Source organism: Pleurodeles waltl, chromosome 3_1, assembly GCF_031143425.1.
Source record: "Pleurodeles waltl isolate 20211129_DDA chromosome 3_1, aPleWal1.hap1.20221129, whole genome shotgun sequence".
Lineage (NCBI taxonomy): Eukaryota > Metazoa > Chordata > Amphibia > Caudata > Salamandridae > Pleurodeles > Pleurodeles waltl.
The window spans coordinates 923,190,297-923,262,385 of NC_090440.1; the positions used below are offsets into that span (position 1 = coordinate 923,190,297).

Below are 72,089 nucleotides of genomic sequence, written 5' to 3' on the forward strand. Positions count from 1 at the left end.
CCTAGGCCAGGGCGAGTTCCGTCGGCTAGGCCCCTCCGTTAGGCATGGCCCTGTGGCCCCCCACCCCACCTCTGTAGAGTGCCAAGTACAGCTATTCATTCCCCTGTGTCATCTATGTGTGTAGATGTCGTCCATAGCCTTGTAGGCCATTTCCCCGGAATTGCACTGTGGAGCCCAAGAGCGCAGCGTAGTGCAGGGGCCCTCTGTGTCTGTCTTGTCTGCCAACGGTAGCGGTAATCCATGCACTCAACATGTCTCTCTTCTGTCTTCCCCCCCCTTTTGTGGTCTCCCTGTTCTTGTGTGCATTAGCATAATCAGGCGGAGGAGCAGTGGCACCGGAGCACGAGGGAGCTGCATCCCACATGGCCCTGGAGGGCGAGACTACGGAGTCTGAATTCACCAGTGGGACAGAGGGTGAGGGGAGCTCCACGGCGGGGACAGGAGCTGACACCAGCGACACAGACTCGTCCTCTGATGGGAGGTCCCTTGCGGTGGCGGCAACATCTGTGCCCCCCCGCATCTACAGGTACAGCCGCCACCCCCCTACCAGCACCACCCTACCAGCAGCCCCTCAGCCTTTGCCCCGTGCCCGCTCACCCAGGAGGGTGGGCATCACCTTTGCCCCAGGCACCTCAGGCCCTGCCCCAGTCACCCCTGCTTCCCTCAGTGAGGAGGCCATTGACCTCCTCAGGTCCTTCACTGTTGGGCAGTATACCATTTTGAATGCCATCCAGGGTGTAGAAAGGCAGTTGCAACAAACTAATGCATTCCTGGAGGGCATTCATTCTGGTCAGGTGGCCCTTCACCGAGCTTTTCAAACTCTGGCCTCAACACTGATGGCAGCCATTGTCCCCGTCTCTAGCCTCCCCCCTCCAACTTCCTCCACCCAGACCCAATCCCCTGTACCTCTGCCTATCCCAAGCACACCATCAGACCAGCCTGCACACACCTCACCACACAAGGGAACCTCAGGCAAACATAAGCACCACACATCCCACAGGCACTCATGCAAGCAACACACACATGCAGACACACCAACACCCACTGCCTCCACTGTGTCCCCCTCCTCGTCGTCTCCCTCCTCCCTCCCAGTCTCGTCTACACTCACACCTGCATGCACTACCTCTACAGCCACTACGTCCCTCACCAGTACACCCTCCAGCACACCCCGCTCACGTGCAGTCACCACCCCCACTACCATTCACATGTCCCGTGTCCTCTCCCAGTGTGTCCGTGACGCCCCCTCCCAAGATACACAAATGCAGGCACACACCCACCCAACAGCCATCCACCTCACGACAGCCTCCAGCGCATGCACCTGCACCCAAAGTCACCAAACGTACACCTTCTACAACCACCACCTCTTCCTCCACTCCCAAACTCCCTCCAGCTACTCGTCCCAGTGTGTCCCAAAAACTTTTCCTGTCCAGCCTTGACCTTTTTCCCACACCTCCCCCACCCCGTCCATCTCATAGGTCCCGAAGTAGCACCTCAGCCACAACATCTACGGGACCAGTGGTGCCTGTTGTCACAAGTATGTGGAGTGCACCGGCCACCAGGACAGCCAGTGTTGCACGGAGCCACAGCACAGCCAGTCCCCCCCCCTGTGAAGCATCAGAAGTTGGCCAGTGCTCGGCGGGAGAGGGGGAAGACTCCAGCCACCAAAGCCGCTCCCAGGGGTCCCGGTGGGAGTGTGGACTCAGCTGTTACACCTCCCAAGGTGGGGAAGGGCCACAAGAAACCCGTCAAGTCTGGGAAGAGCTGCACGGCGGAGAAGACCGCCATCATCCCGCTGCCCAGGCGGGCCCCGCCAGCCCCAGCCCAGCTGCCCAGGAGGGCCCCGCCAGCCGCAGCCCAGCTGCCCAGGAGGGCCCCGCCAGCCCCAGCCCAGCTGCCCAGGAGGGCCCCGCCAGCCCCAGCCCAGCTTCCCAGGATGGCCCCGCCAGCCCCTTCCCAGCTGCCCAGGAGGGCCCCGCCAGCCCCATCCCAGCTGCCCAGGAGGGACCCGCCAGCCCTAGCCCAGCTGCCCAGGAGGCCACCACCAGCACAAGCCCCGCTGGGCCATGAAGGACCGCCAGCACAAGCCCCGCTGGGCCATGAAGGACCACCAGCACAAGGACCGCCAGCACAAGCCCCGCTGGGCCATGAAGGACCGCCAGCACAAGCCCCGCTGGGCCATGAAGGACTGCCAGCACAAGCCCCGCTGGGCCATGAAGGACCACCAGCACAAGCACCGCTGGGCCGGGCACCGCCAACTCAAGCATTGCTGGGCCGGGCACCGCCAACTCAAGCACCGCTGAACAGGGCACCGCCAACTCAAGCACCGCTGAACAGGGCACCGCCAAATCAAGCACCGCTAGCCCATGAGCGGCAGGGGCACTGGGTCCGTCACAGGGTGAGTGATGCCCTCTGGGCACCAGTCCCCCTCCAGAACCAGTGGAGACATGCATCCACTACCTCTGTCCTTCACAGGATGAAGCACTCTGGGCACCAGTCCCCCTCCAGAACCAGTGGAGACATGCATCCACTACCTCTGTCATTCACAGGATGAAGCACTCTGGGCACCAGTCCCCCTCCAGAACCAGTGGTGATTGTTATCCACTTGAGAGACTGTCGCTTTGCACTCCCCAGGATGCAGCAGTGGGTAACCCACCCACTGTAGAGACTTGAGAGACTGTGGCTTTGCACTCCCCAGGATGGACCATTGGGCAACCCACCCAGTGGAGAAGTGTGGCTCAATGGTTAGAGTGGCAGACCCTGAAGCAGAGATCTGGCTCAAGACCAGGGTTCAAGTCCCGCTTCGGCAGGTCTTGGGCTCAATTCCCCTTGACCAGATAATTCTCGCCTCGGTGCCTAATCTAATTCATGGGTCTCACTCTGCAACTCTGGGCAATAGCTTGCTTAATCTCCACAACGGCCCCAACAGCGCTTGGATGCCTGGCTTCACCCTGGGGGTGCTCAGGAGTGGGCGCCTCACAGGGAAAAGCCAGGAGGGGTTCCATAGCGGTATGAGTACAGTGCCTTGAGACCCTAACGGGTGAGTAGTGTGCTATACAAGTGCTAATTTACATTTACATTTTACCTACTGTAGAGACTTGAGAGACTGTGGCTTTGCACTCCCCAGGATGGACCAGTGGGCAACCCACCCACTGTAGAGACTTGTGAGACTGTGGCTTTGCACTCCCCAGGATTGAACAGTGGGCATTGAGCCCCCTCGTGGATCTGGCGTCGTGCACTCATCCAGCTGAGGTGCCCCCCCTTCCCTTCCCCCTGAGGTGCCTGTTGTATTTCTATCTGATGCCCCTGCAGTGTTCTCTCTGTTTTGATCGGGTATCTTGTGTGGGCCTCGCCCATGCATTTTGGGCCCAGTGGTCCACAGACTATAAATGGTGCAATAACTGGACTTGTATTATTGGTGTATATATTTGTTTATAGTGTATATATATGTTTGAGTACTGGATTTATATATTACAATGGTTACACTCATTTCCTTTTGTCTTTGCATTCTTCCAGGGGGTTTGGGGGGTGTAACTGTAATGTATCAACATGTATTAGTGTGTGTGTTGTAGTGGGTGGGGATGTTGCGTGTGTGTGTCTCTGTTTTTTGTCTCCCCCCTCCCCTGTGTCGTAGGTGCAGTACTCACCGTGGTCTTCACCGCCGGCGTTCGTGCTCCTGGTAGAGGAGCAGGAAGACTATCGCAGGTAGAATTTGGAGTTCCGGGTCCATAGTGTCCTGGTTCCTCGTGGGGTGTGTAGAGGTGAGCGTTTTCCCTTCGAAATTCCTGTTTCCGCCGTGTTTTTATCCGTGGTGAATCCGCCCCGGAAAAGGTGGCGGATTGGCCTGTCATAATAGTGTGGGCGGTACATTGTCTCCCGCCTGTCTGTTGGCGGTGACCGCTGCGCTGTTTATTTGTACCGCCGTGGCGGTCGTAGTGTTATAGTGGCTGTCTTTGTTGGCAGTTTCCGCCACAGTCGTAATTGCAATATTTTTACCGGCGGTCTTACCGCCACTTTAACACCGTCCGCCAGGGTTGTAATGACCGCCATAATTTGGAAGCAGGTTTTTGATTTAGTTCAACACTTTTATGTAAGAGATGCATATGTACTGTATAATGACAGATGCAGCTGTATGACGGTTACAAAGTGTAGGAGTCACACACCACCCATACTGCTAGACATTACATGTTAGGAGTACTATGTCTGGAAAAACTAGAAAGTCAGAGATTAAAACTTAACACAGAGTTTGGGGCTGTTTTACTAATAAGACTTTACTACTACCTAAAGAGACCCTTCTTAGTAACTTTGGAATAACAAAAGATTGAGGAAAAAATTGGGGGCAGATTTAAGAAAAGTGGCTCCGTTCCTAGTGCAGTGCCGCTTTCCTTGCGCTCCTACCTCCACCATATCTGAGCTGCATTTAAAATACAACACACCATGGCGCATTGGGGGCCATGGTTAGGGGGCAATAGCGTCATGGTTTTTTTACGCTATTGATGTACTGTGCAGGAGTAGCGCCAACATTTTGGTGCAACTCATACAGAGTACATAGGGGCCCATTATAAATAATGTAAGCCCCCTTTTAACACCTGCTCTAAGCAGGCATTAAAAGTGCCAAAAAAAATAGCAAAAGGAAATCTCTTAGATATCCTTCTGCCATTCCCCCTTCCTCCCCCCTAACGGGGAAATGCCCCCCTTGCATACATTATGACTGGCGCAGGCATAATGTGGCGCAACGGTTTACAAAGTGGCGCAATGCATGCATTGCACCACTTTGTAAATATAGCGCGGGGAAAATGCCACTTTAGCGCCACCTTAGTGTAAAAAAAATTACACTATGGTGGCGCTAGAGGCTCTTAAATATGTCCCTAGGTTTCTATGTTTGCATGCTGCTTCTTGGAGTAGGTTTATGGCTCATTGTGCAATATTAGAAGTATTGAAGTTTTTAATCTGCAAGTAACAAAAGTATTTCTGTGACAAAAGCAGTAACCCACTGAACAGAACTAGCCACATAAAATACAAATTTGTCTTCTGCATGTTTCATGTTTGCAGTTCCTTGCTACTTTATGAAGAATCAAAACTGGAACTAGACAAAACCCAGATCTCCCCAGCAAGCGCATTAACCCTAGGAGTTGTGTTGCTAGTGTTAAGATGCCTTGATTAATACTGGACACAAACATTTCTGAAGCAGGTGCCTTAACTCTGTCAAGTGGTTTAAAGTGCAACCTGCTTGTGACCAATTAAGTAAGCCACAACAGACTTACTGTCAATGTTTGTCTTTGGTGGCAGTTATAGATGAGAATTTCACAAACTCTGCCCTTTCAGAAATAGTTTATTGCCACAGAAAGAACTAATGGTGACATCACACATTATTAGCTCACTGTCTGATGTGGTTGTACTGTAGGACATGTAGGGGGTCATTCTGACCCTGGCGGTCGGTGATAAAGCGGCGGCCAACCCGCCAACAGGCCGGCGGTCCAAAAAATGCAATTCTGACCCTGGCGGAAACCGCCAACACAGCCCGCCGCATTAACACTCCGACCGCCACGGCGGAACAAACAAACAGCGCGGCGGTCACCGCCAACAGCCAGGCGGCAGACAATGTACCGCCCACCCTATCACGACCCACCAATCCGCCACCTTTTCCGGGGCGGGAGCACCGCCGATAAAAACACGGCGGAAACAGACATTTCCAATGGAAAACGCTCACCTCGAGACACTCCACGCGGAATCCGGACAGCATGGAACCCGAATTGAACATCATACCTGCTCTCGTCTACCTGCTCATCTACCACGAGTACGAACTCCGGCGCAGACGTCAACGGTGAGTACTGCACCTACGACACACGGGAGGGGGGAGGAAGAAAGGTTACGGGCATACACATATGCGACCCCCCCAGCCCCCCAATATGTACACACCAATGCAGAGCAGGAAGTCACAGTGACACCACACAAACACCCTTTAAAAATACAATGACACAACCAAATTTGGAATAAATTTTCATGTTCAAAAAAAGCACCTGGAAATAATTGAGCAACCGTGAAAAATATTTACAAAAACCAAAAATATATACACATCAGTGTATCACTGAAGTAACAAGTCCTGCACATCCTACGAATCTAACATGTCCGTGGGCCAAGGTTCTGCGAAACAAGGGCAAAGCCCACACACGAGACCTGAGTCCTTTGGAGAGAACACTGCAGGGGCATCCGATGTCAAAACTACAGGCACCTCAGGGGGAAGGGAAGGGGGGGCCACCACAGCCACATGAGTCCACGACGCCAGATCCACGAGGAGCCACCATGCCCACTGTACCATCCTGGGGAGTGCAAAGCCACAGTCTCTCAAGTCTCTGCAGTGGGTGGGTTGCCCACTGTACCATCCTGGGGAGTGCAAAGCCACAGTCTCTCAAGTCTCTACAGTGGGTGGGTTGCCCACTGGACCATCCTGGGGAGTGCAAAGCCACAGTCTCTCAATGTCTCTACAGTGGGTGGGTTGCCCACTGTACCATCCTGGGGAGTGCAAAGCCACAGTCTCTCAGGTGGATTACAGAGTCCACTGGTCAAGGAGGAGGCATGGTGGGCACAGTGAACCATAAACAGTGCCTGAGACGGCGGGACCCAGCGCAGCGGTGCATGACATGGCGATGTCCAGCGGAGCGGTGCTTGACAGGAAGGGTCCAGCGGAGCGGTGCTTGACAGGAAGGGCCCAGCGGAGCGGTGCTTGAGACGGCGGGGCCCAGCGGAGCGGTGCTTGAGACGGCGGGGCCCAGCGGAGCGGTGCTTGACAGGTAGGGCCCAGCGGAGCGGTGCTTGAGACGGCGGGGCCCAGCGGAGCGGTGCTTGACAGGAAGGGCCCAGCGGAGCGGTGCTTGAGACGGCGGGGCCCAGCGGAGCGGTGCTTGAGACGGCGGGGCCCAGCGGAGCGGTGCTTGAGACGGCGGGGCCCAGCGGAGCGGTGCTTGACAGGAAGGGCCCAGCGGAGCGGTGCTTGACAGGAAGGGCCCAGCGGAGCGGTGCTTGGCAGGAAGGGCCCAGCGGAGCGGTGCTTGAGACGGCGGGGCCCAGCGGAGCGGTGCTTGACAGGAAGGGCCCAGCGGAGCGGTGCTTGACAGGAAGGGCCCAGCGGAGCGGTGCTTGAGACGGCGGGGCCCAGCGGAGCGGTGCTTGACAGGAAGGGCCCAGCGGAGCGGTGCTTGAGACGCCGGGGCCCAGCGGAGCGGTGCTTGACAGGAAGGGCCCAGCGGAGCGGTGCTTGACAGGAAGGGCCCAGCGGAGCGGTGCTTGAGACGGCGGGGCCCTGTTCAGCGGTACCTGTCTTCACGGCGGGGCCCTCTTCAGCGGTACCTGTCTCCACGGCGGGGCCCTGTTCAGCGGTACCTGTCTCCACGGCGGGGCCCTCTTCAGCGGTACCTGTCTCCACGGCGGGGCCCTGTTCAGCGGTACCTGTCTCCACGGCGGGGCCCTCTTCAGCGGTACCTGTCTTCACGGCGGGGCCCTCTTCAGCGGTACCTGTCTTCACGGCGGGGCCCTGTTCAGCGGTACCTGTCTTCACGGCGGGGCCCTCTTCAGCGGTACCTGTCTTCACGGCGGGGCCCTCTTCAGCGGTACCTGTCTCCACGGCGGGGCCCTCTTCAGCGGTACCTGTCTTCACGGCGGGGCCCTGTTCAGCGGTACCTGTCTTCACGGCGGGGCCCTGTTCAGCGGTACCTGTCTTCACGGCGGGGCCCTCTTCAGCAGTACCTGTCTTCACGGCGGGGCCCTCTTCAGCGGTACCTGTCTTCACGGCGGGGCCCTGTTCAGCGGTACCTGTCTTCACGGCGGGGCCCTCTTCAGCGGTACCTGTCTTCACGGCGGGGCCCTCTTCAGCGGTACCTGTCTTCACGGCGGGGCCCTCTTCAGCGGTACCTGTCTTCACGGCGGGGCCCTCTTCAGCGGTACCTGTCTTCACGGCGGGGCCCTCTTCAGCGGTGCTCTTGCAGTATGTCAAGGGAGTCATACCTGGCCTGGACACCCTGCTCACTCGCCCTCCGACCGTGCTGTGTCAGGCCCCTTCGGGGAGTGAGTCCTGGGCCCTTTGGTGTCGTCCCTTGCAGCCGGGATGGGGCTTGTGGGGCCCTCCTGCTCCGCGCTCCTGGTGGTTGTCCTCTCCGCCCTGCTGTCCTTCCGCTCCTTAGATGGGGCTCTCGGGCCCTTGCCTCCCCTGGCTGCTGTGGCCGGTGAAGTGGCCGGAGTCACTTCCTTGGGGGCAGCCGTCTCTGTCGCTCACGGCGGCCCTTCAATTTCCGGGTCCTCTTTCCTGGGGGGGGGCTGGCTGTCCCCTTGCTGCTCACCGAAGTGTTACTGCCGCCAAAGGGTGGACTCCACATGCCATGCACCACTTGCACTGTAGTAGTTGGGCTGGTGGTGGCTGAGGTGCCCATGGGACTTTTCCCAGTTGGAGGGGGTGGGTCGGGGGAGGGAAAGAGGTCAAAACTGGAGAGGTAACTTTTCTTGGGACCAAGGTAAGGGGTAGGAGTAGTGGTGAGAGAAGTGGAGGAAGAGGATGTGGTTGTATGAGAGCCAGGTGTGCTGTCCTTGGGTGCAGGTGACTGGGACGTAGGCTGTGGTGAGGTGGTTGGCTGTTGTTTGGGTGTCTGCCTGCGTTTATGTGTCTTGGAAGAGGGGGTGACAGACACAGTGGGAGAGGACACAGGGGACGTGTAAATGCCAGTGGGGGTGGTGACTGCAGGTGTGCGGACTGTAGTGGAGGGTTTGCTGGTGGTGGAAGAACTGGCTGATGTTGGGGTGCATGCAGGTGTGAGTGTAGACGTCACAGGGAGGGAGGAGGGAGACGAGGAGGACGGGGACACAGAGGTGGTAGTGACTGTTGATATGTCTGCATCTGTGTGTTGCTTGGGTGAATGCTTGTGTTTTCTGTGGTGCTTATGTTTGGATGAGCTGGCCTTGGGTGTTGAGGTGTGTGCAGGCTGGTCTGATGGTGTGGATGGGATAGGTTGAGGTACAGGAGACAGAGAAAGGGTGGAGGCAGATAGAAGAGGGAGACTGGAGACAGGGACAATGGCTGCCGTCAGTGCTGAGGCCAGAGCAGTGAACGATCGTTGATGGGCAGCCTGACCCGAATGAATGCCCTCCAGGTAGGCATTGCTCCGATGCACCTCCCTTTCCACCCCCTGGATGGCATTCAGAAGGGTAGTCTGCCCAACAATGAGCGTCCTCACCAGGTCAATGAGCTCCGCACTGAGGGCAGCAGGGGTAACAGAGGCAGGGGCTGAGGTGCCTGGGGCGAAGGAGACGCGCGCCTTCCTGGCCGAGCGGCCACGGAGCGAAGACTGAGGGGCTGCTGGGAGGGCGGTGCTGGTGCGCTGGGTGGCGGCTGTACCTGTTGTTGCGGGGGGCACAGATGGTGCCGCCCCCGCTAGGGAGCTCCCAAACGAGGACGTGTCCGTGTCGCTGGTGTCTCCACCGGCCCCCGTTGTGGTGCTCCCCTCGCCCTCCGGATCACTGGTGCCCTCGGTGTCTGTGTCAGTGCCTACCGGGGCCTGGTGACCTGCAGCTCCCTCCTGCTCCGACGCCAAATCTCCTCTGCCGGATGATGCTAAAACACAAGAAGACAAAGATTTAGGGTGGGGGGAGAAATTAAACAAAGTTGAGTGCATGCCTTAGCAATACCCTTTGCGGAGAGGACAGACACAGGTGCCTTGTGCACTAAGTCGCGAACTTGGGGTACACTACTCAGTACTTCTGACTAGGCAAACAGGTCTAGGGACAACACACGCGCACATGGGTGATGCTGGAGCATGGGTAGCTGCACTTGGCACCCTACAGAGGTGGGGGGCGGGGGCACAGGGCCATGCCTAAGGGAGCGGACTACACTACAGAGAGCGCCCGGGCCTAATGTCACCCCCAGCCCTCCTCCCCCCCCAGACGCCTCCAATGCGCATACAGATGGGAGAATGTGCGGATACTCACCCCCTTGTGTCTGCTGTGCTGTCCTCAAGCGCCCATCCAAATTAGGGTAGGCCACCGCCAGGATCAGGGATATCAGGGGGGTCATGGTGCGACTGGCACCCCTCCTAGGTCGGGAGGCCATCCCCAGCAGTGTTTCTGCGGTCTTCCTCGTTCCGCGGCGGATGTCCTCCCACCTCTTGCGGCAGTGGGTGCCCCGTCTGTTGTGGACCCCCAAGTTCCGGACTTCCTCGGCGATGGCACGCCAAATATCGATTTTCTGGTGGGCGCTCACCTGTTTGACATGTACAGGGTGGGAAAGAGAAACCGTCACATATCTGCATGTTTGGAGTACATGCCCCCCCCCTCCCCAACCTTGTCATGGTTCCCATTCTCTCATCTGTCGTGCGTTGCACTCCCCATTCCCTCCACACCCCACCAACTTACATCCCCCCCCCTCCACACAGGCATAACCCATTCAATGTGCACTGAGTGTACTCACCTGTTGGTCTGGAGGACCGTAGAGTTGCGCATACTGGGGGAGGACCCCGTCCACGAGCTTCTCCAACTCTTCTGAACTGAAGGCGGGGGCCCTTTCACCAGTAGCAGCAGCCATTGTCACTTCCAGACCGAGTTCACAGCAGCACTTGCAGTATAGGTCCTCTCCTGTGGATGATCAGGTCTCGAATGATTGAGCTGATAGAAAATGGCGATCACGCCTGCGGCGGTGCGTCCCGCGACCGCCGGCGCACATCGTCATTGGCTCCTGAAACCCATAGGCTTCAATGTTAACCAATGCGTCTTCGCACAGCGGTCTTCGACCGCCTACCGCCACGGTGTGCCCCGCCAGCGCAGTGACCTCACATCCCATTGTCCCACTTCACAGGTCAGGCATCGGCCATTTCAAGGGCCCACATGGCTTAATTTCTAATGCGTCACACAGGCCTAGGCCTTGCAATGGCACACATACAAACATATCAAACCATACATTTACCTGTACTGTGCAAGCTGTGTTGTACGTACCTGTGAGTGGATTGACTCTGTACTCCATATTCTCCTTCCTAGGCACCGTCCGCTGGGACTAGCGATGAGAAGGAGGAATCCTCGCGTGTACCTGCCGCTGGTGGACCTGTCGACAATGGAAGAACGCCATATAATACTACGATACCGACTTGACCGTGCCTCCATCCATGAACTGTGTGCCCAGCTGGAGCCAGCCCTGATGTCCCCCATCCGCCAACCCACAGGAATTCCCCCTCTAGTGCAGGTTCTGTCTGTCCTCCATTTCTTTGCAACTGGCTCATTCCAGACAACAGTGGCCATGTCATCTGGGATGTCTCAGCCTATGTTTTCCAAGATCTTATCCAGAGTGTTGTCTGCCCTGATGAAACTCATGCGGAGCTACATCATTTTCCCAGAGGAGGGTGATTTGCCTACAGTGAAAGCTGATTTCTATGCCCTTGGACACATCCCCAACATCATTGGTGCAATTGATGGAACCCATGTGGCTTTAGTCCCCCCAAATGACGATGAACAGGTGTACAGGAACAGGAAGAATTACCATTCAATGAATATCCAGGTGGTCTGTTTGGGTGACCAGTACATCTCCCATGTGAATGCCAAGTTCCCTGGGTCAGTGCATGACGCGTATGTGATGCGAAATAGCAGCATTTCCTATGTGATGGAACAGCTACAGAGACACCGTGTGTGGCTAATAGGTGACTCTGGTTACCCCAACCTGCCGTGGCTATTGACCCCAGTGAGGAATCCCAGGACCAGGGCAGAGGAACGGTACAATGAGGCCCATGGGCGTACTAGGAGGGTGATTGAGCGAACCTTTGGGCTCCCGAAGGCCAGATTTAGGTGCCTGCATATGACAGGTGGATCCCTAATGTACTCACCAAAGAAGGTGTGCCATATCATCATGGCGTGCTGTATGCTCCACAACCTGGCTTTGCGACGCCAGGTGCCTTTCCTGCAGGAGGATGGTCCAGATGGTGGTGTTGTAGAAGCCGTGGAGCCTGTGGAGAGTGAAGGGGAGGAAGACTCTGAGGACAACACAGACAATAGGGACAGAGTGATACAACAGTATTTCCAGTAACACCCAGGTAAGAATCACCCACGCCATTTCCCAATTGCTTATAGCCTCCTGCATCTGTACTTTCTGTAGTTCCCCACAGATGTTTTTCATTAATTTTTGCCTTTCCCTTCCCTTCTCAGTGCTGTCTGACTCAGTACCTGACTTCTGCTTGGTTCGCACATGAAATACAGCGTATTGACATTGGTATGTTGTCATGACTAATTGACAGAACAGAAATTGAACAGTAATATGTAATACATTTGTTAATAATACAGCATGACTCAAAACAGATTTGTGTGCAAAATGTGATGTATTTACAGTGCTAGATATCGGTACATGTGACTTTAAGGGTGATGGGTGGGTGTGGAGGAATATCCATGGCAGAGTCCAGTTCTCAGTCTCACAGGTGCATTGTTCTTTTGCCTGTGGAAGGATGGAGCATAGGCAGTTCATGGTTGGACAGGGTGGCAATGTGGGACAGTGGGAAGACTTGAGGGGGTATGTCCTGCTGGCGGGGGTCTTGACATCCTACTCTGTCTTTTTTTTTTGGTCTCAGGCTCCTCTTACGGGGTGGTTGTTCTTCAGCAGGAGGTGGGGTTCTGGGGGGCTGTCGAGGTGTTGGGACCTCCTGTCCACTAGCGCCGGCGGAGGTGGTAGGCTGTTCCTGGTCCGGCCTAGTGACAGGGGCCCTGTGTGGTGCACCATGGTCCCGCAACGCGTCCTCTATCCTGTGGAGGGCCAGGACGATGGTCCCCATTGCGGTCCCGATGATTCTCAGCTCCTCCCTGAACCCCATGTAGCGTTCTTCCTGCTGTGCCTGGATCTCAGTGAACCTGGCCAGTACCGTCGCCATCGTTTCTTGGGAGTGGTGGTATGCCCCCATGATGGTGGTGAGGGCCTCTTGGAGAGTGGGTTCCCTGGGCCTCTCCTCCCCCCCCTGTCGCACAGCAGCCCTCCGAGCTGCCCGGTTTCCCCCGGCCTCTGTCCCCTGGCCGGTGTGCCCGCTCCCACTGCCCCCAGGTCCCTGTTGTTGTTGGGGTGTTGGGTTAGCCTGGGTGCCCTGTAGTGGCGGACACACCGCTGATTGAGCTGTCCTAGAGACAGAGGCATGGGCCCGCTGGGTGGGAGCTGTGCTGGTGTTGGCAGAGGGGGTCGGGTCTGGTGTGGCCTGTGGCTGCCTGAGGGGAACCGACTGCCCAGAGGTCCCCGATGGTCCGGGCTGGTCATCAGGTTCACTGTCGACAGAGCTGCTATCCTCAGTGTGGGCCTGTTCCGGGGGTGGGATGGACACTTCTGGACCCTCCTGGCTGGTGTGTTGTCGTTCGGGTCCTGCATGGGGTAAGAGAGTTTGGTTATTGTTTCTGTGTGTGCAATAGCGTGCGTGTTATGGGTGCCCTTGTCCCCCAGTGCAGGCATTCCCTTGAGGGAGGTGTTGTGAGGGTAGTTGGGGGGGGGGGTTAGTGCAGTGGTCATGCTTAGGTGATGGGTGCCCATGATTTGTGTTGGCATGCAGGAGTTGGTGTTGGGATGGGTGGGTTGTGCTGGTGAGACATTGTCAGGGAGGATGTGTGCTGGGGGGTTGGGGGTGAGGGTGGGGGTGTGGGTTGGCATGCTGGTGGGGTGGGGGGGATATAGTAGTTGAGATTGGACTTACCAGAGTCCATTCCTCCGGCTACTCCTGCGAGGCCCTGAGGATGCAGGATGTTCAAGACGTCTTGCTCCCACGATGTGAATTCGGGAGGGGTGGGTGGGGGTCCGCCGCCAGTCTTCTGGACCGCGATGTTGTGCCTGGAGACCATCGATCGGACCTTCCCCCGTAGGTCGTTCCATCTTTTGCGTATGTCCTCCCTATTCCTGGGATGCTGTCCCACCGCGTTGACCCTGTCCACGATCCGCTGCCATAGCTCCGCCTTCCTAGCTATACTGGTGTGCTGCACCTGCGAGCCGAAGAGCTGGGGTTCCACTCTTAGGATTTCCTCCACCATGACCCGGAGTTCTTGGTCCGAAAAGCGTGGGTGCCTTTGGGGTGCCATGGGGTGGTGTGGGGTGGTGTATGTGATGATAAGTATGTTGGTGAGTGGTGCTTTGTGCTACTTTGTGGTGTGTGTGATGGTGTAGTGTGCCTCAGTGTGTCTTGCTTTGGATTGTCTGCTGTGTCTCTCTCTCCTTCTCTCAGTAATTCTGGTCGCAGGGGTTTGTGGGTGATGTGGGTGTGTGTTTTATAGTTGGTTGATTGTGTGGGAGTGGTGTGTGTATGTGTATCAGGTGTGTGTATTTCAAATTGTCCAATGTGGCTGTGTTTTGGTGATGTGTGTGTATTCTGACCGCGGCGGCGTGTACCGCCAATGGAATACCGCGTTTGAATGACCGCCGTGTGGATTCGTGGGTCGTAATGGCATGGGCGTATTTCTGTTGGCGTGACGGTGGAGGTTTGGTCATCTCCAGTTTATCGCTGCCCGCTGATGTGGCGGCCTGCAGTGGAGGACGGAATTTTGGAGGTTTGGCCGTTGTGGGTCAGAATGACCGTGGCGGTTGACCGCGGCCGCGGCGGTGTTATGGCGGTCTTCTGACCGGCGGTAAGGGCCTTTTACCGCCGAGGTCAGAATGACCCCCGTAGTCTTGGTTTTCAAGTGGCAAGTATTAAATCATAGGTACCAGCCAGCAAATTATAAAAGAAGGACAGGCTAATGTTTCATCTGTTTTTCGGTAAAGCAGAGTAGGCAAGAAATGCACAACGATTCGTAATCGGAATTATTTGCATTGTGCAAGCACAAAACAAAAAAAGATAATGGTCACATCATTTTTTTCACACTTAATATAGAATTAAAATAGTGGCACTCTCTATTGCTAGAGGAAAGCCCTCTAAACTAACGCTTCATTTAGATGTATTATATCATTTTTAACCCAAGCTCTTCCCAGCCTCCAATGCTGTGATAAAGTCCAGTAGAAAGTAGGCGATGCTGGCCCCTGGCTTAGCCGCTCAGAGCTCTTTAATGCCCACTGTGCTGCATGAATAGATCGAAGCGGTGCATCTGGGAACGCCCTAAAACAATTAACTTCTATTCAAGCTTTGTTGTAAAAAGAGAGGGTATTGTAACCTGGCAGAGGCCCGGAGTCAGTTCAACATCCTGTGGTTGCGGGCAAATCACTGTCTCCTGCTCTTTATCTACAAAAATAAAATCCAACCTTGTGTAAAGTAATTCTGGGGCTCATGTAAACCACTCCAATCATGCTCTCTGACAAAGTTTGCGCACGTAACACTAGAAGAAACGAAATGCTTTGTAGGTCATCACACGCACTTCCGGTGTTGCCGGAAGCTACGTCACTTAACTGTGCAGTTTGGAGAAAAAAACAATTGTGAGAAAGTTGTCGAGGTCTATGCAAAAGGGGGCCACAGCATTTTCCCGGATGGTTGCATTTACCATCTTGAAGTAGTTTCTGGCCACGGAGACAGATTTATTCAGAAGCTAGTGATTGGAATGAAGGTAGCAGGTATGGAGTGGGGCATTTCTTTCTCGCAGTTTGGAGGTTCGTATCGCACCAGCCAAATGTGCCCATTAAGAAAAAAATGTCCGTTTGTGTGTTTCTCAGCTTGTCGCGTAGTCTCTCATTATTCTAATGAGACTACTGGATTTTGAGCAGCAAGATCGTCCACGGTGTTGGAGACTGAGTCTGACCCACAGTGGGTGACACCTGTCGCTCCAAATCCGGGTTTTGCTCTGGCTAACTAGCAGTGCCTCGTCTCTCCCAAAAGGTAGAGATGATTGGGCAGCCGAGCGCATGACATATCATACTTCTCAGGGAAGTCGTGGTCACTCAGGTCGCATCCGGTTCTCTCATTCGCAATTAAGTCTCATATATAAATGACAATAAAAGCAGTATGAGTTTTAAAGACTGGTTTAATAAAACAACTGCATTTAAGATAGCATAGCGTGAGCTGCAATAACCAGAACGACACAGCATGACAATATTAAAATGGTGACGATGAGAGTGAAGCATAAGAATAACGCTATCATATTGCCACTAGAATTGATGGACTATTTTCTATCTGAGTCATAATTTGAGCACAGCATGTTAAGCTCTAATTCTGCCTTTTAGTTTCCCCCGGGAGGACATCGACCCTCATACCTGAGCAAAGGCCTTTAGTCTGCGTTAGAATCTGCAGCGAAGCATTCAGCAATCGGCATACAGTCGTGGTTCCCTGGCTGGAATCTCCCTCTTAACGTGTAATAGCACTAGGAAGTGTTTTTATAATAACACAGCTAATGTTCTAAGAAAACATCCCTACGTAAGGATATGTATTTTCTACTAATGTTGGAGACTAAACTTCTACCACGTTCACCGGCAATGTACCAAACTGTACCATTGACTGAAGCACAAAGTGATCAAGAATGTCTTGTTTGAGAACACAGTGCTGGGCTAAGCAAAACAGTTGGATAGATGAAATTAAAACAAGAACGTAAAACTGGTTATTGTAAAAATAACAATGCGAAGCTGAATAAAATATATCTAGGTCAAAGTTCACAGCGGCCTAGTGTATTAAACTAACGTGCATGGAGCTATAGCTAAAATGGCTACACAACACCCTCCCCTTGTCGGTTAAAGTGGTTGAAAGCCAAAACTAAAATTACTTTGCTAAAAAGAAAACTCAACCTAAGTTATGTATAAAAACCAGAACAATTTTGACAAGTTAAAAGGACACACAAGCATACTACTAGGCAATTTAAAACATGAGCATGTGGCTTATAACCGAATTCAATGGTAATGTCATTTTAGAAAAGTTCCAAATTAAGTACGAGCCATGGAGAACAGGAGATCTTCCACTTCGGCAGGTGACACAACCAGAAAGTCTGCGCCAAAAATGATCAAGGAGCAAGTGTGTTCCATAGCCCCAGTGTCAACCAAGGCGGCATCCCGTGGAGTGCCCATTGCTGAGTTGTTGGCAACTTCCTCCAGGAAGGGTAACTCATAATTAGCTTCACGTAGCAAAGGCAGCCTTAGTGCGCATGTCTGGTAATGAACCCTCAGCGAGAACATCAACAGATCAGCATCTATTGCTGAGGGGTGCTGCTGTGAAAGACAAACTTCCAGTGCATGTTCGAAAGAGCACCAGAGGCACCGGAACACAGGCTGCACACAATACAGAACCGGTCTGAATGATAAAGACCAGTCACACTCCAAATGCTCCAGGAGTGTTGCTCCAAAATGCTGCATCATACGTTCACGACACAGCTGCGCTTGTGGGAGCGCCGTCATTTGTCCTCGTTGCGGCGGGACAGCCATTGCGCATAAACAACAGCAGGATGCCAGCTAATAAAGCCAAAGTTATCGGAAATCCCCCAAAAATACTACCGAAAATTGAGTGGATAGCTGAAGGTATCAAACCGAATATGGAGGAAAAGGTGTGAAAAAAACAGAACCAACAGCTTTGAAAAAATGTGCTATTCCAGTCGTGCTGGACGCATTAAATATTCATCCCACGAGTTCACCAAACTGTCTCAGAAAGTTCGTATTTAACAGGGACTGTATTTCTGCTGATGACCTTGCCACTTTAAGTGCATTGGTCTTGCGTGCAGATGTAAGGGCCACATGCTTTTGAAACAATAAAGCCTTGACTCTACTTAACTTGTCAAAATTCACGTTTGAAGTAGCAATGTAAGGCCAGATATCAGCTACCTCCTTAAATTTAGTGGGGGTATACAGTACGTTCCCGCAGCATTTAACAACCTAAGAGACCGAAACAACGTAAACTATTCCGGCCCGCATGCCACAACAGTCTTCACTATTGAGAAGGACGTAGCTGCCGTTTGGAAGCACCTGGAACGTAGGTCTAATCAAGGGGACTGGAACTCCCTTAAGATAACAAGCCAAGTTTGCAGCCGAGGCGTTACACGCCCCATGCAAGGACAGCTGTTTACAAATCATTGAATGGCTGACTGAAGTCTTGCATTCACTGCCGCTAAGAAAAACCTCTTTCGTGCCACTGAAGCATTTGTACGAGAAGGGAAGCTCCCACACCTCATGAATGTAACTATCTCCCAGCTTTTCATATCTGCCTACTGGAATGTGTTTTAAACAGGAGGTGAATTGTAGTGTTGAAATAGGCAGATTAATAACCCCATGTATTAACAACTCAGCCAATGGTATTTCGGCCACGGTAAAAGGCAACTTTTCTAATTTCTCAATGTTAAGCATGACATAAGTCGCTTCTTTCTTAGCCATTGGTTGTTGTTGTCGTGTTAGATTAAAGGAAGAAAATATCTCCCTTGCACTGACGTGCTGCCATGGAACGCGACCCACCTTCAATGTTTGAAGCGTCCAACCCAACTGCATAAGGGACCTGATCTGACTCTGTTCATGGTATAAAGAAGACATATCAGATTGTATAATGTCTATAGCAAAAGAGAAAATGTTGTTAGTTGTATATATCCGGTCAGACAAGGTGTTAATCCCATTATCCACAACACCTAATGCCTTTTTTAGATTTTCCTGATCTATGTGCCTTAACCGGGCAGCAGCATCTTGTTGGGAAAGTTTCCATATTTCATTGTATACTGCATATAAGAAACGCTTCCTATGTGGTGTTCTGGGGCCTGACAAGAAATCTTGTAAATCAGTGGAGTTAGACAGGAGATTGAGGTGTTCTATAACCACGTTCAGTGAGGATGATTTTAGCCACTGTTGGCATAATTTTCCTACACTATGGCGGTCATTCTGACCGCGGCGGTCGGCGGTCGCCGCCCGCCAAGCGGTTCCCGCCGAAAGACCGCACCGCGGTCAAAAGACCGCCACGGTCATTCCGGCTTTCCCGCTGGCCCGGCGGGCGACCGCCAGCCGGGCCAGCGGGCCAGCCCCTTCAACAATGAAGCCGGCTCGGAATTGAGCCGGCGGAGTTGAAGGGGTGCGACGGGTGCAGTGGCACCCGTCGCGATTTTCACTGTCTGCTAAGCAGACAGTGAAAATCTTTGTGGGGCCCTGTTAGGGGGCCCCTGCACTGCCCATGCCAGTGGCATGGTCAGTGCAGGGGCCCCCAGGGGCCCCACGGCACCCGTTCCCGCCATCCTGGTTCCGGCGGTGGACACCACCAGAAACAGGCTGGCGGTAAGGGGGTCAGAATCCCCATGGCGGCGCTGCTTGCAGCACCGCCGTGGAGGATTCCCAGGGGCAGCGGGAAACCGGCGGGACACCGCCGGTTTCCCGTTTCTGACCGCGGCTGTACCGCCACGGTCAGAATGCCCATGGGAGCACCGCCAGCCTGTTGGCGGTGCTTCCGCCGCACTCCGCCATGGCGGTCATGGACCGCCAAGGTCGGAATGACCCCCTATATGTTGTAATGTTATCTGCATGCTATGGAGATATATAGCGAGGGTCTGGCCTACTCATCCTAAAACCCCCCTGTGGAGTTAATAAAACGTTGATGACACCCATTGGTATTTATTGGCCACAATAACCACCCGCCTGGACGTGTCAGTGAAGCATTAAACGTACCATTCTGGACCCACTCAACAAGCTCATCTTTAGTTGCATTTGTGTATTTTTGCCATTTGTAAAATTTTGCAGGGGCAGGTATACTGGGCATGTTAAATTCCCTGATTGTTGCCAAGCCTAAACAACTCGTTTTTTGCACTGTTTCATTTAAGAAGATCATTTGAACAGGAATAAGACATGCTCTAAACATTGTTTCTTTTCCCTTAATTTGCCAATTTTTTGTTCCCCAGACACTTTTCAGATCAATTGATTTGGACCAATATTCTAAGCCTTCTATCGATAGCTGGGAAACAAAGGAATCTGAATATATAAATTTCGTATTGGTCAATAACATGTGTATATCCTTAGTAGGTGGTACCTTAAAATAATATGACTCAGCATTCTTTTGGTTGTGCCCAGAAAAATATGCAAACTTTTCAGAATATGTTTTAGAACTCCCTTGCGGTGGAGTTAGACAATGTTCCCGTTGCGTGTAATTAAGTACTGTTTTGGGACTGCTCGCTCTATGTATGAAGTGGTGCCCATAATAATCATAGCAAAATATATCACCATAATTTTCTTTGAATTGATAAACATCCTTTGTTTTCAAAGACAGTATAATATTGCAATCCTGTCATCATAGAATCAACCGTTTTCACATCCCAATCATCAGATACAATGCCTGGTATCACTATATCATTCATTGATAATTTGAACACATACGGTATGTGAATAATTTCCGTGGGACCATATACATCAAACATTACTTTGTCCCAAACAATCCCATCAGGAATTGGCACTGCGGAAATGTTCGCAAAGAATAAATCTCTTCGGACTTCGTGTGACGAAAAATGTAGTTTCAAAACCTCCTCCACCTGTTCGACTGTTGATCTTTCAGGAAGAAAATGACCATGTATTAATAAGAAAAAGGTAATAACAAACCCAATCCAAAGTACAAAGGCTAGGACAGTCAAAGAAATCCATAGATAGTTCCATGGAAAAATGAAATACGTTTCTTTAAGCCAGTTTGTTAGCTTACGTGCACTTGACAAATCAGCTGTCGAAGAGGCGAATGAGTCTGAGAAATCATCGTTGAAGGCGGCAAAATATCCAGAGGCAGTTTGTGCAAATGGCGGAGCCTTTGTCAGCGGTGGAGCTGGTGTTTCCTGCGGTGGCACACTATAGACAGCACCATCCGTTGGGCTTGAAGTCGAATTGACTTGGTCAAATGTTTCTAAGTTAGTTGACGTTAGTGGAACTAATGCAAGATCATCTTCCACTCTCTCCAAGCTCGGAGAGGTGTCGGTGTAAACAACTTGTAGTGGAACATCTTCGCCAGTAGTGAGAGGGATTCGGGAACTACTGGATGTTCCTCTTGGTGGATTGTGCAGGATCAGCCACATGGTGTAATTTGACATTGTCAATAGAGACAAAATGATTTTCTTTGGCACCTGCCAACAGTGGTAGAATAACAGTTCTGGTACCATGTATCCCTAGTACAGGGACTGGTGCTCGATAAGAAGGGCCAAATTCCTTTTTCACTGCGACTTTTTCACATACAAGATCCCCAACTCTGGGAATCCAGCTGATAGATGTTACTGGCACATCCTTAATTCCTGTGGAGGCGGCACTTTTGGAAGAATTATCATCACGTAACTGTTGCAATTCCTGTAAGGCAGTGACACGTTCATTTATGTCAAAGGGTGTTTCTGCTGCCTCTACGCCAGGACCATAAAGATCCAGAACATACATTTGAGTTCCGAACAGGCACTCATTTGAAGTACGACCCCCCAGGGACCTTCTAGGCAGGTTAATTAGTGCTGGACTCCATACAGGTGATTAAGCCAACTACGACCCGTACCTAAGACTCTGGCTATTAAGGATTGCTTTAAATCGCGGTTTAATCGCTCCACTACACTATTTCACTCGGGATGAAATGGAAACGAGTACTGGAGTTGGACCCCCAACGAAGCCATGGTGTCCTTGAATGCCCTTGAGGCAAAAGCAGGGCCCTGGTCCGAATGGAAGGCTGCAACTGCATATGTACCGATAAAGACTGGCAAATCTTTAATAACAGTCCGAGCGTCAGCCGAGCATTGTGGCCACACCCATACAAATCTGGAGCATGAATCAACAGTGACTAATATATATTTGTATGCACTATCAGGTGTTAGGGGACCACAGTGGTCCAAGTACACACATTGTAATGGTTTGTTTGAAATTAAGAGGGGTATCTGCGGCGGGCGTTTGGCAATGGAAACTTTGATTTGTTGACAGATGTCACAACAAAGGACATAGGCCCTCATTCTGACCTTGGCGGGTGGCGGAGGCCGCCCGCCAAAGTCCCGCCGTCAGGTTACCGTTCCGCGGTCGAAAGACCGCGGCGGTAATTCTGACTTTCCCGCTGGGCTGGCGGGCGGTCGCCTTCAGACCGCCAGCCAGCCCAGCGGGAAAGAGGCTTCCACGATGAAGCCGGCTCGGAATCGAGCCGGCGGAGTGGAAGCTGTGCGACGGGTGCAGTTGCACCCGTCGCGTATTTCACTGTCTGCGCAGCAGACAGTGAAATACATGTAGGGGCCCTCTTACGGGGGCCCCTGCAATGCCCATGCCAGTGGCATGGGCACTGCAGGGGCCCCCAGGGGCCCCGCGACCCCCCCTACCGCCATCCGGATCTCGGCGGTCCGACCGCCGGGATCTGGATGGCGGTAGGGGGGGTCGGAATCCCCGCGGCGGTGCAGCAAGCTGCGCCGCCGCGGAGGATTCAATGGGGCCGCGGTACACTGGCGGGACCCCGCCAGTGGTGCCGGTCCGACCGCGGCTTTACCGCCGCGGTCGGAATCCCCATTGGAGCACCGCCGTCCTGTCGGCGGTGCTCCCGCGGTCCTCCGCCCTGGCGGTCAAAGACCGCCAGGGTCAGAATGACCACCATAATGCTTAGTCTCTTTGTAGAGACCTGGCCATCAATAACGGGCCTGTAAGATCGAAATTGTAGCCGCCACACCAGCATGTGCAGATGCTACCCCCTCATGCGCTGCTTTAATCAATTGTGGTCTTATATCTTTGTTAGGGATGTCTCGTACACCTAGGCCTGGTATCTTAACTTCAGCGTTCAGCATACTTCCCATATGATAATGATATTTGTTAGGAAATCCTTTAGGATGGGGCGTACCATCAGCCGTAGCTTTCACGGCAGCCCAAATGTCTGCGGCTGGTTTTGAACTCGAGCGAGTCACTGCAGCTACAGTGGCTACTGCCACTGCTGACTTTGCGGCTTCATCAGCCAATGTGTTTCCAGCAACATGTATTCCAACGCGCTGGTGTCCAAGTGTATGTACAACATGGACATTCGGTAGTGTCTCTTTCAGGTCAGCTACTTTCCCCCACAGTAGTCTGTGTTTAATGGTGTTGCCTTTGGAGTCTCTGAACCCATTCTGGCGCCAATAATGTAGGTATTCATTAAAGGACTGGACACAGTAATATCAATCACAAACAATCAGCCTATGCTGTGCCGGATCCGTGTGTTCCAGTTCCATCAGCAGAGCTTTTAGCTCAGCCAATTGTGCTGTACAATCCCCTAGGGTCTGTGTAAAGGTATGTAGAGGACAAAATCTATCCCCTTCCATATAGCCACTTACGACTGCGCAAGCAGCAGAATATTGATGTTTAGTTCCAAGTGCAGAGCCATCGGTGTACTTGACTCTATGATACTGATCAATAGGCAAAGTATTTGCTGGAACTGGATATTCTACTTCATATTGTAGGAATTCCTGAGTTTGTAGCTTTGGGTCAAAAATGTAGTCTACATCAGTGGCTGTCAGAGACGTAGCCCATTGTATCTAACATGGATGTAGTGCTTTTGCGTTTGGAAAGCTAGCTTTTGTAACAGCCTCTAGGGCTGGGATTGGAGAAACGACAAAAATGCGTTTTCCTTGGGCAAGAGGTCTTTCTTTAATGACAGCCATCTGTACAGCAGTGAGAATTTTCTCTGTGGGAGCAAAGCGTTGTTCAGCTGCTGAATACAAATGTGATTTGTATGCAATTGGGACTGTCTCACCTTCATTAAATGTCACATAGGTGAAACCGATGGCCCCAGCTATTACTCGGATGACCAAATGTGTTTTGTTGTCCCTTGTGTGTAAATGTTGTGCTGCAAGCATGTCTGTCTGCAATTCTCTAAGAATACGTGTATGTTCAATTGTCCAGAATTTACTTGAAAAATCGGGATGTATTAGGTCACTTAAAGGTTTTATGCGCGTAGCATAATCTGGAATGTAGGTTCTGCCAAAATTTAAGAAACCCAATAATGATTGAAGTTTTCTAATCGTATTCGGTGGTTGTAACTGTGCGCACTTTTCTAAGAATTGTGGCGCTAGGCTCTTCCCTTCACTTGACAGCTCATATCCTAGAAACAGGACGCTGAGGAAGGCTATTTTTGTTTTTTAGAGGTTAAATTTGTAGCCAAATTCGCCAAACCCTACAACAATGCGGGCTACCAGTCTTAAATGTTGTAGTAGTTCATCATCCGTGAGATATATATCATTTACATAGGACAATGCTTCAGGGTTGATTTTGTGCAAAATAGCAGTGACAAGAGCCGCGAACAGTCCTGGGCTGTTCTTGTACCCCTGAGGTAAACAACAGAATTTTTCTGAGAGCCTAGTGCGCTAAAGCTTGTTAAGTCTCTACTTTCAGGCGCTATATTCTGGAAGAAAAACCCATTGGAAATGTCTAATTTTTTTGGTATTTTTTACGCACTATGTTGCTCATTAGTGCAGTGCTATGTGAGTTTTGTATAGCATAGGTACGTGTATGACTATTTAGATGTCTGTAGTCTAAGACTATTCTGTATGAATGGTCTGGTTTAGCTACGGGGAATAAAGGGTTATTCATAGGCGAGACACAGGGTTCAATCACACCCTGGTACTCTAATTGCGCGAGTATTTCTCTCACTGATGCTTTTGCTTCATGTTTTATGGTATACTGTGGTTGTGGCTGAGTTTCACTTTTAATTGGAATTACATGGTAGGGGGATTCCTTATCCCATCCTACGTGATTTCTGTATAATGCAGGTGCTTGTGCTACAGCCCATTTAATGGAATAGGATTCAGCTAGTTTCTCTGGAACAAGGGGCGAGAAGAAGGCCTAATGACATCTTCTCCATATGGGCAGGTACGGACAAAGTCAGGCGGCCAATCTTGTTCGGCCAACAAGACATCATACACTTTTACTATGCGATCCCAAAAGATTGCTTCTATTGTGCGTTCAATGTCTCCTTCTAACTGTAGCGTTACTTTGTACACCCTATCAGGCTTGGAGACACACATGTCCACTGTTTCTACTTATATAAAGTCATCAGTTGCTTTCACCTCCAGATGCTCTAGAAGATTCCAGCGAACTATTATGACCTTTGTCGCTCTTTCTAGCAAGGCTAGAGCCCAATTCTTGTTCTTCAAGAGGACCCTCTTCCTGTGTGACATGTCGGACTGCGACTGCTGCCACTTTTGTCTTTTTAAATTGTTGTTTTTGTTGGGCAGGTTTCTCTTCCTTTTTAACAGAAACCTCCGAAGAGCGTTGTGATTCCTGTCTCGGTTTCTCGTACTCTGTTCTTCGCTCTGATCGTCCACCTCTCTCATTTCTCTTTTCCGATGAGTCCTGAAAGGAACAAGATTGGCGTGTATCAGTATATTGATATCTATCAGGCGTTTTGATATTATCTCTATTTCCGAGATTATACCTATTCTGTGGGGTCTCTGTACGTGGAGATTCTTCCCTTTCTTTTTTAGGCATTTGTTGCTTTTTATCACAGCATTTCTTATTACCCTCAGGTGTTTGTTTGGGGGTATCTCTATTTGATATACCCTGAAATTTAGGTTTTTGTGGTCTGGCCCCTAAGCTTTCTCGACTGCTACTTAAGTAGGTCTCTGCTATTATTTTAGGCAGCGCTCGTTCTTGATCTTGTTGCGGAACGTCACGAAGCCACATGCGCACTGCAAGTGCGACTGCTTCCCCTTTAAGGTTACTTAAAATGATTGAGGACACTGTGGCAAAATTGCCCATCAATTGCATCCCCAAATCTAGGGTCAGGGCAGCCCCATATTCATCTTGAATTTGTTTCAGCACTTCCGGTAAATTGGCAAGTGTCGGTGTACCGTGTGCCGTTGTGTAGAGCGCGGCAAATACCGTGCCCCAGGTATTACAGTTTTCTACTGTAGGGACCATCCCGAAAGGCAAGAACATTGTTAATATTCTATGTTCATCCTGAGGTCCCATATGGGGAAATACTGCCTATAGGGTATTAATTTTCTGTGCTAACCATAACGGAGTTTCCTCTCGTTTGGCGGGTACTTTACCCATACTCGAATGTACAGTTGCAGGATTTATACCTGGCGTTACTGCATGTGCTGGAGCAGCACGTGCTGGGTTCATATTTATTGTTTGCATCACGAATTGTACTAATCGTCTATATATTGCTGTTAATTCAATGTATAAGCGACGAACCTCAGCTACTGCTAAATTTCCAACCGCAGGATGTGGTGTATAGGTGGACAATAAAGGCCAGGTAGGACCGTCGTTACTTAGTGGACCTAACCTTACTGGTCATATTGTATGGGGTAGGGCGCCATTAAGCCAATTATTATGTTCTTGATAAGATAGAGGTATCTCCAAATATGCGTACACTCTGTATTGTCCAGGTGCGTTCGCAGGTGTATACTGATGAAATGTATTAGTGTTCCCATCAACTGCTGGAAATGTGACCCAAGAGTAAAAAAGTTCTGTTCTATAAGCTGCATGGGTGTCCACCACAAATGTGAGTGGACCTCCCTGGGCCATTAGGCCATTTGCTAGTAAGTGTGCTGTGAGAGGTTGTCTCATGTTAACAGGTATTTGTACTTGTTGGGGATTCCCCATGATAGTAACACTATTAGTTCAGAGAAGGAACACCAAGATGGGGTTTCCTTTTAAAGTTCAAACTTGAATAGCCACCAGTTGTAGTAGGATTCCGCCGTGGCGGAAATCCTCAGTACCATGGACGTCTCCGCATACGGCATTTAGGTGTCATTATATATAATGAGACAGAGATACTCCGGAGGACCCGAAAATTAGAGCCTGACCAAACTTTGGCGGCGCCATGTCGCGCAGGCTCTCATTATTCTAATGAGACTACTGGATTTTGAGCAGCAAGATTGTCCACAGTGTAGGAGGCTGAGTCTGACCCACAGTGGGTGACACCTGTCGCTCCAAATCCGGGTTTTGCTCCGGCTAACTAGCAGTGCCTCGTCTCTCCCAAAAGGTAGAGATGATTGGGCAGCCGAGCGCATGACATATCATACTTCTCAGGGAAGTCGTGGTCACTCAGGTCGCATCCGGTTCTCTCATTCGCAATTCAGTCTCATATATAAATGACAATAAAAGCAGTATGAGTTTTAAAGACTGGTTTAATAAAACAACTGCATTTTAGATAGCAAAGTGTGAGCTGCAATAACCAGAACGACACAACATGACAATATTAAAATGGTGACGATGAGAGTGTAGCATAAGAATAACGCTATCATATTGTCACTAGAATTGATGGACTATTTTCTATCTGAGTCATAATTTGAGCACAGCATGTTAAGCTCTAATTATGCCTTTCAGGTTCCCCCGGGAGGACATCGACCCTCATACCTGAGCAAAGGCCTGTAGTCTGCGTTAGCATCTGCAGCGAAGCATTCAGCAATCGGCATACAGTCGTGGTTCCCTGGCTGGAATCTCCCTCTTAACGTGTAATGGTACTAGGAAGTGTTTTTATAATAACACAGTTAATGGTCTAAGAAAATGTCCCTACGTAAGGATGTGTATTTTCTTCGAATGTTGGAGACTAAACTTCTACCACGTTCACCGGCAATGTACCAAACTGTAGCCTTGACTGAAGCACAACGTGATCAATAATGTCTTGTTTGAGAACACAGTGCTGGGCTAAGCAAAATAGTTAGATAGATGAAATTAAAACAAGAACGTAAAACTGGTTATTGTAAAAATAACAATGTGAAGCCAAATAAAATATATCAAGGTCAAAGTGCACAGCGGCCTAGTGTATTAAACTAATGTGCATGGAGCTATAGCTAAAATGGCTACACAACAAGCTATCTCGGAAATGTCCTGTTAAAGATTTATGTTTGTCATGATTTTGTGATTCTTGTTGCTCAGTTTATTTGCAGCGCCTTTGTGTGCTTGGATACTAAATAGCTGACTTAGTAAAATGCACTGGGGAAATAAAAAAAATGCATAAATTATTGTTTTTTCTCGTTTTAGTTTGCTTTTTAAAACACATTTCTCTACTTAATTTTTTGGTGTGCTTCAAGGAAGGTATTTTAATGGTTATTGGGGAGAGAATTATGTGGAGTTCTGGTCAGAGCTGTCTGCTTTGAAACTGGCGAACCAGGTTCCAGTCCTGCTGTCTGCTCAACATCCTGTGATTATGGGCAAATCACATAATCTGCCCATGCCTAAAACAGAAATTAATGTGACCTTCTGTATTTTAACTAATGCTTGTGTAAACCACTCCAATTCTTTCGGGTCGAGTTTGCTCTATGTGAAACTGCTTAAAAATATTTTTAGCTATAGGGAAAGTTACCATGTTTTATCTGCTATTATAATTCTTGGCAGCTTTTTTTCCCAAAATATACTGTAAGCCCTTTGAATCATCATTATGCAAGGATTTTTAAATATAAAGGTTCCAAATTCCATCTAGAATGGGTAGGTGAAAGTCTGAATTGGCAGAGTACAAACCCCAGTTTGAATGTCACACAAGGCTATTTATAGCAGGCACATTATCATACTGACAGAGTGTCTAATACTATTTGACATTAAACCTGTACATTGTAAGATAGTTTAGTGACTTAAGGCCCATAGCTCTGGGTACAGTTTGAAACCTGGTGAGGTGAACTCTGCCTTTTATCTTTCCAGTGTACTGAACTGCAAAACAGTTTTACTGGATGAAAATTTACATGTATGTCAGATAAATAGAAATGTATTAGGATAAGTGCAATGAGCACCCATCCAGTCTTTGCACCACACGACCCTCCCCAACCTATATTCCCTTCTCTAGTGAGCCTCTATTCAAGGTCCCACCCACAGTAAAGAAAAGCTCAATTTAACAATTGCTTGTAAGCATCTGCAAAAAAGACCCCATAGCAATGCACTGTGGTGCTTGAAAAGTACAGTGAAGCATGTGTCAGTGATAGCATACATTGTACCCTCGCCGCTATACTGGAATGGAGAGCATTTTGGTCTAGATGCTCTGGCAAGTAACATTAAACAAAATCCACAGTTTCCCCATTAAGGTAATCCAAGGAAAACCCTGGAAGTGGTGGAGAATTAAAAGGGAAAGTGCCCCAACTGAGAATGGCTATAGTGTATATTTATATTGGGTTCTCTGCAGCAAGACCAACTCACAATCCTTACATTCCCATTCCATTAGGTGATACAAAGCTAGAGTCCCCTGCACCATCTTTACCCTCAAACCAGATGATACTGACCTAGCTTCCCTATTAGAACCTCTCCCAGTGCCACAGCAAATGTATGCCTAGGCCTTACCAAAATTGTCATAACACTTGGGGAATTTCAATTTATGCAAAATAATGTGAATTTCACAGGGCCAAAGTGTGGGCAATTCTGTTCTGTATGAGACTGGTACAAGCAGAAAATAACTTGCAGGAGATATTTTCTCCACAAACTGGACCCCTTGTCTACCTGTATCTCACAAGACTTTGGTTCGTGGGGTATGTCCTATTGTTCAACTTTTGCATAAGTGGCAGTAAAATTTTGCTTCACATACTTTTGTTCTCTAGACCCAGTACATGTCGGTACAAGGGGGTACAACCATCAAGAGCTACTCAACAGGGGATCCAGCTGCTCAGCCCCTACCTGAAAAGGCTTCCTCAAATTTCTCTCAAAAACAGGTCCAAATACATATTGGAAGACGGGCGTGGCTGACAAGCCTTAGGCCCATCCACAAAACCCTGGCTAGGTTCCCCTCCCTCCTACCCTGCATCCCAAAAGAAACATCCATCTGACCCACTTTTTTCACTGTTCTTCTCTTTCCCTTTTCCTATCCCTCTTCCAACTATATTGTCTGCCACCAGCTCTGTCTTTGGTCTTACCCTACGCTTAGATAGTATATAGAGGTACAATTAAATAAATATTCAAGGCCAAAGAAACCTGACAGAACCATCTAGACTCCCTGGCTGCCTCTATCTCTCAAACACTACTTAGTCTTTAACCCTGTCTTTTTTTCTGCTAACTTTTGAAGGTGGTGGGGTTGGAAGGGTGTGGTGGCTTCTACATAGAAAGTTATGATACCAAATATTGGGTTTAAATGGATGATTTAATAAAATATTTGTGGATGCTGATTCATACTGTCCTTCAGCTGCTAGCATTCTTATTTACTTCATTCTTTTTGATGCTCCTATCAGAATATGATGGCAAACTTTTACACAGGAGTGTAACACACCTACATTTTTCACATAACAAAGTCTCTCACCTCTGCAACATCCAGCTGCCCATGCTCACTGATGGCCACCCGCTAATGCTCTCTCATGCTTGCTGCTTCCCACACTCTTCTGTTTGAAACCCTCCCCTAAGCTGTGTCATTCACTCCCAGTTGCTGCCTCCTGCAGTCTGCCCAAAGGACTCGCGTCCACTTCTCCCAGGAGTACTGACCGGGGAGCTGCAGCTGCCTATGTGAGGGAGAAGCAAAACCGCCTGGAGCACCATTTGGCGTCAGGACAACAGTAGAGGGTAAGTTAGAAAAACATTTGATGTTCTGTGAGTGCGTGAGTGGGAAGTGTTGCGCCTATTGCCCACACTGGTGACATGCTGATCCTCACATAACAGCAGTATTCCTTGGCCACTAGGCATCCCTTGCATGATACCCAATCTTTGCATATGCAGGCAGCACTGTGCTTTGACAAACATTCTAGATTCCCTGCAAAAATAAATCTGTATTGGAGTACATTTTTGACATGGCTTCTGTGTATTTCTGGCACTAATTCACCAGTTTTTTTCACTATTACACAGGATGCTTATGAATGTCAAATAGCCATTCAGAAATGATACCTTTTTTTTTCTTTTTCAAAGCATGTATATATGATGGAATGTATAATAATGCTTTCTATTGTTATCTTCAGGTTGAGATGCAGTAGCTGGTGAAGGTTTGATTGGGCCCAATTCATTTTCAAATGATTGTGTGCTGAGACTAGTATTGGGCAATGATCAATTGAAAATTGATTCTTCATTTGGTAAGATATTTCACTTAACTTTATTACCCTTCTGATAATGAACATTCAGGTCAAAGATGCAAATTGTAAGTGTAAAAACACAGTAATGAACATTAAAATTTGTTTTGAGCGATAAAACCTTTAGGCTTATGTGGTCCCCTAGCACCTCACATTATTACAGGAGTGTTCTTTTAATGATTTTTTGTATTGTCTTTCCACTCCTTCAGTTACTTCTACCCAGATAAGCAAGCTCGTACAGTGCAGAAAGGGACACTTTCTTTCTTCACCTTCGATCTAAACAATGTCCTAGTTTCACATATGCACCTTTGAAACAAGCACCATAAGCAAAGCAGGGTTAAAAACATCTCTTAAGGCACCCTTTATGCTGAAGGGGGATCCAGTGATTTATGAAAGCAGCCAGTCTAAAAGAAAACCTAAAGTAACATGGTTGAAGAAAGGATACTAACATATGCTTTTGTTATCTTTTTAGAATGTTATGACATCTCCTTGCAAGCTGGCTACCTCTCAACAAATGACCTATGAGAAGGAATCTTGCCATAATGATCTGCAATTGAAAAAGAGGACAAAATATTCTGAATCTGGAAACACAGAAAACAGTTGCTTGTTTTGTTGACTTTTTAAAATTCTTGTTGCTTACTTGTAATTTTGTCTTGTACAGTGTCCTATTTCATTTTGAAGCCAAGTACGTGCTTTGGCTAAATAAAAGCTAACAATGGCAAGTCATTTCAATTCATTTTATTTCAGCAAATATATTGTTCGGTATATTGCTGCAGGCCACCATATCAAAACTTAGAGTAATGTTGTTTAGCTCAAATGAAGACAATGCACAGTGAGTATGGGGTAATGTCATCAAGGCTGCTACTAAATGCATTTTGGCATACTTGCTGACACCTGCTTTCCTCACAAATTCATTTGATATCACTCACCAATTTGTTTAAAGAAGAAACATGTTTTAAACACAAACAGATTTCTTTTTTACAGCGACGTCGTGCTTCTCCCAAGTATTTAATTTCATATTTATGTTTTTAAATTAGACTTCGTGAATTCTGGATTGGATAAATTTTCATTCGGAGAATGTACTTGCGTCACAGACTCTAAAAGAAATTATCCAACCCTAAGTCGCTATTTAAACATTAAGGAGTGATCCACAAGCATTCAAAACATTTTATGGAATCATTTGGAAGTAATCCCCATTCATAACAACCTAGAGTACCCACTCTCCTGGTGTATATTAACTGTAATCTTTGGTCATCCTGCAGTAGTCATGAACTCCTCTAAAAGTAATTCACACTCATCATGAAGCTATTATAAAAACAATTCTGGTGTAATCCACACTCATTCTGAAAATGTTAAGAAATCATCCTGGAGTAATCCACACTCGTTCTGAAGTTCTTCAGATAATTGCTGGAATAGCCCAGCTGAAGTCATCCGATGACTCTAGAACGATCTTCCTTTTTGACAAGGGATATGATTTTAAGGCCCAAGCTGCTGACTTTTGATCTGAGGAACCAAGGATAAGTCTTGGTATTGACTCAATGTTTTGTGATTCTTGGCAAATCACTTAACGTCCCCCGCTCCCTTACTGGGGGCATGTCTGTGAAGAACTATAACCCCAGATGTGCTTCCTGCGTCGCTTTCGATGGGTCCAGGGAAATGGTTTTGTACAAGCTCAACAGCGTAACATCACAGAAGGCGTTCAGGCAGAAAGCAAAATACTGTAATACTAAAAACAGCAAAATAACATAAACTCTTATTTGTAAACCTTTTTTTCCGTGGTGGCAATCAAATATTTAACAACCCAATGAATGAGATGTCAGAGATAACCTTTCAAATGTAAATGCGATGATCTCATTGTTAACAGGGCATTGTTAACACTGAACAATCCTTAGACAGACACACTACTTGATAAAAGCTACATCTACCACAACTAGCGGAGTGAAGATGTGGCGCTGCAGCCTGAACTCCTGAGTTTGGAACTGAGGAACCAGCTTCCAATCTCGGCATGGCCCAACATCCTGTCATTGTGGGGAAATCGCTTATTGTCCCTGAGCCTGTAACTCGTCTGATTTTAACTGGTGCGCGTGAAAAGCGCTCCATCGCGCCTTATAAAATACTGCGAAAAAACAAGACCGAAAGCAGTACCGACTAGGGAGCGGACAAAGGCACGCGAGTAGACTCCACAGCCTATCAGTCGTTCGGATTTTTGTATGGCGTCCTATGATTGGCTGGGGTACCGAGACATGTTACACAATTAGCTACCGATTAAGTTCAGTCTGGGATTGGTTGTTACACGACCCGGAAGTATTTCAAGTACGGTCAAATAAAGTTTATTGAAAGCGCGATCACTTACATTGAATAAGAAGCTGAGTTTTATGGGTAGTCAGTGTAAGTATTGGACAGGCGTTTGATCTAACTGCGCTTCGGAGGGTGGTATTCACGCTCTGTGGTATTCGGACGTTTAGCGGCTTCCTACACGCTGGCTTTGGAGTCTAATGCTTTCCCCCCAGTTCTGTTTAGATGGGGAAATGTTATCTTCTCTCTAGCTCTGCAAAGGATAACTTAGCTGCGCTACAGGAGAGTGGAATGCACACAAACTACACTGGGCATTAAACAGTTGTGCTTTTCATATTCCAGTAAAGGCTCTTCTTATCCAGTGTGGACCAGTGATGAAGACCAAAGGTAACCGTGCCTCCGCTTTCCCGCCTGAAGCATGTGGGATTTGGCTAGACCCATCTGCAGAGAAGAAGCATGGCGTGCAGGTATGTACAGACTCCCCTTGCGCAACATCACAGAAAGCCCTTGGTGAACTAATGGGCCTTTTTAGCCCTTGAGTAGAAAAACTAGATTGAGTGCTAGTGCATGTGTTGTCATATTTGTACATGAAACTGGGCAAGGGCATTGTTATCAAAATGTTGCTGATTAGTTCTTCCTGGGCATTGCTATTTGGTAGAGGTTTGGGTGGGACTGAAGTTTCTGTTCAAGGTGAGGTGGTTTCTAGACGCGTCTGCCCTTTTGCGTGTTCCTCCGGGAAGGCTGATGATAGCCTAGTGAAGAGTATGCTTTACTGTACCCTTGTTTTGGATACTCCTGCTTGGTGCTACCCCATTGCTACCTGATGTGAGTACCATTTCTGTCTGCAGAACAGCCAGACACTGACCAATCATTCCAGTTTGGAAGTCTTACACAGTCGATCTTATAACCCGTCAAGAAAACATGTGTAAAGTGTGATCCAAACACCCCCACTTTGTTCCATTTCCTAGTTCTTCATGAACAAGTTAAGGGAGTGATCTGAAAACTCAAAGCGCTGCTGTGTGACCAGTGCTGGCAGCCAGTCTCCCAGATATGATGAGCCATCACCTGAAGTCTGCACTTTCTGTTGAAAGAGCCTAGTGCCTAGACTGCCCTATTGTTAGGGCCCAATGCTAGCAGCAGCAGCAAACCAGCTCACCACCAGCAACCGTGTATTTTCACAAAGTGGTTAGCCTTGCTCGCCACTGGGCTCTAAGTCACTCTCTCAGGCCACACATCTCTATCGTGCAGGGGCCGCTGGCCTATCACTCAGCAGCAGATGCTCCCCTGGTCTCCCACTTTTGCTTGCTGGCCCTCAGCACCATACCCCACAACACCACTTACTTTCCCAGGGACTCTGGAGAGCAGTGGTGTAACAAAACTTCAGGGGACCCCTCTGCAAAGTACCTTGAGGGGGGGCCCCCTGGACCTAGTCAGGGGCCTGCTGCCTCGGCACACTGTACTGTGCTAAGAGGGATCCCCTGGAGCCCTGGGAGGGGGGCCTGCTCTGCGGGGGCCTTTGCTACGCCACTGCTAAGGAGACAGATTATATTCAAGTGGAGCTCTGACTGCGTTTCCTTTGTTCCAAGCACAGACCTCCCTTGTATGCAAGCACTGTCCATGCCCAGCGCCGGCACCCAAGTGCACATAGAAAAGAAAGCAAAACAAAGGTCTGGGTAAAGGGCCCCTGTTGCCAACAGCCTGGCTCTCTGCCTTTGCCCCCTGCTCCTAGGCTGCTGCGGACAGTGGAAGGAGGGAGAGTAACCCTTCAGCCGCCTCGCCATGCGACCGTCAAAAAGCAAAGCCTCACCTAGGAGTGTAAAGTGCAGCCCAGTTATGGGCCACACAGCGCAACTGCAGTGTGTACGCCAGTGAGCTCTGCTGGGCTAGTGGAGTTTTTGGCTGAACTCTGCACTCCAAGCGGAGTGCCAAAACCTCTAACTCCACCCTCGGAGCTCACTGCCCACCCCTAGACATTATCATGTGGAACAGTGTATGTAGTAGACCCATAGCCAAGCCACCATCAGACTGGAGACTAAAGTGTAAACATAAGGGAAAAAACAAGACAGCAGACCTTTTCCACTTGAGCACCTAGGCTCTAGAATAAAATTCCTGTATCCATCAGGATTGCCATAGCGCTGCTTCTGCTTTAGGAAAAAGTTGAAGACCTAGCTCTTTGAAGAAAACTACATCACAGCAACAATACACTTCTACTTGCAAGCTACATCTCCTGTCACTTTGACTACTATATTCTCTCCTTGTAACCTGTACACCAGTCTGGTGCCTTTTTGGCTAGGTCTGTGCTATACAAATTCAACATACATGGGAATACCCTGCTGAGGTCCTCACCAGGTAAGAGTCATGGGGCACAATCTGAAACTGAAATAATGAACAACATTTTTTCCCCCCTGAAACTTCTATTGAACTTAGATTCAAGTGACAGACACATTTGGTGGTATCATGTTACCCAAACTGCTGGTAACCACAGCAGCCCAGCGACCTTGCAGCTTGGTCATTGACAGGGCCTACGGGAGAGAGCAGGCATACTTCATTATGAATTTGTTAAGCTCTGACACAGTAGTTTAGTGTAAAGAGCTTTATTCAAAAACCACCAACCCAACAGCAGCGTCAGCTCCCATTTCCTCAACCGTCCAGTATCTCTCCACTCCGCAGACCGTCCTCGAGACCACTCAGTTAGAATCTCAATGACAGAGATTCCGGACTGTACCCAACATTCTTAAGCAGCCACAACACATCCCCCTTATTACACTAGAGATGGAATACATAATAGGAACAACAAAAAAAGGAAAAAAAAAGAAAATATAACATATGTGTGTGGATAAAACAAATAAGCAACAATATGACAATGTAATGGCCGGAATAACAGGGTAATACAGAATATTTAAATTGCACAGAAGTATGCAGGAAAAACATCAGAATTCAAGAAACCTAGTCCTTCCACCACACTGGTTTAGAACGGAGTCTGACAGGAGTTGTCTTGCATGGTGTTACCTTGGACTCTGTCCTTGCGGTGTGGTTCGCTCCTCGGTTAGACAGATTATCAAAATCAATCCTGGGACAGTTCCATTTTGCAATTCTGGACATACTCCACACTTCACCATTATCCAGCACAACCACATTTTCCCTCACCTCCTTAATACGGAAAGGGCCTTTGAAACTTGACCTCCCTTTAGTTTTGTAATTAGGGTCTTTCAACCATACCAAGTCATCAACCTTCCATGCAACATCGGACACACAAGATTTGAAATCATACCGCAATTTGTACTTTTGTTGATGATCGCTCCTACGCATGGACGCTTTACCAAGTTTCTCCTGGTCAAGTTTCTCTGAAATACATGATCCCAACTTATCTCTGAACCATGCTGGGAACATCTTGTTACAACCCAACCTTCCCCTCATGTACTCAAAAGGGGCGATTCCCGTAACGCTATTGGGAGTATTACGATATGCCCACCATTGGTCTCTCAGGAGACTCCCAAGAGAAACTCGCGTCTCAACTGCTTCCTGGACACAGTACTTCACCATCCTATTCATACGTTCTGCAAGACCATTGGCCTGGGGTAAGTACAAAGCAGTTCTCAAATGCACAATAGCTAAAGAGTCCAAGAAGGACTTCATCTCCACGGATGTCAACTGTACCCCGTTATCTGTAACCAAATGGCTGGGTACACCCTCTCGTGAGAACTCCTCCATTAAAAACTCAATCACCGTCCTGGTATCTAGGGAGTTAACACACTTGGTCACTACCCATCTTGAAGTATAGTCCACCATGAGAATGACATACCGTTCACTAGCAGGGAGAAGATGGAAAGGGCCCATGAAATCTAGACCTAGCTTCACCCAGGGCCTTTCTGGCACAGCAACTGGGGAAAGTGGGGGTTTCGATACCACTTTACTCTTGTCACTACGTGCACATGTCACACAATCTTTAACGGTCGCTTCGACCTCACGATCCAACCCTGGCCACCAATATATCAATCTCAACCTTGATTTGGTGAGATTCCTGCCCAAATGACCCTCATGAGCCAAATTGATGATCTTATTTCTTAAACCAGTGGGAGGTATGCATTTAGTACCCCTTAATACCTCACGACCACTTAAAGACAGTTCATCCCTAATGTTCCAGTAACTCTTCAAAGGTTCAGGAATGTCCTTATAATCCGGCCACCCTCTTACAATGTAACCAGCAAGATCATGTCTAATGGAATCTTGATCCACAGCAGTCTTCCACTCATCTTCACTTATAGCCAACTCATTCACCCAACTAATGACACCCTCATCCTCGCTTTCGTCATGACTATCAATCGAACTCCTAGACAAGAAATCAGCTACCGTATTCTTCGGCCCAGGCACATACTCAACAGAAAAATTATACTCCATTAACCCTTCAACCCACCTCTTTATTCTAGGTGTCAATCCCTCACTTTTCTTTGAAGAAAAAATTTGTACGAGGGGTCTGTGATCAGTTCTCACAACAAAGGGTAAACCCCACAGATAGAATCTGAAATGCTTGACTGCCCATGAGCACGCAAGAGCCTCCCTCTCAATAACGGAATACTGTTGCTCTGACCCCTTCAGGGAACGGGAAGCAAAGGCAATGACCTTCTCCTCTTGATTTTCTCTTTGGATCAACACTGCCCCCAATCCAGTTACACTAGCATCAGTGTACAAGAAGGTTTTAGCGTGTGTGTCGAAATGGCCTAATGTGGGCATTTTCCCAATACAGTCTTTCACAAAGGTGAAAGCAGCTGCACAGTCTCTAGACCATGCAAATGTGTTTCCCTTTTTCAACAGGGATCTCAAAGGTTGTGTCACGCTCGCAAAGTTGGCAACAAATTTAGAATAATACTCTGCCAGCCCTAAAAAGGATCTCACACCCTCCTTGTCTTTGGGTTCAGGGGCGCTGACAATAGAATCAACCAACTCAAGCTTGGGTTTAATCCCTTCACTGGAAATAGTATGACCAAGGTAGGTCACAGAAGAAACTCTAAACTTGCATTTTTCCTTCTTAACCGTGAGGCCAGAACCAACCAGTCTACACAATACTTCTCTAAGGATTTCATCATGTTCCTCTAACGTTTTGCCATGAACCAAAATGTCGTCTTGAAAGATTAGGACACCCAAAACCCCCTCCAGAACTTTCCTCATAATACGTTGAAAACCGGCAGCAGCGGAGGCTAGCCCGAAAGGCATTCTACGAAATTGATAAGCTCCTAGCGGAGTTACAAATGACGTGAGGTGTCTAGAGTCTGGGTGTAAAACAACCTGGTGATATGCTGACGACAAATCTAGTACACTAAATACTTTTGAACCACCAAGCCCTGACAATTCCTCAGAAATATTGGGCAGGGGTTGGCGATCAACCCAAATATGCTTATTAAGGTCTCTGAGGTCCACACACATGCGAATTCGTCTCCCATTGTCCTTCGGCGCTAGAACAATGGGAGCCAACCATTCAGAGGACTCTATCTCCTCAATCACACCAGCATCCAAAAGCTTGTTAAGCTCCACTTTGAGAGGTTCTAACATTAATTTTGGAACTCCTCTCACTTTATGCACAGAAGGAGTGGCATTCTTCTTAAGAATAATTCTGTGTTCAAAATTGGTCAGACAACCTAGTTCTTCTCTGAACACAGTAGGGAAATCCTTCAGAATATCAAGATCCAAGTTGCTATCATTCACTACCATAACCTGACTCTTGGCATTGGGGTCCAATTTAATCCCCATATCACGTTGGTGACGCCAACCTAGTAGATTGTTCCCACGTTTTGCTACATAAACTTTCCCTACAGTGGCCTTACTTTGGAATTGAATACGCATGATCTTATAGCCTATCACTTCTATTTTAGACCCCCCATAACTGACAGGGTTGATATCAGGTGCTGTTAACGAATGGAAATCCTCCCCAAAAATTGCCCGGTAATTCTTGTCACCCACCATAGTATAAGGAGAACCCGAATCAGCTAATACTGTTACAATTTTTCCATCAAACTCAATAGCACACTCAGGCATGGTTACAGGTCCTACATCTACCATTCCAGACTCATTCACAATGTTGCCGGAATCCGAATCAATGCATAGGATCATCTTGTTAACATTCTCAGTGACAGCATCTATATTGTTCTTGTCACTATTGCAGACTCTAGCATAGTGCCCTTTTTTCCCACACTTCCTACACTGAGAATTCCGTGCGAAAAAATTAGGACTGTTCGCAGCATGTCCTGTATTACCACAACAGAAACAACGCTGAAGTCTAGGCTCTCTCTTCCTCTCTTGGGTAAATCCTGGGGTTTTACTGTCACTGTCACAGCTAACCCTCAAGACCTCCTCGCGAAAATGCGGTGCTTGAACCATGCACAAATCATTGTCTCCACTCATCTCCTTAATCCAACTATTGGTGCTCTCCATCCCTTCAACAATTGCAATGGCCTCTCTTAAGCCTGGGTTTTTCGTCAGTAGCTTCTCCTGAACTCTCTTGTTGTTAGTACATCGGACGAGTTGGTCACGGATTAAGGAATCCGTGATGTCACCAAAATCACAAGTGCGTGCTAGCGTGCGCAAAACAGCAATGTAATTACCCACACTTTCAGACTTCCCTTGTGAGCGTGCAAAAAACTTGTGTCTCTCAAGAACAACATTGAGTTTGGATTCAAAGTGTGCTGCTAAAATGGCCACAGACATCTCATAACAGTCTCTGGGTTCACCTTCTGCCCCTCCAAAGGACAAGGTCTCAAGACTATCATAGATATTCCTGCCCTCAATTCCTAAATTGTGCAACAAGACTGCTTGTTTCCTTGCAGGAGAGAACTTTTCCCCACCTATCGCTATTAAATAGGAATCAAAAAGATTCTTCCAACGCTTCCACAGAAGAATCGGGTCGCCTTTATCCGTTAGAAAAGGAGGAGGCTGAGACATTGTAGGAGTAGCCATAACTTGTAACGCGTCTTAAGTCCACTGTAGAAGAAAATCCCTTTAAACTGTTCCACAATGTAGCACTGCACAACGAAAAGGGAAAAAAAAATATATAAAAATCTGGCTTGGACGATTGAGACGCAAGCGCGTTGCTAGGCAGCGTTGCTATGGCTGCGCACGCAATGCAGGCTCGCGTTATTAGGCCTTCCGTATACTTCTCGTTGCCAGGGCCGCGTTGATAGGTTCCTGTAGCAACAAATGTGCGTGCCCACTCGAGTGCGCTGGGTCCGTTGGAGGCTCGCGCTGAACTAAAAAAAACTGTAGCCGGCAAGAAAGGATAAAAACACAAACAAATCCACTGTCTAGAGCAGACAGAAATTGTTCCTGGAACGTGTTCTCACCCCCACCTAGTGGAGACCGCGAAAAACGTCCACGCTGCCGCTGACACAGGGAAAATTTGATGGAGGTCGCCGGAGACGCTTACTCTGCGAACAACACGGAGAAGACCATCCGTTCAACTAGGAAAACAGGCACTTTCGTTCGATCAGGTAGGAAAAGCGCAGCAAGTCCCTGGGAAATGGCGTCGCGACAGAAGAGTAGAAATCCGTGGGTTCTGGGTTGGTGGTCACCTCGTCGCCAGTGTTAAGCTCTGACACGGTAGTTTAGTGTAAAGAGCTTTATTCAAAAACCACCAACCCAACAGCAGCGTCAGCTCCCATTTCCTCAACCGTCCAGTATCTCTCCACTCCGCAGACCGTCCTCGAGACCACTCAGTTAGAATCTCAATGACAGAGATTCCAGACTGTACCCAACATTCTTAAGCAGCCACAACAGAATTCTTTTCAGTTTACTTTCTGTTTGGGACCATAGCATATGGAAGAAGAAACAAAGGGTTCAGTGGAGACAAAGCAGCCCCGATAGGGCTCACTGACTGACAAGAACCACTGGTTGAGTATCTCTGAAAAGGAAACCTTCTGGTTATTTCAGTGAGGGGACACTCGTTTACATCCTCCAAAAATGCTTGCACCATAAACTTCAGACAAGATTCTTGGCTCAAGAAACCAGAAGGGAGTTTTTCTTTTTGGAACACCTAGCTTCATGCCTTGGGGGGCTTATAGTCGTGTTGTCCCGCTGGGGGTTTGCCTGCCTACGGACAAAGCTACTGTATCAGGCTACGTGGTTCTGTGGACGCCAGGAAAGTTTACACATTTTTAATATTTATGTATGCCATAGAAAAAAAATCCAATGTACGAAATATGAAACCAAAGCTCGTTCTACCAAAGTAACTGAATTCGTAACTTCTTTTTATGCAGTGCTTTGTTCAGCAGGTCTGCCATTTGTCAGTGCTGTAAATAATGGATGTTAGGCAAATAAGTGACTGTTAACCTTTGAAAGGAGAGAAAGCTGAGGTAGCCTTGCTGGGATTAGAATTTAAGACCTGCAGATGTCTGCGACATGATTTTTACTCCTCTTTCTACAAACTGTATTCTATTTCGGCTACTTCATGCAAGACTTAATCGCTGATCAGGTAGAAATGTGGGTCTTTCTTTGACCAGTGGCTGTAGAATTGTAAATGTGGGTTCTCCCAGGAGCCTCGACCCAAAGAAAATGCCCACAACTTTCTGTCCATCCATTATAGTGCTGCACGTAGGACAGTCTTCTAAATATTATGTTTTCAAAGTGTACGTTCAATTGTGGTGGTAGTTGCATGGCTCTAAAAATGACTTTCCCACATATATGTGCTCTTCGGTCTCAACACCCTCCCCACGCGGGTGGGGAAGCATGGGCTTCGGTCTTGGTCATTAGCACACTTTGCTGTGCATGTCTAATATGGATTTTTGGTACTTTGTAATTGAAATGCTTACAGCTTCCCAGGGGCCATTTAACTGACAGGCAGTGAAGTATGTCTGTGTGACTTCCCTTTTCAAGTAAGTGCTTAACACTTCCTCATCGGTCCTTAGTAGATAGAGGTTGCCCCGGGATTTTCAGCTCCTTGCATATCTTGGACCTGACAGTTACTGGGAATGTTTAATCTCCAAAAAGCAGTGCATACCTGTTCCCAGTAACGCTGGATGGGACCACACCACCTCCATGATGCCTTGGGTTTTGGGTAAAGAAACTATAGATCCAGAATGAGCAAATTTAATATCTGGCTAATAGGAGGTAAATTTTCAGCAGGGTTGACAAGATCGATGAACTGTTTTGGATGTTAAACAGTAGCCACGCAGGTGTCTAAGTAAGGGCAGGTATTTCTAGTTGGTAGGCAGAGCCGCAATACCTTGAAGGTAAACCATTGTGAGCTCTCAGAATTGCACGCTACTGATGGGTTTCCCATTAAAGCACAACTTTCTTTGTCTTTATTCCCAGTGCTAGAGACCTGCATGACGCAAAATGTTGTTACTGTTATATTCTTGTTTTTTATTATATGCTTGTTTGCATCTTAATCACCTAGCCAAACAACCTCCTAGATAACCAGCGCTGCTTCTCCAGCCTTTAAGGTTTATCGTGTAACATATCTCTGGTCTTTTTTTTTTTTTCCTTTTAGGTTTTACTCTGTCGACCTTCTTTGAAGCTGAGTAATCCGTTCCCAATACGGTCTTCCAGTGCTGCAATGGAATATGGTTTCACTCAGACGAGATCCCCACAGCCCTGCACACTGCAGACTACAATATCATCCTTTTTCAGAACGACACCACGAGGTAGCTTTGGGGAAAATACCTTTAATGTGGAGTTTTTCTTCTATCTGATTCTCAACCACTAAACATTACACCTTAAACCTGGGACTTTGTTCAGGGTGCAATGGAGAAAAGTTTGCTTTGATACTTTTTTTTCCCAATCATAGTAGACATGAGGTGCCTACTTGTTTCATCATGATTGTGAGTGTAGTTAGAGTGACCATTACCTTTTCTGTGGTCCGCAGTGGACATGTTCTCTGTATCTTTTTCTAGTTTGTGGGGCCTTCGTTAAGAGGGCCTTGTTAATTCAGAATGGCCAGTAAAAGTAGATACCTGACCCTTAGCAAATATGAGATCCACAGGAACACTGATTCTCTTTACTTCAACATGGAGATTTTGACAGAAAACAGCTGGAGTTACTGGCACCTCTGGTGGTGGGGAAACCTGTCCCATTTCCTGGGTCACTTTTAATGAAGACCTTGGTGTTTTATAATTGTTTGATCACGGCTAGTTAAGATCAGAGGATTCATCCTTGAATGTGGTGCCTATAGTTTTACAGGTGGAAGCAGACTGGCAGTAGTCTTATTTGAAAGTTTTCAGTTTTGGTTCTGGCATATGCTTACACCTCAGTGATACATCCTGAGATGTTTATACCAGCAGTACGGAGTAAGGCCACATTGTAGGAAGCTGGCTTTTTATATGATAAATAAAAATGAAAAATATTGTGCAAAGAGTCCAGGGGTTCTATTGCTAGTGGTCAGGGGTTTGCTCTAGCAATCCCAATGTGGTCTTTTAGGGTGTAGTGTGGTCGAGCAGCCTTAGGCTTATCAGAAAGGAGCCGAGATATCTGCAGATACCCATACAATCAATAAACAAGACACACGACTCAAAGGAGATCCACACCAATTTACAAAAATAACAAGTATCTTTATATATATTTTGGCACCAGAATAGATTTAATCAGGTAACTATGTTTTGCAAGGAAAGTCATTACAGTTTGAAAAGTCGACACAGTGCAATTTTTGGAAGTTCCACTGTTATCTTATTGGGGAAAAACAAACACAGCAAACAAGTACAGTACAGTGACTTAGGGGGCCAAGCTTCTAGACTTGACATGAGTATTTGGCAAGGGTCGGGACCACACCAGCAGGTCACAATGAGTGGCACAGGGTGGCCGGGTACAGAGTTGTAATAGGGCATCAGGTGCCCAATGCTAGCCATTCTGGTGAGAAAACTTGAGCTGGTAAAGAACAGGTATCCTGTTCAGCCAGAAAGTAGATGAGCAATTAAGATGCTGTTAAACCATGTTTTTTTTTTTTTAGCTTGTCAACGTTGCCATGTTCAAATACAGAGGTCAAATGTCAGCTTATGCCTTCTTACAAAATTCTGCTTATTTTATCCTGGAGATTGGTGTTAACGTTTCTTCCTCTGAAAAGGTAGAGGGTTTTATTAACTGAAGTGTCTGACAATCGTCTTGAAATAAAAGGCTGTAGGAGGTTTGTAGTTTCTTTTTCTAACAAACCGCATTTAAATAGCTTGTATATGAACAGTACAAATATTTCAAAGCATATCAACAATTTGGAATTCACATTCAGAAGTGTGATGGAAACGTTTTTTATAGGATTAAAGCAAATTAAAACACTTTACTAAGTGATGTGCAAATTATAAATATTTGCAGAACCCAGATTTCAAAACATTAACGTTTGTACGCTATATAGCTTTATCAGTAAAAGGAAATATCATTGGGGAATTTATGTGACCATTCCAATGCAAAATGTGGAAGCACAGTGCCATTTACAGTCAGCACATCACAAGTGTTTATAAACTTGAACTGAGAAACTTTCCTTCCTTACCCCGCCCTATGCCAATGGTGTTGGTAAACTAAGAGGCACGTAATGGGTCATGTGTACCCTATATGTGGGCTAGATTTTTATTCTACATGGAGCTATTAAATCAAACAAGTTTTTTTGTTGTTTTTTTTGTACAGCAGACATGCGGAAATTGCATATTTGAGAAAGGAGAAAAAGGCATCTCACTAGGATCACGCAATTTGACACTAGTTTATGATTCAAGCATTACAGTTAGGTCGATCAGAATATTCAAGTCAATAGACCTTCAAGTCTAGTTACGTTTTTATAATTGTTCAAGATCTGCTTACTAATCTACCAGCTTCTCCTTTCTGAGAAGACCAGAGGTCTGGAGACTGTGATTTATCAATGTGATAGGTCACATGGTAGCTAGGTCCACACATAAGAAATATGCCCTATTGTTTGATATTGAACTAATGTTACCAATAAATTCCAGTTCATCTATCTGACCCTTCAAAGCCAAGAAAGCTTGAGGCGAACCACAAGACTTCACTTATAAAAATGCATGCAACTATAACATTGTCATATCTGCTATGCAGTAAAACACAAACTAAGCAATTCAAGTATTACTTTTATGAAGCTGTCAATTACTGCTATGCTGTTTTTATTTCTAAGTCGGTTTTAGTAGTGCAGCTGATCAACCTAAAAACAGAACTTTCTACAGAGAGGGATGTTGGCTCCACCCACATGTTGGTGGACAGGACTACATATTTTGACTCAGAAGAATGTGTATGTTTCCACAGAAAAAGTGTGTTCCCTCTCTGCAGCTGTGATTTCGTTTGTTTATTCAGCCGCAGTACGGCTTTCTAGAGAAGACTCAATAGTACACAAAGTATTAGGCTTACAAAGGGATGGAGTTTGAACTTTCGGCAACGCATACACGGTGCTGTTAAAGTAATTTGGATAAGTAGTTAAATTATGGTGTTTGTTTTGCTCTGGCAGCAGCCCTTTTTCGTTTCCACCATTGTTAGGCTGCAAAGTGCAGTTGTGTGTTTAAGAGCAGTGTGGGACGCCAAGGTATCCAAGTAATACACATGCATTTTTAGTTTTGCCTCTACAGCACACCTGTTGTTGGACCTTATGTATCAGCAAAAAAGAAATTTCACAATGCCACTGAGAGGGGCTTAGGCTCAACCCACATTAGTTTCTGAGAGGAGGGTTTGATAGGGGCGAAGTTGAGTGCTTGCATTGAACCTAATGGCTCCTGCTCAATACAGCAGGACTAAGTTGGTTTAGGTGATAAGTCACTGATCATGTCTAAAATCCTGATCGGTTTATTCTGAAATGGTACGAAAAGGCAGTTGGCCTGATGTATTTATTTTTAAATGCATGCATTAAAGTTGATTCATTTGAGTGGATTGGTATTACTCTGTATTAAGGCCTATTCATAGATATGGTGTTACATTGAATCTCTGATTAGTGGTAGGCAAGTATTTTGGTGTTGGTTACTCCCTCTGGCAAACCATGTGTTTATATTTGCCATGTAAGAGTTCTTGTTAAGTCCTCTTAGGAGAGATAGTATTTTGCTTTGCCAACTGTAATTCTGTATATGTTGTAATCTTATGCTTGATGGTTGCCTTGTGGAAAAGCTTATGTTCAGTATGGTGTGCCTGGTTTGGTTATGAAGACAAGCCTATGGCAATAAATATAGTCCTGATTGGTGCAGAGAGGGAGGTTATGGCAGATGACAAAGGTATGGGCTGCTTATTATGAGAAGTTATGACAAAGGCAGTAGGTATGACTTATTTATTCTGAACTGCATGTATTCAAGCCAATAGGCCTCTAAAAGTGTGTTCACACAGACTGTTGACAGCTATTTGGTTACATGCAATCACACAGATTACCATAGTAATAGTATGTAGCATTTTGGTGGTGGTCACCCATTGTGACCAACCCTGCTAGTTAAAGATTATCACTGTGAGTCTTGATAATACATAATGAGAGGGATTATATATTGCCAATGTTGTATATACATAGAATATACCGACAATATTAGTATATTGCCAGTGCTGTACACATTTGTAACTATATTCATGATTGTTTCCAGTTTAAGCACACTTGTAGGCCTGTGTTGATTATAGTGCCAAGCCAGTGGTTAAGGCAGTACTCCTTATTGGTTCACTAGTAACAATTATGCCAAATTCTTTAGGCGTGACCTGTTCATAATTAAAAGGTATGGCCAAGCAGGTAGACCTGGTTTGCTTACACTACCTTTCGGCAAAATTTAGTGATAATGCACACCTATCAATTAACACTATATTTTAGTGTGAAATAGGTCTACATATGACATGAGGCTGCATTTTGCTCTTAAAGCACAAAAATCATAAGTATGGCAAAGAGCAAATTGCTTTCTGGTTGCTCCTGCGCTATATTTTGCCACGAGGGGCAGCGTAATTATGCAGCAGGTAATAGCAGAATAATTTTGGGAATATGGTTTAACAAGAAATTCCCAAATTCTCCGGGAGGGTTTCAGTCTAATAACACCAATGTAAATTCAAATTTTACCTTGGCCTATTATTATTTTTTTTTAAATAACACATTGTCTCACAGATTGCCATGGTAGGCAGGAGTTATGGTGACCCACCCAAAACAATCTTCGTAGGGTTAGAATAATGGCACTACAGTAATCCTTATAAGCCTTTATTAGTATGAATTCTTTATAGTTTTGACAACTAACTATAATCTTGTACTTGTTTGTAATTTAGTACAGTATACTGGAAAGATAACCTGTGGGAAAGCTTATGACAGACAGGGTAATGGTGAAGTGTAAGTGATAAAGGTTATAGGCCTGATTGTTAATGAAATTACAATAAGTCAGGAGAACTGACATATTCATAGTGAAAAACATGTTAGTCAGTAGGCATTTCAGGTGGATTATTTTCATTACTCTCTATTAAGGCCTACAAATAGGTATTTTGTTACATGAAATCTCACTGAATACCTTTTTGTAGGGAAGGATGTTGGTTATTCCCCAGTACCCTCCAACAAACATTTTTGGATGCCAGATTTCCACAGTAATCTTTTTTGCTGCAGTCTCTTCTGAAGGTCTGACAGGCTTTGGTGTCTAGTAGCAAGTATCTACAGAGGAGGAAAATATTGGTGCCTGCCATGTGTGGACATATGCTGCAGCGGTGTGAACATTTTGAATTCTTGAACCAGATATAAAGGAATCTCTCCAGGGTGCGCCATGAGAATATTCAGTGCTCCCCGTTTTAATTAGAAATCACTCATGGGCCGTCTGCTTTTGGTAGGTGATGGACCCACCATTCTTAATGTGGTTACTTGTTGATACTCTGGCTGTCGGGTCATTGTGATCCTCATTACAGGTATAAGCATAGATCTTGTGTCGCACAGTATGATTAGTTTGCAAATGGTCCAAGGCAAAGTGCCAGCTGACCAGATGGCTTACAAGAAATGGAAGTGAAGATCTTCCTCTGTATGTCTGCCTCAAGGTGCTCCTCATTGCAGCTCTTGCCTCAGATAGTTTGGTGTCTCAACTTATGTGGTATTCCTGCAAACAGGAGCCAGGCTGGGAGCACCCTTCAGTCAAAGATGTCATATTGCCCATAAGTGCTGGGGCTAGGACCACACGTTCTCACATGAGTTTCCAGGTGGCCAGTTCTCACCTCCCCCCCCCCCCCCCCCATATGCCAAATCTTGTTCCTTTGCCTCCTTTACCAGTGTCTGTCTACACATGGCCATAGTTAATAGTTGTCATACATGAGCCCCTTGTAGCCACCATTTTTTTTAAACGAATCCTAGCAGGAAATACCAGAAGAATCATTTGTTCTTATGGGTGCCAAATGACTTGCTCAAAGTAACCCACATTGGGATTGGCCTACAACTTCAGATGTTTGCAAAGATGGGTATGGAAAATACAGGGAACATTTCTGTGCCCTTTTTAAAAAATAAATAAAGTGAAACTGTTTTGGTGATTTAGCCACCTGCCATTCCTCTAGACGTGGCTGACACACTGTCATTGGCCCTTCTGCCTTACTCCTATATCCTTAACAGGGAAACCCAATGCATACCCCAACAAGAATGCAGAAGAGATCACAAATCCAGCTATTTGCATGGAGTTCTGGACATGGTTTGAGGCAGATTTCCACGTGGGTCTCTGCGTACTGTGTAGACTAGGATATGGGGAGGTGGTTCCCATCACGCATTAGAAGAAATTTGCGGTGCCCTTGGAATTTGATGTACTTCCAGTCAAATCTGACAGTGCACAGCAATATTGAAACCAAGCAAAGATTTAACCAGGTGAACAGATCGGAGTGTATCTAACTTGCCTTTAGCAGTGGCTAAAGTTTCGAACCAGACCATTATTCCGCCCCTCCCTGCTCCCTCAACTTTTCACTGCTGTGCAGAAAGCATATAGGCCCTCATTACAACCCTGGCGGTCGGTGGAATAGTGGAGGTATTACCGCCAACAGGCTGGTGGTACCTACCTCCACTATTATGACATTGGCAGTTTGGCCAAAGCTAAACTGCCAATGTACCACACTGACCGCCCCGGCGGTCACAACTGCCGGGCTGGAGACTTCACTCTGCAGCCCGGCAGCCGTCACTAGGCTGCCCATCAGTGCCAGTGAATTCCTTTCCTGGCACTGATAGGGGTCTGACCCCCCCCCCCTACCCATACAGACACGCATACACACATTCACCCACACATTCATACTTCATACACACAGCAACACCTGTGAACATACATCCAGGCACACACGCAATCTCCCAACACAACATGCACGTACACTCACACCCACTCATGCACACACGCATTCCCACACAGTCACGCACATTCCCACACAGTCAAGCAACACCACTCACCCCCCCCCCCCCCCCCCCAACCCCCTACTGTCGGAGAACCCGACTTACCTGCTTGCAGTGGGTCCTCTGGCAGGAGACGGATCATGATACGGTAGGCGGTGTTTTGCTGGCTTGGGGCTTCTGCTGGCAGCAGAGCCGCCGTCCGCTGCAATGACCATTGATAGAATTCCGCCAGCCTTCTGGCAGTATTCCATGGACCGTCGGTAGCCACAACGACGGTATATTGGCGGCCGTGGCGGTAGGCAGCATTTGCCGCCAATGTCTTAATGAGGGCCATAGTTCTTTAAACCATTGTCAAGGTGGTGTATGCGTTCTCATCTTCTGTCTTACCTGCTGGGTGGGTTTCATCCTTTCATGAACATAAGTCGCCGCTTCGAATCAGCAACTGGGTTTGGGTTGATGAGTGCTGTGCCCTGTGATTGGATGCTAAGGATTTGGATGCATTTTGTCTCTTTGAGGAACACTGCCCTCAACCCAGGAGACCACTTTAATCCCTGTGTCAGTCTGTTAATAAAGATCTGTGTTGTGTGTGGGAGGGGGTGGGGGGGAGTCAGTGGATACCCATCACACTTCGGGCATCGCACTGGGCCAAACGGGGGAAAAAAAAGGTTGGTGAATTACTTGAATTGATTTTAGCCACTTGTACCTACTCTGGGCCACGATCCAATGTATTCTTTTTGTATTTTAAAAAAAATTTTTGCTCAACATTCCACCTTAAACAGAATTGCAGAATGTTTCTATGGTTTTCTAAAATTAAGCACATGTGAAAAGGAAGGTCTTTCCTTACCTTGCTTCCAAATGTTTCAGTAACTTTCCTTTGCATGCGAACAATTCACATGTCTTTTTCTTTTGGATCAAACCTGATTGTTTACTTATTGGATCTAGCTTTTGCATCTTTTCTCTTTGCGTAGTATCTGTGTTTTTTAAATCTCCCAAAACTAAACTTGCTGGGTTTCTTTCCTCCTCCCCTTTTTTTTTTTTTTTTTTTTCCCCCTCACCTTTCACCCTCTCCTGTGAAACATTCATTGCTAGTTTTATGGTCTCACGCATCGCAAAATGCTAAATGTTGCTGGTTTCCCTACTGTCAGCTGCACCTGTATGTGTGTTCTGTAGCAAGACTGCATTGGACATTTTTTCAGTGCTGCTTCTTCAGACAAATCTTCGTCAAAGCAATCACGTAGCCAATGCCACATGTGATCTGCTGACATTATGCATTTGAAGTCCTCTTGTGAGCTATGCTTATTTTGGTCCAGATCTGTTAAAGGGCTGGTTTGGCTGGACCTTTGTAGCTAATGGAATCGCATGGTTAACTGTTACTAGCAATTAGACAGACAAAACCCATTTTTATTCGCTTCCTGGCACATTCCATGGAAAGGGATGATTGCGAAATGCACTTTTGATGGACTAACTGGGTGTTCTTTGCTTGTCTTTTTTTTTTAATGATGAATGTGATGCCATATGCATGGGCCACAGTGGTCTGCAAACACCCATATAGGATAGGCCACTGCGAGTTTCCTAAATCATTATGATGACCATACTCTGACAGGGGAAAAAAACTATTGTCTAATAAAATGCATGTTAATGGTGTCCAGGATGGCATTTGCATACCCAACAACAGCACACTGAACTTGGCAGCATGATTCCTGCCTTTAGCGGTAGGGTATTTAAACATGCTGCTGCCTTTCTGGACCTAGTTGGGAGGCTCAACAGGGACACAGTACCAGAAAGTGCTGCATTACAAACTGGAAAATGACCATGTAGTTGTGGATAGGTAACAGTTTTGCACTGATTATGTATCCACATCTAACGCATTTGGCTTCCACATGAAGTAGAGGAAGTTAGGAAGGCTGTCAAATGGAGATTTGCCGAAAATTCTGAAGAGGGTGTTCTCGAGAGGCAGTGTAAGGTTTCACATGTTGGTAAGTTTCATTAGACACTCCTCAAATGCATTCACCGAGGATTTTTCTTTTCTCCCCAAAAAACTTCCCAGTCCCAGGACATCTCCATGGCAAGCTACTAGATGGCTGGAGGAATCCAAGTGTACATCTATAGCTAAGCAAGCGTTAAAAGAAATCAAATGTTTTACCCAGGCGTGTGCTGCAGTAATACAATCCCTTACACATGTTATCAGCCAGGGTAAACTGTACATGTATTAGAGGAGCAGGTGTGGGGACATTACATGTGAAATCGGCCTTTTGACTGAGTTGCAAGGTCAGAGAGAGAGAGAGAGAGAGAGATATTCAACCATGGAAATAATTGCTACTGAGTTCAGTGCTCTCGTTTAATTTTTACCTTTTTCATGTGTTTTTATATTCACTTGTTTCCTCCCACACCCCTCCGTAGCTGTGCCCTTTGTTGGATCTGCTGTATTTCCAGTATCTGCATTAGATTCCTGTGCTTCAGTTAAGCCCCGGCCTCTGTTTTATCCCAAAGTTTATCATGTGATGCTAATTACTCCTTCGTTGCTCACCCGTTTCTCTCCTCGTGTTGTTGCCTTTGCACTTCTTTCTTTAGCAAAGCCACTGAAACCCTTCCATTTTGAAAGATACACTATTTCCAGTGTTTTACGCAGCTTGGAAAGATGCAGGTGGGTGTGAAGGGGCGGTGAACAGGGTTTAGTGTTAAAAAATACCACTGTACTGAATCTAATGTTTGTACGTAGCTAACAAACTTCATTCAAAGGGTCATCAGAAATGCCGGAGTGAGTAACTTACTTTCTATTTCTTTCAGCACAAATGCTTGCTAAACAGGTAGACGGGCAGTCTTCAGCAAACATCTGCCACAAAAGAAAGCGTGCAGAGGATAAGCTGGAGCCTTCCAATAAGAAGAGCAAAACAGTGGAATCTTTTTCAGCCCAGCAGCCATTGGATGACTCCTTAAGTGTAAAACCTCATTGGACACAAAAGTGCGACCCACTGACCGAGGCTACAAAGAGAATCCCCAATGGTAGTTCTGTCTGTGACTCCCCTCCCAAGTATCCACAAACCATGCTCTCCAACGATGCACCCAATGACATGGAGTCCAATGAAATGCACTCCTTGGTGTTTTCTCACCATTCTGGGTCACAGGAGTTGTTTGATCAGGTGCCCCCATTTCCTACTCTGCTTCGTAATTCACACAGGGTTTTGCCATGGAATCCAGGTACACCCCTCGAGTCCCCTAAATTATTAGATTTAGACATGCTTGTCAAGCAAACCAACCAAGACAGTGAACATCCATCGTTGCAGTCACTCAGCCCAGATGAGGATGCCCACACATCCTCTCCACAGGGCTTATCTTTTGCGGAAAGTTTGCAAACACAAATAGACTTCACCCAAGATTCTGAGGGTAACGTGGTACTTGCACATAGGGCTGCGCATGGCCAATGGACTAATCAGCAGAGCAAAAGAAGAGAACTTTCAAAGTCCTGGGGTACATCCGGAATAAAAACGAGTAAAGAAAATCTGAGCACTAAGCCCCACAATAATCCTTTAGCAAATATTTGTGCAGAAACAAAAGGAAACCTGCTGTATTGGGAACCATCTAAACACTCATCAAATGTGGAAAATATACAACCTGTTACAATGAGGGCATTGAAAAAAAATGTAAAGTTGAACTGTGTACTGGATGAGAACACTATTCACCAAGTCAAACGTTTGCTGCATCATGGTTGTGAAGGCATTAGACCATCCTTGGAAGGAATCTGTAATAAATGTGAAAGTTCAAATGTATCCTCCTTGGGTGACGTTTGCAATACAGTTCTGTCAACCAGGTGCTTCAGTAACCAAGATAGCCAGGGATGCTTTCCAAATAGGAATCTAAAGGACCTCGTGAATACAAAAGTAGAGAAAACCCCACTGGCTGATCAAACAAATAAAATACAGGACGGTCGTAGTGATGTCACAAAGTGCAACTTCAGGCTGCCATCTGGGATTAAGCCACATTTGGGAAAAACTCCTGTGGCTTCTCAACCTCTGCCCAGCCTGCTCTTCACACAAGATTCGGAAGGAAATGCTGTTATTAAGCACTTGTGATTTTTGTTAAGCTTTTGTTTTTTCTTCTCAGTGCGGGGGAGGAAAGGTTTATGTTTTTGTTATAAAGATTTTACAATATTTTTTTCAATTGTATTAAGGAGTAGCTGAAGGGAGGAAATAGCCCATCTGGAGGTGGGTTGTTTCTTCCAACTTTGATAGTCTTTGAGTGCGTGAAAGGAAACTGTTGCAAAGAACTTTGTACAATAAAACAATTTCACATTGTAACTTTGCAATGTAAATCCCGTTTGCATCAGAGACTGTAAATACAAAGGGAAAAGGTTTTGCTTTGACAGCCACTACCAAAACACCCTCTTTGAAAGTGGGACCCTGGACAGCGAGTCTCATTACTCTGGTGTTGAAGTGGAGCAGGTTCAGGCAGTTTTGGGGACACCCTTTCGTAGTTTTGTTTTCAGAATCACTGTGGTCACTCCAGTTCACAGAGACTGCAGAAGAGCTTCAGTAGCATTGAGAAAGAATAGAGTGAAGGCGGTATGAGAACATGAAAGACAATTTATTCTTCAAAGAGGGAAGTGTAGAGTTAAGCAGAAGAAATCTAAGGTACATTTTGTTTTAGAGATTGATTGGGAAAGATTGTTGAAAATGTTTGCAATGAAGAATGGAGTTAACTTTGGTCCTAGAATTGGGTATGTGTACTGTGAGAAGAAATGAAGCGTATGTTTCTGCTAGAAGAGGCTCTAAACGAGATCACCATTTTCTTTGCATGGGTTTACTGTATCTGGACTAATCAAAAATGTTTTTGCCATCCTTGGTCCAGGCTGTGGTCTACTCGCATTCTGACATTGATATCCACAATTGAATGTTGTTGTTGGTGCCGGCAGCTGTACACTTTTGTATTTTTCTTCTGCTATTTATAATATCTGGCACAGCCCTGCTTACAATTTCACCATTTCGTCAGGTTTTGGTTACAAGCTTTGGAATGCCCTTCCATTTTACTTTAAGGAATTGTTCCACACTCCTTGCCTTTCCCAAGTACTTTAAGACGTGGTTATTTTAATTTGGGAGTTGGCTTCCACTGGTTCAATGGTTGAACGTCATTTGTGTAAATCCTTCAAGGTTGTCCTAAAGAAACTAGCTGTTGAAATAAACAAAACAAAAAAATCAATGAAAAGGAGTTAGGAAAACAATTTTTTTTTCATGTTTTCATCTGTAACTACTTGTCATGATGGCTGTCTTACAGAAGCAGTATACAGTTCCATCTGATATCCCCTTCTGGACACAGGGATATATGGTGCAAGTTATGTCTTGTGTTCTTGGAGAACCAATAGAGATGCATCTTACAATGATTTTTCTTTGTGTACTGAATATGCTTAATATATAGGGTATCATATAAAGAGTGATAAATGAGTATGAAGAAAATCTATGTATTTGTGAAACGTACACAAGATACCATCTTTAGAAGCAGTGGTCATTTATACACCTCTGAATTTTTGGGTACTCATAGCAAACGTGATTCAAAGGGCATTTTGCAAAATGTCTTATTCTTGCACAGTTTCCTACATTTGAAAGCCAGAAATACAGAGAAATCCAATTGGTGATAACAAATGTTCCACTTTCATGCTCCCAAGGGTCTTCTGATCAAAACAGTAGCCCACTCATGTTTTGTGTTATGCTCCTGCCCCAAAATGCAACCTGGAGATCTCACATTTCACTCAGCACAGCAAAATTAACACTATTTTTACTATATAAGTAGCTGCAGATTTTGAGCCTTAGTTATTTTTATTTTTTTTATTTTAAAAGAAACCTACCATGGCCAAACAAGTCTGAAAACCAGAAACTTGGAGAGTCCATGGTGGTATGATTTGCGTGGTTCTCAGGAGGAGTTCTTGCCCAGAATCTCTTGTAAACCTCAAACTCACATTTCTATGAGGGGAAAGTTCCAGAATTGGCGGCTAATCCACATACTTTCTACCATGTCTCAAAATAAAAATGGTACCCTACTTTTGCAGGTGGGCCTAGTACCTTCAACAACTGCCCCCCCCCCCCCCCCCCCCCCCAAATCTCAAATTTTGGGTAGCTGCGGATTTTGGGTCCTAGCTCAGAAGGCCCCCATAGAAACCGACCAAAGTCCAGGGTGGTGTATCTTGTACAGATCCCATGTTTCTTTACCCACAATGCCATAGAAACCTAAAAATGCTCCTAAAATCACCAACACTTTTGTGATGAAACTTCTGGAGTCTGTAGGGATCCAGAAAATTCCTACCACCGAGTGGGTCTTTACTATCTTCTCCCATGATAGCCACATGAGACAACATGGTGTATGTCCTGTTTTCTGTTATGTACGGCACTGTGACTGCAATGTCCTTGTTAAACACGGAAGATCTACCACAGTCTGACGGAGGATGAACATGGCATGCAGGCCACATATGACCCATATGTGTGCAGTGTGTTCTTTGTGTCCCATACCTTGATGATCTGCTTTCTACCAATGCAATATTCCTATGAAAGCATACTTAGGCTGTCCTACCTCTTCACGTGTCTCTTTCTATTTCGCAATCCTGACTAATAGTGTATATGTACCAAGTGAACCTTCACTAACCGGTCCTCTGGCAACTACCTGAGGCTCATGAGACATGTCTTTCCTGTGCATTTGTACTTAATCCCACTCCTTCCAGTTTCTGGATTTAAGTTGGGGGGGAGTGTCTGAGTATGCCTTCAGGCCTTTGCCTCTGTTCCTTGAACTGTGTAAGCATATCTACCTTTGAAACAAATGTAAATATGCTGGGGAAGCCTATTGTAAATTCCCTTAGGAGAACTCAGACTGTTAAGGCCTCCCGTGCAAGGTACTCTGACAGTGCGGTGTGTGTTCTGTTCACAGTTATGTGCTGTGACTGTAATGCACTTGTCATATGGTGAATAGAACATCTACCATGTTCTAATGGTGGAAGAACGTGTCAAGCAGGCCACAAGCAAGGCCTAGTTTTTCCTCAAATAGAGCAGCTCTACAGCAGTCAGTTTCACAATATTTCATTTTTGTATAGTACACAGTGAAGCAAATTGGAAAACAGGCCTGGTAGAGATGGGACCTGGGTCAGTATTACCGACTCCTGCTTCTTTCCTGGCTTAAAGCAGGCTCTGCAACAATGACATGGTGAGTCTTTCTCAGTTGCAGGAATGTGGTTGGTGAAATGCTGATCCTGCAGACTTGCAGTATTCTTCACGGCAGATGAAGTAAAGGCTATTGTTTCTGCTGCAGTAGGATGTTCAATTGTGGCCAACTGAATGTCAAGGAAATGCATTGGTCTTCCTGTGGTGGTCTGACGGTAAACCACATATGCTTTCTATTTATTCAGCTGGATGAGGTGGATAAACAACTTCTTGTACCATGTATGAGTTTTATGACTTGTGTAATATGGCTGAAGTCACTGGTCATTCTTATTCATTTCACTCACTTACTGTCCTCATGTATAAAGTTGGGCTTGTGAACTTTTGTCAACTGACTCCAATTTGTGATCAGGAAGTGCTTGCATCATGGATTGCGGTGAGCGTGTATACATCCTGCCTATCTGAAAATGTGACTGTGAGATGGTAGTTGGAAGTCAATGCAGTGTTCTGGCCTTCATGAGCTTATTTCAAATGAGCTTCTGCGGGAATCCTTTGCATCGAACTGTATCACATCCCACAGTGCTAGCTTTGTATGGCTCGCTGAACACCTCTTCTCCGGTATAGAAGTTGTCAACATTAAGGCTGTAACCTTTATGAAGGAGCAATTTGACAAGTTTCCGTACAATTATTTGCAGTGATTCCTAGCGTGGAAGGACAACCTGCAGGATTTAGAGCAGAGTCTTTCCCTGCATACACACTCTGGCTATATGCAGAACCAGTGGAGCTCTCACGCAGAATGTACATTTTGGTACTAGAACGAGCTCTCTTGGTTGGTATGGACTACCTGAACAGCAGCTGCCTTTTATACAGGATCATGAACTCCTAAGCAGCTGTATTCTTTCCAGAAGTATAAATCTCAGGAAGCCTAGCAGACAAGTGTTTCCATGGCAAGCTGAATTTTGAAAAGCCTGTCATGGTCTGGATGGTCCTCTGGCGATGCAGCAGAATTACAATTGAAATGCAGGGTATGCTGCAACATCAAAAAACAATCTCTTATCATGACTATGGATTAGGGTATTGCCCAAAAAGTGAGTAGACGAGTAGGAATCTACGCTTGGTAAACACCCCATGTGAAGTAGGAGTCCACTGGTGGACCACAGAATGAGGCCCAAGAATGCCTTCATGCTCCCTCAGAAACTGTTTGGCACACAATTTTCTCAAGGAAATCAACATCCAGAAAGAGATGGATGTAGTCAATTGGCAAAATATTTACTTTACATCCAGCATGGAAACATTCCACGGACTGAGTTAACTGGATATCAACCCGATGAAGCTCGCTAATTTCTTCAGTGTTCAGGACAGTTTATAAATGAACTGTCTTAAGAGTTGGTCTTGTTTTTACCAATGTTGAGGACTTGCCTGGTTATGTTTTATCTTCATCGCTTAGTTCTGCCCTGTTGAAGCCCATAGCAGGGTGAAAAACATTGGCTGCGCTGGTACATTCGAGAAGAAACCAGTTAAAAAAAAAAAAAAAATCGGAATACTAAGGATCTACTTGCCTTACTTGGCTCAAAAAAGCATTTAGTTTCTTGATGTTGTGATACAAACAATTCCTCTAAATACACTAAAAGAAACAAAAAAAAATACTCTGTACCACAGCATATTCCATAGGATGAGGGGTGAGCCCACTCCAGTCACTGTTCATTTATTATGGCACTCACACGCAGTAAACCCAATTTGTAGGTGAGAGACTTCTAAAACCAAGCCATATTAGACCGGGACAGAAATTAGGCACAGACAATGTTTTGCTTTCCTTATCTTATGACCGAGCTGACAAAACTTCTCTGGAATGCAATTCTTAGTTTAAAGAAGACATTTATTATTATTACTTCACCACGAGGTTCCTGAGAGACGAGATTAGTAGGTTGGAAGTACACGTTTAAAACTAGTCACAGCAATGAAAGCAAAATATATCAAAGTACTTCTCAATTGCAATGTACACAGCAAATACATGTGATTATATTATAGCATAACTTCAAAGCAAAGAATAAAAGTTAAAATTCATCACCGTAGGGCCTATCACTGCTCGTCATCTTTCTCATGCCTGCAAGTTATTGACTCCTGTTCAACTGCGAGAAAGAGATTTTCCACCCAAATGGGAGGTCAGGCAGCTGACGTCCGCTCCTGACTGAAGTACTGGAAAATTCCCCCTTGCTGCTGCCCAGGGACATCGTCTTATAATGCAAAAAACCTGCTAACTGGCCCTTTAGTCAAAACATGCTGGCTACTGTACGTAGTGGGAACAGAACAAGGGTTGGAGAGTGGCCAAGTCTCCAAACCCTGCTTGTTCCCAGGCTGGATAGAGAGGAAAACACAAAATATACGCTCTCATATCACGCTAGGGTTCGGTGTGAACACAATACGAAAAACACAGCTTGGTCTATCATGTGGAAAAACACAGCTCTTCTGCAATGTCGAACTCCACGTTAAAGCCAGTAGGCAGCTAAACTGAATACAAAACGTAATGTCTAATGCCACGTTAAAGCCAATAGGCAGCTAAACTGAATACAACATGTAATGTGCTACTGATGAACATTGAACAACGAATATGCGCAGTGGTGAAACACAAAGTCATTGGTCAAACACAATTAATGGCATAACAGACACCACAAAAAAAGTGTACCATGTTAGCCACCCAGATTGGTTAACAACCATTTGCAAAGCCAGTAGGTCTGGCATTTGCTGGCAGCCTCTTGGGTTTCTCAATGCTTGTTTTGTCAGTTGGTAGTGTCTTCCAGTGATACTGCTCTGGTAAATGAGCTTCCACTAAGACATTAGAACACAGACAATAGTAACAGATGTCTCAGCTTAGGGTGCTCACATGAACCTGCTTCAGATTCAAGGCTTTTTGTCTCCGAAGGAACAGACACACCACATCAGCCTCCTGGAGTTGAGAGGGCTTTTATTTGATTCTTCAAGAAGACCGCCACCCTTGTCCACACAGACAATACAACAACTGAACAGTATCTAAATAAGCAGGGAGGGCTGAGATCCAGAATGTTTCCCATGGAAGCTCAAACAATCATGAAATGACTAGCATCCAGAAATCTCAGGGATTGCTGCTGTTCATCTGTCAGGATTCCAAACTGTGAATGAGTCCTAAACAATGCTGTTTTGAAAGACCTTTTTTGTGAATTGGATTTTCATGTTAATCAGATCATTACCTCAACTACCTTCTGGCAGAAATGTTTCTCCACACACGATGTGAGAAAAGTATCAAAGTTTAATTTGGGCACAACCAAAGACTCAAAGTGTAAACAATTTTTTATAAACTATGGTGCATTGTAGATATGGTTTGCCACATCAACACAATCTCTTTCTAGGTAAATAGTGTATTGCATCCTACTATGCTATCAGAAAGTTACAAGTCTACCTTGTAGATCAAAGGTCCACTGAACCAGAGGTAAAGCAGATACTGCTGCATTACTCAGAACTATTCCAATCTCTGAGATCTGCAAGGCAGCAACAAGGAGTTCTGTTCAGACCTTTATAAGAAACTGTTGCCTTGATTCAGATTCTAGAGCAGATGTCCAAGGACGGCAAGCCTTTTTGAGAAATTTCTTTCCTTAGTTCAATTAATTTTATCTCTTCCTTTGCAAGTTAGGCGATGAGTTGGCAATTCTTTTTGGTGTTTATGGTTATTAATTGGGATACCCCTGACGGGGCAGGGACGGTTCTTACCTGTAATCCTAGTTCCTTCTTCAGAACAATCTCCATTGAAATCATATACCACCCATCCTCCTCCTCAATAGAAGTGCTAACATTTGATTTGTTTAACTGGTACTTGCAGTGTTAAAAATAATTGAGTCAACTGTACCTAAAGCGCATGATGGGGCTCCGGAGGTATAGATGCTCTCAAAGGTGCAGTGTTCCACTGTCGTACTTAGAGACCTGTGGCCTATACATCTACGCTGTCCCTTCCCTCCCCCTGCGTTCTCTTTAAAGAAAGTTTAAAAAGCTTTGTGAAGGATGGTTTTAGAAAACTCACTTTTCTTTCTTCTAGTGACTTTTCAAGGCTTTAAGTACTTTCTTTCAGAGTAAATGTATGAACTTAGCAATATAGCCTGATTTTAGGGTGCTATACTAAACTTTTGTGTCTCATGTACTTCCTGGCCTTTCCAAAATACCGAGAAGATGCTACACAAAATGTGACTCTAAAAAAGTGCTCCAGGATCTCCACGCATAGCTCAAACTACTCACTGCTTATGATTACAATGCAGATTCAGCTGAAGGACAACTAGTACTAGAGGTAAGAAACATCTCCTCCTTTTTTAACCAATCAAACTACCAAAAATGACAACTAGTACAATGAGGCCTGTGCCTTATTGTCAGGCCAGATTGGTCTGAGATCGTACTTATTGCTTGTTACAAGGGGTACAGCTGAACTTCTTTCCTGGTAAGAAATTACTTATTGAAGTGGTTATTGTTCTGCAACTTATGGGTAGTGTAATCCTCGCCTCCTCATCTTTAATGCATATTCGTGCAATTACAAGTTAATGAGGATTGCACTCTTGTCCTTTCTCTTCTCTTTGGCCACCTCTGTCAGCTCGTTTTAGGTTTCCTCCATTGTAGTGGGAATCTCATTCACCAGGATGGCCATCAATCTACATTCTCTGCATTTCCCAAGATGACTTCCCGCAGTATCGCTTGCATCGTTGCCACAGGTCACAGCTTTATCTTCAAGGAACAAGCTGTGATTATTTGGAAAAGTCATTTCATTGGGTATGTCGCAACTGAGATGCAAAGAACGCAGTGAAATCTCTTGGCTATCTTGGCAAATGTTTTGTAGTCTGTATTGCATTCCAAGCTGCTATTTATCTTTGAGGTTTTACATTTCTTACATTGTCTTCGAAGGTATATGGTTTCTGGCTTTTGAAGTGTTTTTTCCAAAGTGAACAAACCAGCCTTTTTAACTGTGCAAATAGAGATTTGATGTTTTGAGGGGAAGTACTATGTCAAAAACCCCAGTAATTGATGGAACCACTTTATGCACAATGCCGAGTACAGTGCCAGAATCACTGAGAATAACTTAGCATGAGTTTTTGTGGAAGTTCTTCCAGAGTCCTGTAAATGTGATTATGATTTATTTATTTTATTAATACAGAGTGCTTTACAGAATTATGCACCACTAGGAGAAAACAGTTAATAGCAGAAGCCAAGGTTTAAGAGTGGCGCATGGATTGTCAGTGCGCTTTCGGGCAAGCCGCAGTGAGGACGGCCTGTAAAGAGATTGCTAGATTCCCCTGAAAATATTAAAATTCAAACCTGTGAGTAGTCCTCTTTGGGAGAAGATGCCATCGAAAGCATGGCCTGCCAAATCAGTGGGCCCAATGATTGCTGGATGGAAATGGAGTGTTTCAAAGTAAGTAAAGAGGAATTAGGTGTAGAATAGTACTGGATTGGTAACATGTGTGCTGAGATCTATCAGGATACAGAGTTTATGAGGATTGTTCTATGTGCTTGATACAGAGTTCAGGATAGCTCATGTGTAAGCTGGGTTATGTGGGAGAAGTTGAACGATGAGGAAAAAAGGAGGTGCATAAAGCTGAGGAGGGTGAACAGCGATAAATGATTTACATTTCGAGACTGAGGAGCCTTAGTGGTGCAGGTCAGTAAAGTGTGTTTATTTTCCACTACTGGCCCTCTGCAGCCCTTCTTTGGGCATTTTCATATAGTGTATGTGCAGCTTTATTTTCTAATCCTGTTTCAGTGATGAATACGAGGTTCAAGTTGATCAGCTTATGTCACTGGACTGGAAGTTTGGCAGTTGATTATCTGAGTTACGAACGTGTACAGCGCTCTGATCACAAGTTGTCTCACCTAGACACACGGATGGGTTCTGATCCCTTTTCGCTCTAAGGCGAAATATTACAATTGGAAGCTCTGCCTGTTGACAGTTTGAGGTTAGAAAAACTAATATCTAAGGCTTCAATTAGAATCGTTGACCAGCAAACGGCATAATTCGAAACTTTCTGGACAAAAGTAAGTTTCCAGATGTGTGCCGCGCTTAAAACAAAAAGAACCGATGATGGATGGAATGTGGAACAAATCAAATATTTCTAGGATGCTTGTTTCCAGTCTAAGGAGGACCTGGCCTGGCATTTTGGGCTGGACTGTTCACATGGCGACCAGGGTCAAGACTGATTTGTATATGGCTGGGTCCAAACTGGGGTGGCGTAGTGAGAAAAAAAACTTGTGGATTAAACCCAGATCTGTGACTGGGGTTAAATGTTTGATTTGTTCTGCATTCCGTCCATCATCTGTTCTTTTTGCTTTTGTCGCCCTAAGTGGGAAGGGTTTGCTCAGACGTGGGTCCTGTGCTCACTGTGTAACTGGATTCAAACTAGCCTGCCTGATGATACCCCCGAAACAGGCCCCTGGATGCTTGTATCCAGTCCAGGAAGTACCTGGCCTGGCAGTTCGGTCTGGACTCTTCCCATGTGGAGCAAGGTCAAGACTTATTTGCATATGACTGGGTCTAAACTGGGGTGGTGTGGTAAGCAAAACAACAACTGATAGATTAAACCCAGATCTGTTATAGGGGGTGAATGTTTGATTTGTTCCACATTCTGTCCATGATCTGTTCTTTTTGCTTTTGTTGCCCTAAGTGGTAAGGATATTCCCAGATGTAGTTCCCGTGCTCACTGTGCCACTAATTCAAGCCAGCCTTGCTGATAAGTGATACCCGAAACGGGTCCCAGTATGCTTGTTTCCGGTCCAGGGAGGGCCTGGCCTGGAAGTGCAGACAGGAATGTTCCCATGGGGAGCAATGTCAAGACTGATTTGCATATTGCTGGGTCCAAACTTGGGTGGTGTGGTGAGCAAAAAGACTGATGGATTAAACCCAGATCTGTGACTGGGGTGAATGTTTGATTTGTTCCGCATTGAAGCTAGAATTAGCAATGTGAAACCTGCGATGCTTGAATGTGTTTAGATTATGAAGGCTGTACTGTTAAAGAGTCGAGTCAGGCGGTGGTAGCCTTGCTTAGAATGCAGGTGATTTTCTTCTGGATTGCTCTTCAGTCGAGTATATGAAATGTATTGTTGTGAGTGAAGGCTGATTCTACTTTTCTGTGCAGAAAGTTGTTATTTTGCCTGGAGGTACTCCTTTCCATCGGTTTCCTTTGTCCCTTTGTGAGTGGGGTAGCTGTGTCACTCCAGCAATGCTAGGAATAAATATGATGTGTTTATTGATGGAATTGCACGCAGTTGTGACCACGTTTGTTTTGCAGTCCATGTTGACCTGTTGCCTCCTCTCGTGGGCTGGAGAACAGATTTCTTCAATCGTTTCTCCATTTCAATCTGATGTGGTCTGTGCAGAAGTCTGCTTTAAGAAACAGGCTTATTTACCTTTGCAATATCATGCCCATTTTTCACTGCAAGAAACTGCATATTGCTTTGCACTAGTTAACAATGGGTGTTGATTTCTTCTTTCCCTGCATTTTCTCGTCCATAGTCTCCTTTCTCCAAACGTGTTCTTGAGTACTTCTTTTTTTGGACAGTGTTGAATAGGTATGGTAAACACTGTATTCACTGAACGTTCCCTCAGACTTACTTCAGCATTCAGTCTAGTTTCTTTGTTCTCAGGATATTCCAGGAGTCTTGCCTTCTCTGCTAGTGGTACTTTAGAATTCCCTGGCCATTTTAGTTTAGTCAATGTGGTGGTGACCTCTTTGCATGTCATTAAACTGTCTCATTGCAGCACTTATTTCTTACAGAGAAACACGCAACATTAACGGATTCTAGCCCAAGCAGTATGGGTATTGTCTCTGTGAGAAATTAATCTTAATTTTTCCGGCTGATATTGCTGACATGCTAGATATGGGTGCTCTTGTCCTTCTAGGCTCACTACAGAGTTGCACAGGCAGTGCCATACAGCAAACGCTGTGTAGCTCTAGACTTAACGTTGTCTCTTTGTTGTACCTGTTAACACCAGAAAACAAACCTACTATGATGCTTGGTGCATCTGTAAATAGCCAAAACGAGTGGTGCAGGATGTCTTTAATAGCAGGATGATATATAATTCATCCTTCCCCTTCGACCAACCTTCCACCCATTCACAGATTACCCAGTTACTGCTAAATATATTTAAAACCTGCTTGGAGGTTGTGGGTGGGATCGGGGAAAGAGGTGGGAGAATAGCAAAGCAGGTTTCCTATGGTACAGTTCACTTTGCTGTTGATAGCTAGCTATTTTCTGCCAGTTGGCCATAATTCCTTTTTTTTTTTTTTTTAGGAAGGATCGTATCATTTGTGCAAAGAAACCCCTTTTCTCAATTTACTGGGTAAATAGTCTGAAATAAACTGTGCCTTTTTTTCCTTTAAACTGACCTGAGAAGAATGCAAAATGCTGCAGTGTTTTCCTGCTATGCAACATTTGTAAATAGTTTGGCTGGCATACAATCTAGAAAGATAAAGGAAAAGGACAAGTTCCAGGTGGAAGCATCAAAGTGGTCGTCTTGTTACTACAAGTAATTTTACAGCTGAAAGCATATATGGAGAGACCCATATGGGAAGCTCCATATGTTTCAGAGGCCTGAGAATCCCAGTTGTGTGCATTATAAAGGCACCAACCATCTCAGACTCCAATTAGAAGCACTAGTCCATCCATGGAGGTCACTAGACTTGGGCAGAGTTTCTCTAACAAACATTTGTCAAGCAAGCCTTCAGAAAGTTCCTTGCACGCTCCTGTGACGGGCTGGATCCTGATCGCCCGCACATGGCCCTGTCTTGTGCTGACTCTGCCTCTGGCGCCCTCAACCTTGCAAGCCTCTCGTCCCATGATTGGTGGGACGGTCGATGGTGACGGGCCGCCGGGAGGTCAAAACTGCCACTAGCAGAATATGCAGTTGTCGGAGGTTTGGAAGAGGAAGACGAACGAACACAGGAGGAGGAGGAGGAGGACGACGACGAACGGCCACAGGAGGAGGGACACGGTGAAAACCAGACAGGACGAGGGAGAAGGAGAGCGGTGTCAGCCCAGGAAACGGAGACAGCGAATCCAGTCTTCCACGCGAGAAGACATCCGGAGGCGCCTGACGAGAACAGCGAAGACAGGCAACCGGGAGGACGGAACGTTCCAGCCCGCCACGCTTCTGGAGAAGCGTGGCAGTTCCATGTGCATGGGACCAGGTCCCTGTGAAGAACGAGTGAGAGAGAACGGAAAGAGAGAAAGGGGGGAGGGGGTTGAAAGAAAGGCACGGGCACTGAGAGGAGGGGGGGGGAGAAAAAACACCATCAATCACAATAAAGCACAGTATTTAGCATATTTCACCCCAAAGGCACCGCGCACAAGATCGATACGGGTAAAATAAAGAAAAGAGGCACGAAGCAATAGAACAAGGCAAAACGGAGTACAAGAGGACAGCGCCTAGAAAGAAATAAAAACAGAGAAGGGACAGATAACGAAACTCAGAGAGAGAAAAGGAGCGAAGATAGGAAGAGAGATAAATTAAGACTAAAACAACGGAGACCCTGACCACTTACCGTATTTATTTTGTTCTCTCCACATGCGCTTCCCGGGGAAACCTGTGAGACAAGAAGACAGAGGGAGAAAAGAGTGAAGAACGAACCACGAGAGAAACAGCCATCCCGCCCACCGTACCTGAAGAAAAGCTTAAAACATACCTGTACTTTAACTCACCAATTGCCAAATTGAATCAATAAAACTCTTGTATATAGGAGTGATCTCTCCGTGCCAACCCGGTTACAGCTCCATTGGGGATAAATGGATTGTTTAAACTTTTTTTTTTATCCATACATAATAGAATTACCTTAATTGGCCCACTTGGGAGTCAGGATATTCAGTGTACAACAATGTCATCAACATATGAAACATTCTGTGTGTTGACAGTTAATAGTACAAATCTGCATGCTACTGATTCCGAACTGTAGTGTTTGATTTTGCAGGGAGTAGTGGGTGTTCTGGATTTGAGTGTTAGGGTTCAATCATGAAACTTTGCTTAGGCCCCTCATTCGGTGTGTTCAAAAGGGTTCTGATGTCCACTTTTTGCATCTTGGTCCTGCCCATCGTATACTCTATAGCTGTTATAACTGCCTGCCAGTATGCAGTCAGACGAGGGCAGTCCTACATCATGTGGTGGAAGTCTCTTAGCACCCACATCTAGTGCATAGCGCTTGGGCTGTGAGAAATATCTGGTTCAGTTTGTAATTAAACACCTGACCTCTATGTCCTCCCATTTGTCTCTTAGAAGTTGCAACAACACCGCTGTACATTCCATAAGTGCTTTGTAAATCCAAGAAACTACTGTACATCCCTCCCCTACCATGTATAGTGCCTGAATGAGTGCATGTGTTGGGGGTTCTGAGTCATTTAAACCCCATAATTGTCGAAGGGCGTGCAGTATTCTCCTGTGAAGCAGGAATCGACCCCCAGAAGTCCCCACTCTGATTCCAAGGTGTCGAATAGGGTTAGTGCTGCATTCTGAACAAGATGCTCGAGATGCTTAAACCCACCTCCTCCTACTGGCTTAGTTCCTGAGCGACCCATACCAGTGTTAGTGGGCGCCCCATCAATGGGATAGCTGATGCATAAGGCTACATGTTTTGTATATTCTATACTATGTTGTAGGTGTTTTCTAGCTAGATGAACTAAGAGTGGGCTGTGTTTGTTATCCTTTACCGGAGCTAGCATCAGAGTCTGTACAGCTCCTCTCTTCAATTGGGGGGGCGGTTGTGAATCCATTTCCATGCAATTGTCGACCAGGCAGCCATATCACTGGCCATTGGAGCTGTGCTGCTATCTAGTATCCCCTTAAGTCAGGGGCACCCTTACCCCTTTTACCTATTTGTAGTTTCAACTTGGCCAGTGCCATCCATCCTGCTTCACATATTAGTGAACCCATCTTGGAAAATTGCCCTTGGGACAAGAAACAGTATATTCACAAAGTAGTAGAGCAAACATAGCACATAGCAGGATAACAATCTTGGCCACCGCAATACGCCACTGAAAGACGGAGCCCCAACCAAAATGCCATCTTGGCACGTAGAGTTCTGATTGCTCTTCCAATGTTTCTGTCTTTGAGATAATTTTTAGTATGGTAAATATGGATCCCTCAATAACAGAATGTTTGGTGCCCCCCCAACTCAGTGCCCGACCCGACAGCGTGACTTCTTGTTGGGGTTGCAACATAGTGAGGAAGGTATACACAGGATTGAGCAAAATTGACCTTATTGCCCGACCCATTACTATATTGGTTCATGACACCAGCCAAGACAGAAAGGTCATTCCTGGTGCCTTTAACATAGAGTAGCATATTAGCTGCATAAAGTGAAAGTACGTAGGTCATGTCCCTAACGGGGATGCACTACCCTATTGCTGCCCTCCTTGATTGCCAATGGCTCTATTTCCTGTGGGAAAACTGTTAGTGATAGGGGGCAATCTTGCCTGGTGCCTCGCTTTACGGCATAAGAGGCAGATTTATGCTTCACCATTTTCACTATTGTGATGGGTGACGTATAGTAGCTCAATCCAGGCGATGTATGAGACACCCAGGTCAAAGCCTTATAGCAGTGGTTCCCAACCTGTGGTCCGAGGACCCCTGGGGGTCCGCAAAGCCTCCTCAGGGGGTCCGCAACTGCTTAGAAAATTAAATCACCTTAACAGATTAGGTCCCCAGCTTTAAGTAATGACTCAGTAAGGGGGTCCCCAGAATCTAATAATGATTAAGTGGGGGTCCCCAGGTTCCAGTAATGATAAAGTGGGGGTCCCCAGGTTCCAGTAATGATAAAGTGGGGGTCCACAGAAGTCAAAAGGTTGGGAACCACTGCCTTATAGCACACCCTAGATGTATTCCCAGCTAATGATGCTGAATGCTTGTTTAGAGCAAGCAGGGTATGGCCAAGCCATCTTAGTTGCCTACATCAGCTAATTTAACTGTCGGAGGTTGTGTTTCTACAGGGGGTAAACCCATCTGGATCTATATGGGAAAGTTCCAGGAAGCGTGGTAGTAGTCTGTCAGCTACATTTTTAATGAGAATTGTGTAGTCCGTATTCACTATGGAAATAAGGCAATATGAGGCTATATCTGATAGATAGATATTTGGCTTAAGTACTGCGGTGACCACTGTTTCTCTGGTAGTGGCCAGTAAGCACGGTTTGCTCTTGGTTATGATATACATTGCAAGGAGTTTATGTGCCTGTGTAGCTTGGTAGATTGCATAGTACTCTATTGGGAGACCATCTAAATCTAGAGCTTTCCCCCAAGGCTGTGATTTAACCGGTTCTGTGCCGCGGACGTAATGGTTAAGTCCTGCGGCACAGTGCTGCTGTGCCGAGGACGTAACCATTATGTCCTCGGCACACAGCCCAGAGGGAGCGCTCTCGCTCCCTCTGTGTGCTTCCCCCCCACCCCCCCAAAGGCAGGAATGGAAGGGGAAGCCCTTCCCCCCCCCAACCCCCCCCCATAATGACGTCTGCGCGCGATCGCGCGCTGATTTCATTATAGGGTGCCCGTCGCACAGGAAGCCATTTGCTTCCTGTGCGGTGAGAAAGGAAGAGGTGAGTTTCTCTTCCCGGTGGGTGGGGGGTTTTGCAGGAAGAGGCACCGGGGGAAAGGAAAGGGTTTTCCTTTCCCCCGGTGTCTCTTTGAGCATTCCTGCTGCTCGATCGCATTGCGATCGGGCAGCAGGAATGCCCACTAGACACCAGGGATTGTTTTTTTTTGTTTGTGTTTTTTTCCTTTTGGGGAGCGGCCCCTTGGGCAAGGGTCGCTCCCCTTTTGGGGGCAAATAACAGAGATTTCTGCCCCCCTTGGGGGCAGATTGGCCTACTATTTTAGGCTGATCTGCCCCCAAGGGGGGCAGAAACCACTGGAACGCCAGGGATGTTATTTTTTTGTGTGTTTTTATGTGGGGGGTGCCCCCCTGGGCAAGGGGCGCCCCCCCCCCCAAGGGGGCATGGAACTGTTGGCCTTTTCTGCCCAGATCGGCCTATTTATTTTAGGTCCATCTGCCCCCAAGGGGGGCAGAAGCCACTTAGGCACCAGGGATTGTGTGTGTAGTGGATGGGGGGGCGGCCCCTTGGGCAAGGGTCGCTCCCCTTTGGGGGGCATGTCTTTTAGGGCCATTTCTGCCCTTGGGGGCAGATCAGCCTATTATTTTTATGCTGATCTGCCCCAAGGGAGGCAGAAACCACTAGAACGCCAGGGATTTTTTTTTATTGGTTTATTTTTGTGGGGGGGCGTCCCCTTGGGCACGGGGCGCCCCCCCCCCAAGGGGGGGCTTTGACCTGTTGGCCATTTCTGCCCCCCTTGGGGGCAGATGGGCCTATTTATTTAGGGGGGCAGAAGCCACTTAGACACCAGGGATATTGTGTGTGTGTGTGTGTGTTAGTGGATGGGAGGGGGCCCTTGGGCAAGGGTCGCCCCACCCTTTGGGGGCACATGTACCGAGGCCATTTCTGCACCCCTTGGAGACAGATCGGCCTATTATTTTTAGGCTGATCTGCCCCCAGATTCTGACCGTCTTTTTAAGATTAGGCCTGTCCTTGATCATTTTGTAGATCGGTTTTCGGAGGTCTATGTTCCAGGCAAAGAGATAAGTGTGGACGAGTCTTTGGTCCTCTTCAAGGGTCGTTTGGTTTTTAGGCAGTACATTCCTAGCAAAAGGGCACGATATGGAATTAAATTGTATATGCTGTCTGAAAGTACAGGATATGTGTATAATTTCCGTGTCTACACTGGTAGGGATTCCAATATTGACCCCCCTGGTTGTCCTCCCACTTTTGGAGCCACTGAGAAAATTGTGTGGGATCTTGGTAGACGACTGTTCAACAAAGGTCACCATTTGTGTGTAGATAACTTCTACACTGGAGTGCAGTTGTTCAAGGAATTGTTTAAAGTGGACACTGTTGCATGTGGCACAATTCGTTGTAACCTGAAAGGCTATCCAAGGGAGCTTGTTTGTAAGAAACTTGAGAGGGCACAGTGCTGTGCCTTGCGGAATGATGAGCTGCTAGCTTTGAAATTTTCAGACAAGAGGGATGTCTACATGCTAAGTACCATCCATGATGAGAGTACTTCCCCTGTGACTGTTTGGGGCCAGGTTGCTGAAGTGCGCAAACCTGTGTGCATTTTAGATTATAATAAGCACATGGGAGGTGTAGATAGAGTTGATCAGAGGTTGGAACCTTATACTGCTATTCGTAAGTCTTACGTTTGGTATAAGAAGTTAGCAATTCACCTCTTCCACTTAGCAACCTTTAATGCTTTTATTGTGTTTAGGGATAGGTCTCCAGAGTCAAAGATGACATTTGTGAAATTTCAGGAGTCAGTGATAGGGAGCCTTATTATGGTGGTACAGGCCAGAGTTCCTAGAGAAGCAGTGGTGGAGGATGTGGCTACATTGAAAGATCGCCACTTTGCTGAGCACATTCCTCCCACACCCAATAAAGACTTTCCAGCTAAGAAATGTAGAGTGTGTTTTCGAAGAGGTATCCGGAGGGAGACTCGAATGTACTGCCCAGATTGTTCTTCAAAGCCTGGGCTGTGTGTGGGTGGTTGTTTTAAGAATTACCACACCCAGGAGAATTTCTGGGAACAACCATGAGTGTAAACTAATGTCTGTTTTGTATTTTCGTGTGTTCAGTTTCATGGTTAGCATTTCTGTCATGTACTTAGAGCTTTTGTGTTTGTAGTTTTGTAATTCTTTCTACTTAATTAGGGGTTCCTCTGTTTAAAAAAAAAAGAAAAAATGATGCCATTGTGTGTGGAGTGGGGCTTGGCTGAGGGTGTACATAGTGTACATATTGACTTGCTGTTGGCTACTGCAACACACTGCCAGCCAAACACCAGTCCACACACTCCCATCAGCTGGTGTGATTGTTGTATCAGGCACGTGGGCATATGTAAGTGATGGGCCCTTGAGTGGCACTGTCTGTCGATGTGAGCGTTGTAATGTGCTGGGCCCGTGGCTGGCGGTGTGAATGGTCTTGTGCGTGTCATGTATGAAAGGTGTGTGAATGGACTGTAAAGCGGTTGGTGCCTTGTCGCGGCTTTACAGCTCACAAGCTGTGAGTCATTGGTTCAGTTTTTTGCCTTTCAGTTATTAACAGTGCATTTCATTTTTGTGAAATCTCTTGTTAATAAAATTTGATCCACTGAACCATCACTCACCCTCGTGCCAAATCCAACCAGTATGTGTGGTAAAAATGACAAAACCTGCTCCGCTGTAATCAGGCGTCGCAGCACACCTGTGACACGCTAGGTGCCTCGGTGGGACCCCAATGATGAAGCATGCCACCAACTTGGTTGGTGGGTGAGGGGTCTTTTTCACATAACCTAAGTGCGTTTCTTTTCACAATTTTAGTGTTTGGCACATCACAGACGTATGTGGACACATCAAAATGATATATTACAAAACTACCTGTGTTTGGGGGGGAGGGGGCACCTATGTTTTTGGTCCTGGGTGCGGCCTTCATCTAGGGAAACCGACCAAACCCAGACATTTTTTAAAACTAGACACCCCAAGGAGTCCAGGGAGGTGTGGCTTGCGTGGATCCCCCAGCATTTTCTTACCCAGACTCCTCTGTAAACCTCAAAATATGCTTAAAAAAGCAAATTTTCCTGACTA

At 46.4% G+C, this 72,089-nt stretch overlaps 1 protein-coding gene across 1 annotated transcript; it reads left to right on the top strand.

Annotated features, from left to right (window-relative positions):
* The first annotated feature begins 33,066 nt into the window (after positions 1–33,066).
* Positions 33,067–54,475, top strand: AUNIP (aurora kinase A and ninein interacting protein). The gene is made up of 4 exons (XM_069223909.1): positions 33,067–33,156; positions 33,406–33,530; positions 42,539–42,692; positions 52,094–54,475. Exons 1-4 carry the CDS (start codon positions 33,144–33,146, stop codon positions 53,374–53,376), a joined length of 1,575 nt encoding a protein of 524 aa, XP_069080010.1. The 5' UTR covers positions 33,067–33,143; the 3' UTR covers positions 53,377–54,475.
* The last annotated feature ends 17,614 nt before the right edge of the window (positions 54,476–72,089 follow it).

Excerpts from the sequence above, each read along its gene's own strand:
- AUNIP (XM_069223909.1), top strand. Across the intron at positions 33,531-42,538 it reads AGAAGAAGCATGGCGTGCAG|GTTTTACTCTGTCGACCTTC; the intron begins GTATGTACAGAC and ends TTTTCCTTTTAG. Across the intron at positions 42,693-52,093 it reads TTTCAGAACGACACCACGAG|CACAAATGCTTGCTAAACAG; the intron begins GTAGCTTTGGGG and ends TATTTCTTTCAG.